Source organism: Drosophila tropicalis, unplaced genomic scaffold (genome assembly GCF_018151085.1).
Source record: "Drosophila tropicalis isolate 14030-0801.00 unplaced genomic scaffold, ASM1815108v1 contig_30, whole genome shotgun sequence".
In the NCBI taxonomy this organism is placed as follows: Eukaryota; Metazoa; Arthropoda; class Insecta; order Diptera; family Drosophilidae; genus Drosophila; species Drosophila tropicalis.
In genome coordinates, this window is record NW_027172754.1 from 38,581 (window position 1) to 110,669 (window position 72,089).

Genomic DNA, 72,089 nt, shown 5'->3' on the forward strand with positions numbered 1-72,089 from the left:
TCAATATATTGATAGAATTTAAACATACTTATTGAAATAACACTAAACGAATTATGGACCTTGACGTGCGACTCAGTTGACAGTCTCTCTGCGAATGAACCACGGCCTCTTTTACAAGCTCTCTCTCAACTTATATAATGATCCTATGCCCTGCTCTCTCTACTACTACTAGAATGTTCGGCCACTACGCGTTTGTCTCCTCTCTTCTATCACTTTTGATTGCTCTCTCTCAATACCATTTCCCACATTCGGCCCTCCTGACTGTACATTCGACCCGAATGACGGTCCCCACAATTTCATATATTCCGATACAGTTGATGTCCTATTAGGCCCTTCCGCCTGTCCAACTTTCTCTACTTCATATCTACCATGATTTTTAATTGCCGTTACTTTATAGGGTCCTAAATACTTTCCTTTGAGTTTCAGACCAACGCCATATTGGGTACGCTTAATAGCAACCAAATCATTTATTTTGAATCGTTTTCCCTCTTTTCTCTTTAGATTAGCTGACTTCTTGTTCTCCTCCTGAATTTGTTTTATATTTTCAACTGCCTCCATTCGTATTTTCTTTCTGTGTTCTGCTAGTTCTTCGATTAGAAGATCATCGAGTAGTTCTTTAAGGTTTACATCCTCTGATCTACGCATGTCAATACCGGTTAGGATCCTAAAAGGAGCTATCTTAGTACTTCTAGGTGCCGTATCGTTGATGATTTGCTGAACTTTCCCAACGTATTTATACCATGAAGCTGGATTATCTAAACTCATTTTAGCTAGCATTGGAATAACAATCTTGTGAATCCTTTCAACCTGCCCATTTCCTCGCGGTACTCCGGTGGTAATCAATAAATGCACGATGTCGTGATCCTCGCAATACTTTTTGAAAATATGCGATGTAAAAGCCGCGCCTCTATCAGATATCAATCGTACTGGGTTCCCAAAATTTGTTGCTTGAACTTCTAAACACCGTATCACTTCATCTACGCCTGTGCTCCTAGTGGGATACAACCAAACGTACTTAGAAAAACCATCTATAATAACCAACAAGTAATTATACCGTTTATTTGTAAGTTCCATTGGTCCGACGTGATCAATATGGTAAGAACAAAGTGGTTTGTCACCCTTTTCTATCGAAGTTAGATATCCCTCTCTTTTGCCAGCCTTTGCGTTAACAACAATACACTCCACACAACTATGTACCACACGAATAACCTTATCTCTCAATTCTGGAATATAGTATGATTTCTCGATTAAATCTTGCGTTTTCTTGACGGAAAAGTGACCCTGGGTATGTGCAAGTCTAATAATCTCATGTTCCATTGCCGAAGGCACTACAATCAACTCACAATTAGGGTCTTTAAAGAGAATCTCGTTCTCTATATAGAAGTCTTTATAACTTTCTTTTTCGACTAGCGTCCTTACTGCCTTGGTCCACTCATCTTCCAACTGAGCTTCTTTTAATCGATGTTTAATAGTGTCCTCAACAAGCATACAACATGCAAAACGACTCAACGCATCGACGTGCCTCATTTGAGTACCTGATCGATGTACGATAACATAATCGAAATCTTGAAGATACATAGCCCAACGAGCAACTCTCAAAGGAACATCTTTCTTTTTCATGGACATAGCAAATGCGTTACAATCAGTAACTATGGTGAATCGAGATCCTAGGACATAAACACGCCATTTGGTTAGTGCTCCAATTATAGCAAGCACTTCGAGTTCGTAAGAATGATACCTTTCTTCGCACAATTTTGTCTTACGACTCATATATTCAACGGGATGAAATGAATTATCCTCTGGATGCTTTTGTAACAAAGCTGCCCCAAATCCGTATTTTGAAGCGTCCGCATGTATTTCAGTTTGCAATTTCGGGTTAAACAATTTAAGGACAGGTTCTTTAGTCAACGCAGCTCTTAGTTCCTCGAAAGCGAGTTTGTGTATATCTTTGAATTCAAACTTAGAATCCTTACGCATTAAATCGGACAACGGTTTCGCAATTACTGCATACCTTTCAATAAACTTTCTAAAATAGGAAGTTAGACCCAAAAATCTTTGTAACCCCTTTTTGCTATTTGGGATAGGAAAATTCGAAACAGCTCTAATCTTTTCTTTGCTCGGCGTTATGGTACCATTTTCCACATCATACCCTAAAAATAGGACTTTTCGTTGTAGCATCTGACATTTACTCCAATTAATTCGTAAACCGTTTTTGGCTGACACGTCTAGTACGCGTTTTAGCTTGGCCAACCCATCATCGATACCTGTACTTGGAATGATGATGTCGTCCATGTATACTACACAATCGTTTGCTTTAATCAAATCTCGTAACACAACCATTATGAATCTTGTAAATACAGCTGGTGAATTTGAAATACCAAAAGGGACATACAGGAATTCATATTGTCCACTCTGAGTAACAAAAGAAGTGTATTTCTGAGAGCTTTCTACTACCGGTACATGGAAAAATCCGTTTGTTAAGTCTAAAGTTGAAAACATATTGGCACCTTGCAACTTTTCTAAAACGCTGTCCATATGAGCCATGGGAAAGTTATCACGAAGAATCTTTTCGTTTAATTTCCTGTAGTCACAGCATAAACGCTTTTGACCATTCTTTTTCGAGACTAAGACAACTGGCGACGCGTACTCAGAAGTACTGGTTTTAATTATTTTCTCTGCTAGCCATTCTTGAATTTGTTTATCAACAATTTCCTGATCACAAAGGGCTAAACGCCTCGGGTGCTGATACACAGGTATTTCGTCGCTCAATATAATTTTCATGCTTACTGGTGCGTTTGCATTTCTTTTTGGCTGGTAGTTCCGAATTAATTTCTCTACTTCCCCTTTTATCAAATGGTTTAAATGCGAAAGATTTATGTCTGGACTCTTATCCCTGTCTTCAATATTTGTGATGAAGATATTTCCAATATCTCCTGCCCACTGAATATCTGACTCATTTTGTTCTCTCTTCGACATACTATGGGTGTGACAAACTTCTATATCGTTGCGCATAGCAAACCTAGATCCATTTGCTGTTACATTTATATTGACAGTGTTCAATATCGTTCGACCCAGTATAGCATCAAAACTTATATCCTGATCTGGCACTACATGGAATTCTATGTTCATAACTAAACCATCCACTTTCACTGGTATGATAAAACTACCGAAAGTCAACACTTTACTGTCGCCAATTCCTGTTAAGTGTCTAGCTCCGCCTAATAACGGTTTCGATCCAATCATAAAATAAATATTTCTTCGCATAAGACATAATCCAGCGCCAGTATCTACGAGTCCTTTAAATATAACGTTAGAATATACGATGTTTTTAAGTTCTAACCCTGACGGAGTAAATTCGCTTGACGGCTGTATTACTACATCTTCATTTTCTACCACGTTTGTATTTCTCTCGTATTTAATTGGATTTTCTAGTTTGCACTGTGCCATTCGATGTCCTACTTTACCACATTTGAAACACTTTTGGTCGTTCTTCGGACAGTCTCGTCTGATATGTGATGTATCACCGCAACTATAGCATTTCCGATTCTTAGATGTATCAATTATTTTACCCTGATTAATCTTTCCTCCTGACTGAGCCTCAAACTTGTTTAACGACTTGTGTGAAACACGAACTTTCTGATACGTTTCTATTTGAAACTTCAGTTCTTGTAGATTCCTGGCTTGAAATAGAATAGCTTTATTTACTTGTGAGTCTGGAATGCCCTTTACAAAGTATTCTATCAAGCTCTCATCGTCCAAATTCACTGGTTTGGCAATTTCCATTAACGCATACAAATATTCATGCAAAGTCTCCTCTCTTTTCTGAGAACGTTGCGATAATATTCTATGAATCTCAGCTGCTGATCGTTTCGAACCAAATTCTTTGCGCAGTGCTGCTTTTAATATCTCCCAATTGTTTATACCATGTTGACTCCGAATAAATGATTTAGCTGCCGCAGCTAACAACTGTTTGGCGTATATAAAGGTCTGTAACTTGTCCCATTGTACTGTAATAGCACACTCTTCTATCTCTTGTACCCACGAATCAATGTCGGGACTACCTGTGCCGGAAAAATAGGATACACTGCCCTCAACATCTTTTAAGGTGTACCAAGATCGACTACAATTGTTTATGGGCAATTCGTCTCTAGCTGTAACTACTGATTCTACTTCTTCATCCTCGCTATCTTGGTCTTGAATATCGTAATGAGTAAGAAGTCTATTCTGTAGATCACGTTTTCTTCCCACTGTGCTTAGGTTCAATTCGGCCAACTTATTTCGCAAATCTGCGACTCGCAATGCCATAACCTCGTCAAGCTCCATATTACAATATTTTCTTTGTTCAATACCAATAATTAATGCTAAGGTTAGTTTTAGTAAATTCAATTAAGGTTAGAACTATGTATATACATATAGTCCCCAAAAAATTTACCCAAGTCCGCTCCTGTCCCACGAAGTCTTCGTTTAATTTCTGCCAGCAGGTTGTCTGTCTTCTTCTAACGTTTTGTCTCTTGCCGCGTCCAGCTTCTGCCTCTGCCAACGGGTCGCCTCTGCCAACGGGTTGCCTCTGCCTCTGCTGACGTTTTGCCTCTGCTACGTCCAGCTTTGCCTCTGCCAACGGGTTGCCTCTGCCAACGGTTCGCCTCTGCCAACGGGTTGCCTCTGCCTCTGCTGACGTTTTGTCTCACACTACGTCCAGCTTTGCCTCTGCCAACGGGTTGCCTCTGCCAACGGTTCGCCTCTGCCAACGGGTTGCCTCTGCCTCTGCTGACGTTTTGCCTCACGCTACGTCCAGCTTTGCCTCTGCCAACGGGTTGCCTCTGCCAACGGTTCGCCTCTGCCAACGGGTTGCCTCTGCCTCTGCTGACGTTTTACCTCTTGATTCGCTCTGTCCAAATATTTCTAGACTGTTCTAGAAAGATTCACTGATCGCCGTCCGTTACCAAACATGCTCGTGCGTGTAGTTTTGCGTCGTAACGTATTTGGACACCAACGATTTAATGCAACAAATTTAGCACAGCCTATCTCGCTTGCTCTTACACAATGATGCCGACACAAAAAGTTTATCCTTTGTCACTTCGAAGAACTTTATTTGTTGTCTCTTTCACTCACGCAGTGTTATATGTTTGTATGTTAATTTCTTTAAACAATATCCCGGACGAGCCCCCAAAAATGTAGTGTTTATTTAGCGATCGTTACGTATTTATTTATTTATTAATATTTTAATTGCTTGATGACAATTTAGTTCAATATATTGATAGAATTTAAACATACTTTTTATTGAACTAAATAAAGTTTGGTGTTTATTCATTTTATAATTTTAACTAATTTTTTATAATTAATAATTTTAAATCATATTATACAATATAACATTATATTATAATATTTTTGCACGGTAGCCTGCCCTCAGCAAGCTCCCAAAATTTTCTAATACATACTACTTTGATTTCCTCTACTCAATACTTATTGCCGAGAGAGAGACGTTCCTCGGAGTTCGACACAACTGGCTTGTGTCCCTCCTAGCAACGTCTCTCTCATTTTCTGTTTACATTGGCAATGTTAATTAACATTATGGTCTCCTCTGTAAGCTCCTGTAGGGAAATTGCTTTCATACTATGTTCATTTGAAACAATATGCCCTAATTATGTTTGAGATTATAGATTTTGACCATTTGTATGACATTATAATATTTTCTAGACCAATTTGGCCTAGCTCTAATCATTTTTCTAGTTTTTAATGCCTTCAGCACCTATGTATCCTTGCTGTATTTAATCATTTCTTGTGATAGATTCTAAGGTCTTAGAATGAAACAATAAAGGAGCCAATGGCCTTCGGCCATTGGTGCTAGTTTGAGCATCGACTCAACACACGAAAAGCTCCGCTATAAGTTATTGAAAATTATAGTAAAAGTGGGAATTAATTGTCCAAAAAATTGTTAAAAATCGTGTTTCAATGCTCTTCACGCGTGGGCTATGGAAAATCGCCGATTTCCTAGCTAATTAATTAAATAAAAGACTTTTAAATAAATTTGTGTTGACCTAACCTAATAATAAAATTCGTTTGCTCAAACTTATATAATTTTTCTACTGGAAATTGCATCAAAAATTTTACTCAAAATCAAAGTGAACGTTAAGTAATCAAAACTTTTAATTTGTGTTTTTAATATATGTCGGTAAATGTCTATATATGTCAAATCTTTTAATTTGAAATAAAAAATTTTTTCATGTGCGGCCATTTGCATGAGGCTGGAAGGAGAGAAAACTTTCCAACTCTCTTCCGCTTGTACGTGTATTAGTTCGACATACACACTTGTACAAAAGCCCCTCTCCGCCTCGCAAATATATTTCACACACATACATACAAACTACTATAATGAAAGAGAGTGATAAATTACTCACTAACACAATGACAAGTGCTCAACAAGTGCATACACATACGTCCTGTTCCACTGGAAGCCATAATTCGTCTATTACACACACACAGACATATGCCACACAGGTACACATGAGACCGTCCTTAAATTTGCAAAAACCCTCCCTTAAATCATCTGAAAGAGAATCAGCTGGTAAATTAATTAAAGATAATGATCAAAGCCAACAAATTATAATTTTAGACGATAGCAAAGACTCGCTTAATCATACAACTAATAAACAACATAATATACTTGCTGATGACGAAAATGTAAAATCTCCCAATAAATCTACAACAGATCTATGCGATCAAGAAGACCCTGCTAATAAATCCTTCTTTGACCCAGATTGTACTCTTATTTCTGAATTTTGCTCGAGTATGACCCCTCTCAGCAAAGCACCTACAAGTAATGTGCTCCCAAGCCCTATAACTCCTTTGATTGGGGCTTGCATGACCACAACTACTCCACGTTTAAACACAACTTGTCGTAGAAAATTAATCTACCCAGTTAAGCCAGCTAAAACTACGCGGGATGATGCCAAAACACCCGAGCCAATGGATATTTTGGCCCCTACCGATACACCAACTCGTCTCAAAAGGAAAATTGACCCTGTGTTAAGCTCTGATGACCAATGTTGCAAAAAATTTGCCAATCCAGTGGCTCTCAAACCTATGCTGCCGACTGGCAAGTTAAACAAACAGCATGCTACCTCACAACAACAAAAGCTCAATGCTGATGACATCCCATCTACGTCTAAGGGAGTCACACACATGAGCTCTAGTGTTATCTGTGATTTGCTCAATAAAGCCCCTGGACTGCCTAAACAAGAACAACAAACAACATCTCCTGAACAACAACAACTAACTAATTCGATTAATCACGAATTAGACTTCTCACAACTGCTAAACAATGCTCAAGCGCGAATTCTACAACAACAGCTATCACCAACGCAACGACAACAACAAAATCCTACTAATTTGACTGACTTTACATCTGATTTAACTAATGAGAAAAATCAGGCCAGTCAGTCAAATAATAATACCAATCAAGTAAAAACTCTCTCCATAAAAGAGTTATTGCTTAAGAGCCAAACAACTCTTGGACACCTATTAGATAAAAGAGCTAAACAACACAATGATCAAATGCAGCGTCAGAAGCAAAAAGACCTGTAGGATTATCAAACATATTTATTAAAACAACAACAACAACAACAACAGCAGCAGCAACAACAGCAGCAGCAGCAACAGTCTCTAACTAAACAACAACTAAATCAACAACAACTACAACAGCATAAATCAGACCATAGGAGTAATGCCAGAAAACCTCCTGCAATTTATGTGGGCAACGTTAATAATATTTTCGACATTTTCAATGGTCTGGCCAATGCTTTAACAGATGCTAATTTTAGCACAAAAACCCTACACAATGGTGACGTCAAAATTGATTGCTCTGATGCAAAATCATACCAGCTAATAATTAATAAACTTAATGATAATAAAGTTCAAACTTACACACATCAGGATAGTTGCAATCGTGGCTATCGTGCGGTAATTAAAGGACTACACTCATCTACCCCCTGTGATTACGTTCGCGCAGAGGTAAATAAAATGGGTTTTGTAGTTCGTTATTTAAATGTAATAAAACATAAACATACTCGTTTGCCACTAAATATGTTTGAAATAGAATTGGAGCCTTGCTCCGATGATAAAAATAATGATTTTCTCTTGATTAAAAGCATTGGCAGGCAACAGGTCTCCATCCAGAGGCAATCTGTGAGAATGCAGCCTGTTCAATGTCACAGATGCCAAAAATTTGGCCATACTAAAAACTATTGCAGAAGAGACTTCGTTTGCTTGAAATGTGCAGGTAAACACGCTACTACTGATTGCCGAAAACGTATTGATAACCCCAAATGTGCTAATTGTGGAGATGGCCACATAGCCAGTTATAGGGGGGTGTCTCGTTTACAAAGCAATGCTTAAGGATCTAGTTTCTTCAAAGAAAATCCTTGCTAATAAACATATTACCCAACAACAAATTGTACAACAACAGCAACTACAACAACAACTACCTAAAACACCAAAACCACAACGGTTTCAGTCAAATTCAGGACAGCAGCAGCAACAACAACAGCAGCAAATACTGGACCCTCAGATAAACCTACACCAATCGTCATCAGTCGATCTACAACATAAACTGGCAACTATCAGCAAGTCAAAACAACAACAGCAGCAACGTAAATTAAAGCTTTACCAACACCAGTCTAAAACAACCAACAAATGGAGGCCTAAGACAATAAAGCGTAAATTAAAACCAATTATTAAAAATAAGCAGCAGCAGCAGCCTTTTAATTCTCTGGCCATTGGCCAGCAACTTGACGATGATCTCGATATTACTGAAATTCAACAACCTATGCAGTGGAATTTAATACAACAACAGCAGCAGCAGCCTAACTCTAGTCAAACAAATCAGCAACAACAACCTACTAATATAATAACAACAACAGCAAACACTCCAACGACAAGCCAACTATGGGAGGCTATCGGAGACATTAAACAATTCAAATTGCAACTTGAGCCTATCTTACAACAAGTTAACATTATTATGGCTCAAATTAAACCGATTGCTGAATTCATGTCTAATTTTAGTAACTACAACATCGATAATTTACCCAATTAATTAGTGGTAAATCCTCTAATCAATTAAACGACATTTACTAAATTCTCTTCTATAAAACGAAAAATTAATGAGCACCTTTAAATAACAAACTTAAATAACTATATAAATATAACCACTTTTCTATAATCCACACACAAACTTTTCGATAATATATAAATTACATTAATTCACAAATTTTGATAATCACAATACTATTCTAATAGCAAAAACTTATTGCTATTCAATCGTCTTTGATATAAAATCAGCTGTTCTCACAGCTAAGGTCAACGAACTTTATTCAGTGCACAATTATCTTCCACATAAATACATATTAATCCAGAATCACGTATACTCTAATGAGTTTTCGATATTTAATGCATAAGACGAATATATAATATTTTTATTATATTTCTGATAAAATCTTTACTATTAAAATATAAAATAATTATATATTCAATCAATAATCTGAAATTAATATTCATTGGTTTTAATGCCCAATTAATACACTATTATTTACGCGCAAATACACTTTCGTTTTCACTAATACACACAAAAACATGATATGCTCATATCTCTCACATACACAACAACATACAATCGAATAGCCAAATTGACTCGGCTGCTGCATAATTTAAACCCTGTACTAAATGATGATAAAGGCAAAATACAATCTAAGGACTAGTCCAACCTCTGCAGCTAATTAAACGCACAGGCTGGACTAGTCCCTTTATCACATTTGCTGTTTGCTGCTTAAAACTATGTTTTACCTCTATATAATAACCGGAATTGCCAACTTTAATATACGATTGCTTACACTGCTCTTCACTTTTTATTAAGATAATTGCAAATACTTGATCATGTAAAAGCAAAGAAAATCTTAATACAAGTATATAATTTTATATAAAACAAATCACTTCACTTGACAAAAGAACAGCCACCAGCTGCACAACCGAAAAACAAAATAATACACAATTCTCTTTCAGTTCCTCATTCACCCATTTGACAGAAGATGATATTTTTGATTCTCGACGTCTCCTTTTTGGTGCTTAAATTCTAAGTCAGTACAGCCACTGCCTGCAGCTGTACGCACTCAATACATGAGCTACCCTGTAAAATCCAGACGTTTTATGGCATATCTGACTCGTGACCTTATTGATCGTACCTAGACTCAACTTTAGTTCGATGCACACACATATTTATTAATATATTTATTCTTCTCTTTCATTAATCTCATATGTAAAAATTTACTAGTTCAATCTGTTATATGTTATTTTTGTATTTATATTTTTTTAAACTAATTCATTTTATAATTAATAATTTTAAATCATATTATACAATATAACATTATATTATAATATTTTTGCACGGTAGCCTGCCCTCAGCAAGCTCCCAAAATTTTCTAATACATACTACTTTGATTTCTTCTACTCAATACTTATTGCCGAGAGAGAGACGTTCCTCGGAGTTCGACACAACTGGCTTGTGTCCCTCCTAGCAACGTCTCTCTCATTTTCTGTTTACATTGGCAATGTTAATTAACATTATGGTCTCCTCTGTAAGCTCCTGTAGGGTAATTGCTTTCATACTATGTTTATTTGAAACAAGATGCCCTAAATTAAGTTTGAGATTACAGATTTTGACCATTTGCATGACATTATAATATTTTCTAGACCAATTTGGCCTAGCTCTAATCATTTTTCTAGTTTTTAATGCCTTCAGCACCTATGTATCCTTGCTGTATTTAATCATTTCTTGTGATAGATTCTAAGGTCTTAGAATGAAACAATAAAGGAGCCAATGGCCTTCGGCCATTGGTGCTAGTTTGAGCATCGACTCAACACAAAAAAAAAAAAAAGAGCTCCGCTATAAGTTATTGAAAATTATAGTAAAAGTGGGAATTAATTGTCCAAAAAATTGTTAAAAATCGTGTTTCAATGCTCTTCACGCGTGGGCTATGGAAAATCGCCGATTTCCTAGCTAATTAATTAAATAAAAGACTTTTAAATAAATTTGTGTTGACCTAACCTAATAATAAAATTCGTTTGCTCAAACTTATATAATTTTTCTACTGGAAATTGCATCAAAAATTTTACTCAAAATCAAAGTGAACGTTAATTAATCAAAACTTTTAATATGTGTTTTTAATATATGTCGGTAAATGTCTATATATGTCAAATCTTTTAACTTGAAATAAAAAATTTTTTCATGTGCGGCCATTTGCATGAGGCTGGAAGGAGAGAAAACTTTCCAACTCTCTTCCGCTTGTACGTGTATTAGTTCGACTTACACACTTGTACAAAAGGCCCTCTCCGCCTCGCAAATATATTTCACACACATACATACAAACTACTATAATGAAAGAGAGTGATAAATTACTCACTAACACAATGACAAGTGCTCAACAAGTGCATACACAGACGTCCTGTTCCACTGGAAGCCATAATTCGTCTATTACACACACACAGACATATGCCACACAGGTACACATGAGACCGTCCTTAAATTTGCAAAAACCCTCCCTTAAATCATCTGAAAGAGAATCAGCTGGTAAATTAATTAAAGATAATGATCAAAGCCAACAAATTATAATTTTAGACGATAGCAAAGACTCGCTTAATCATACAACTAATAAACAACATAATATACTTGCTGATGACGAAAATGTAAAATCTCCCAATAAATCTACAACAGATCTATGCGATCAAGAAGACCCTGCTAATAAATCCTTCTTTGACCCAGATTGTACTCTTATTTCTGAATTTTGCTCGAGTATGACCCCTCTCAGCAAAGCACCTACAAGTAATGTGCTCCCAAGCCCTATAACTCCTTTGATTGGGGCTTGCATGACCACAACTACTCCACGTTTAAACACAACTTGTCGTAGAAAATTAATCTACCCAGTTAAGCCAGCTAAAACTACGCGGGATGATGCCAAAACACCCGAGCCAATGGATATTTTGGCCCCTACCGATACACCAACTCGTCTCAAAAGGAAAATTGACCCTGTGTTAAGCTCTGATGACCAATGTTGCAAAAAATTTGCCAATCCAGTGGCTCTCAAACCTATGCTGCCGACTGGCAAGTTAAACAAACAGCATGCTACCTCACAACAACAAAAGCTCAATGCTGATGACATCCCATCTACGTCTAAGGGAGTCACACACATGAGCTCTAGTGTTATCTGTGATTTGCTCAATAAAGCCCCTGGACTGCCTAAACAAGAACAACAAACAACATCTCCTGAACAACAACAACTAACTAATTCGATTAATCACGAATTAGACTTCTCACAACTGCTAAACAATGCTCAAGCGCGAATTCTACAACAACAGCTATCACCAACGCAACGACAACAACAAAATCCTACTAATTTGACTGACTTTACATCTGATTTAACTAATGAGAAAAATCAGGCCAGTCAGTCAAATAATAATACCAATCAAGTAAAAACTCTCTCCATAAAAGAGTTATTGCTTAAGAGCCAAACAACTCTTGGACACCTATTAGATAAAAGAGCTAAACAACACAATGATCAAATGCAGCGTCAGAAGCAAAAAGACCTGTAGGATTATCAAACATATTTATTAAAAACAACAACAACAACAACAACAGCAGCAGCAACAACAGCAGCAGCAGCAACAGTCTCTAACTAAACAACAACTAAATCAACAACAACTACAACAGCATAAATCAGACCATAGGAGTAATGCCAGAAAACCTCCTGCAATTTATGTGGGCAACGTTAATAATATTTTCGACATTTTCAATGGTCTGGCCAATGCTTTAACAGATGCTAATTTTAGCACAAAAACCCTACACAATGGTGACGTCAAAATTGATTGCTCTGATGCAAAATCATACCAGCTAATAATTAATAAACTTAATGATAATAAAGTTCAAACTTACACACATCAGGATAGTTGCAATCGTGGCTATCGTGCGGTAATTAAAGGACTACACTCATCTACCCCCTGTGATTACGTTCGCGCAGAGGTAAATAAAATGGGTTTTGTAGTTCGTTATTTAAATGTAATAAAACATAGACATACTCGTTTGCCACTAAATATGTTTGAAATAGAATTGGAGCCTTGCTCCGATGATAAAAATAATGATTTTCTCTTGATTAAAAGCATTGGCAGGCAACAGGTCTCCATCCAGAGGCAATCTGTGAGAATGCAGCCTGTTCAATGTCACAGATGCCAAAAATTTGGCCATACTAAAAACTATTGCAGAAGAGACTTCGTTTGCTTGAAATGTGCAGGTAAACACGCTACTACTGATTGCCGAAAACGTATTGATAACCCCAAATGTGCTAATTGTGGAGATGGCCACATAGCCAGTTATAGGGGGTGTCTCGTTTACAAAGCAATGCTTAAGGATCTAGTTTCTTCAAAGAAAATCCTTGCTAATAAACATATTACCCAACAACAAATTGTACAACAACAGCAACTACAACAACAACTACCTAAAACACCAAAACCACAACGGTTTCAGTCAAATTCAGGACAGCAGCAGCAACAACAACAGCAGCAAATACTGGACCCTCAGATAAACCTACACCAATCGTCATCAGTCGATCTACAACATAAACTGGCAACTATCAGCAAGTCAAAACAACAACAGCAGCAACGTAAATTAAAGCTTTACCAACACCAGTCTAAAACAACCAACAAATGGAGGCCTAAGACAATAAAGCGTAAATTAAAACCAATTATTAAAAATAAGCAGCAGCAGCAGCCTTTTAATTCTCTGGCCATTGGCCAGCAACTTGACGATGATCTCGATATTACTGAAATTCAACAACCTATGCAGTGGAATTTAATACAACAACAGCAGCAGCAGCCTAACTCTAGTCAAACAAATCAGCAACAACAACCTACTAATATAATAACAACAACAGCAAACACTCCAACGACAAGCCAACTATGGGAGGCTATCGGAGACATTAAACAATTCAAATTGCAACTTGAGCCTATCTTACAACAAGTTAACATTATTATGGCTCAAATTAAACCGATTGCTGAATTCATGTCTAATTTTAGTAACTACAACATCGATAATTTACCCAATTAATTAGTGGTAAATCCTCTAATCAATTAAACGACATTTACTAAATTCTCTTCTATAAAACGAAAAATTAATGAGCACCTTTAAATAACAAACTTAAATAACTATATAAATATAACCACTTTTCTATAATCCACACACAAACTTTTCGATAATATATAAATTACATTAATTCACAAATTTTGATAATCACAATACTATTCTAATAGCAAAAACTTATTGCTATTCAATCGTCTTTGATATAAAATCAGCTGTTCTCACAGCTAAGGTCAACGAACTTTATTCAGTGCACAATTATCTTTCACATAAATACATATTAATCCATTTCCGCTCTTTTTTTTTTTTTTTTTTTTAAATGCAAAATCAGTGATTGGAAATTTTTGGTTTTTTGATCAATTTTGAGCGGGCTTTTTGTGTATGGAATTCATTTCAGTTGACTAATTGAGTAGTTTTCCATACCAAATTTGCCATATCAACAGAGAATATCTATTCAGTTGGTACTCTCAGTCTCTTCTATTGAGGGGGAGGTCATTCCTATGTCGTAATCGTGAGAATTGTGATTCTCCTGCCCACATCTGGGGCCTGTCAAACAAGTCAAAAGTTTCAACAATATGCAAATGGCTTTATTGTTTTATATATGCAAATTTTAATGGTCCATTGATGGACCGAATGGCAGCTGGGTTTAATTTTAATTCTCAATTTACAATTAGATCCGGATTGGCAAATGATTTTAAACAGGTAATTGAATGGGCCAGAAAGCGCGTGCTGGTTAATTGGCTTCACTCCTCTCTCTCTCTGTCTCTCTCTCCCACCCGTAAATAATGGTTAACATTTAGTTTAGGTTCATATTCAAAATATAAAGGTCAATCTGTCAGAATGTCAGGCCTGATTGAACTCATCGAGGTTTACCTCTATCAAAATGAAAATGTAAACAATGTAATAGAAGAACACAAAAATCTGTCATTGGAGGTGTGTCCATCTCTTGATTTTGGCCATTAGCCTTGCATATTTCCATTTGTTTTTAAGAATGAAATTGAATGTAAGAGCTCTTAATAAAACATTACAAGTTAATAGTTTATATATGAAAATGATAAGCCTATTATGTTTCTTCGCTACATAAACTTTATTGCCATCAAATGTTGAACAAATTTTTGTTGATATTTGAAAATGGTTAAAAAATAGCTTTTTTGACTTTCGAAATGGTTAAAGATCTTTTGTTCTTGGGTTTCCTCTGAAACTTTGGTTAAAAAGCAAAAGGTATGATTTAACATAAAGTAGTTTTCGTAACCTTTTAAAATTCCAAATATTTTAGTATACAATGTCGAGGAGAGAAGACAAATCGTTCGTTAGTATTGTAGGAAAACCAGTGGTGGGTCAGCGGAGGGGGAATATTAAGGTTAATTTCTCCTAGAAACCAAAATTTAAGGGCTGAAACTGATCAAATTTACTTTCTCCCTACAAAATTCTCAATTTTTCTTTTCAAAACAAAATGCGCCACTGATGAAAATCGAAAAGTTCTTTATAAATTTCTCAAAAAGATAATAAAACAATATTATTTCCATATGGTTCTATAGTTATTCTAAAATATCATTGACTCAAAGAGTAAAACTAGTAATTGCTATTAACTTGTTGATTTTAACAATTACGATATTAAATACTCAGGGAACATCTTTAAGTTGATGTCAATCACCTCGTAATCTTTAAGATTGTTAAGTGCAAGGGGAACACAACAAAATACTGATTAAGTCAATCAATAGGGTTTATAAAATCTATATCTATCTTTCTGGATCTAAAGTTATTTGGATTTGAACCTTCTGAAAATGGATTTAAGTTCAATACTAAGCTAATCCTCTTTTAAATTTTACAATAAGTCCTGAAACTAATTTATTTTCCTATTCTGCCAAATCAAAAGAGGTTTGAAAAGTTTCTGGTAAAAAAATTTATTAATCTATCTCGTTAACTAGAGTCAAATTATGAAATATTGTACATATCTTCCAATTAAAAATACAAAAGATAACTAGATTAGTCCTAACTTAATCTGCTAATAAAACCATAAAGGAATGAGACGATAAACTATCTACTATTAAGTATGAACTCCCAATTTAGCACAGGAATAGAAAAATATTCCCTCCAAAGTCTTTTTAAAATCCATCACAAACCCGTGACCACGTAGTCTATATAGGGTTTTCTTTTAAGAACCATTCCCTGCTAAAGAGTCCTAAATGGCAACGAGCCAATGCCAAAACTAGTTAAGAATTACAACTAAATGAATCGAGGAATTATTAACAACAATTTGTTGTTACTCTCGAAAGTCATTGTCAATGCATAATCTAAAGTTTAGATTCCAAACTATTGCCCTAAAAGATTGGACAAAAGGACTAACAATTGCATTCGCACCTCTTCAAACTGCTGGACAACAGAAAGCATGCTGATTGGACGTCTGAAAAGAAGTCACCTACCACAGAGACCAGGACTGTTGTTTCCATCACTTTTTCTTGACAATATTTGCTTATTGTCTATTCAGGATAAATTGAAAATTAAAATATATATAAAAACGCTATTGCGTTAACCTGTTCCAAACGGGAAGGCCAAAGAAATCTTCTAATCTTCACCGAAACAGAATTTGAAACTTTGCCAAACTCTTCATAAACTTTTTGCATCAATAAGTGTGTTTTTTTAAGCATTAAGTGGGAATTATCAAAATTGCAACTTTAATTTGTCTTATTAAGAGTTTCTTTTAGTTCCCGAACAGAAACTAGGCTAAAAAAAACGATAGGCTAAGAATAAGCCCAACAGCACGGGCTGTAAGTTGAGAGAAAATTCTACAAATAAAAGCATTAAATGCTAATAATAAATAGTAAAAGTTAAAAACTAATTACTTTACTCGACAAGTAAATAAATATTTCTAAAATTTTTAGTTTATTTTTGTTTTGTTTTCAAGTCAAACGAAACGACTTTTGCAAGTTAATTTGCCAGTTCACCACTGACCTATCCCACTAAGAAGTCTGTGACTAACGCACTTGCCTATATGCAAACTTGGTAGACAAGCACACACAGAGACGAAACGACACTGAGACAGACCAACAGCCCAGATAGACAGACAAATGTACAAGCTCGTATATCACACTTTGAGTACGCAAGAGTTTTAGTTTTCTAGCTCAACTAAAGTCAAAAAGTGTGTCTTTGCATACCAACAAAGAGACGATTTTGGTTTTAATGGAGAAAGTTGGCATGTGTGTGTGTGTGTTTAGGCCACATTGTGCCTGTTGTATGTGGTGGTTGTACATAGTTGTTGCCAGCCTTAGTTGTAACAAACTCTTCCGACTGATAAGAGAGTTTTCAGTTTCAGTTTGTTGCTTTTGTCTTTTGTTTTGTTTTTTCTTCTTCTTTTTGTCATTACCAATTACTAGACTCATTGTTGTTGTTGTTGCTGCTGTAAAAATGTTGTAATTTAAATTTGTATTGGCTCATTTGCTGCTTCAACTAATTGTCCAAGAGTCGAACTGTCGAACCAATTGTCTCGAATCTCTCTTCACCTCACTTAAGTAGCTCTCATTTTTTGGTTTTTTGTTGTGGGTTATGCAATATTGTGTTCTTTTTTTTTTGAGTTGCACTTGTAAATACAAATTAATGGGGCATGTTGATGGGGGGCACTGCAGAAAGGCACTTTTAGGCTCTTCAAATATTTCATTTATTTTATTGCCAAAAATGGAGGGGAAAAAAACCTTCAGTCGAAATAAAAACACTTGTGAATGCGGCTCAAAGACATTTTTTATATATATTTATATATATTTTTTTGGGACATCATCTGTGCAACATTCCATAGTTAAATAATTAATACCCAAGCCAGTTGCACCCCCAGCCCCCTTCCTCTCTCTTTAACAGTCTGGCATATATGGCCATTAATCTTGGATTTATTCAGCATTTTTACAGCAATCTTGGCCAGTTAATGGCAACTTGTTTTAGTAGTGGCAATTTGAACTTTTCTGACAAAAAATTTGTTGGCGAATCTTTTTTTTTTATCAAAGACTGTAAAAATGAACAGGTGTCGACTCTAGGTGATTGCTAATTTTTTGAAAAAAACAAAAAAACTAAACAAAATGTTATGTAAACTTTAATATCCTGAGGCTGTTGCCCATTGAGTAATTCTTTAAAAGGCAACCAGTTTGGCTTCTCCTTAAGATGCATTTGATGAGATTTCATTTAAGTTCTCTATATTGATATTAGAGAAATCAATCGATCGATATGTGACTCTCTGGAGAAATCTGTAGGCTTGAGTGCAATTGAGTTGGTTGCTGGAACTGTGTAAGTATTTAGAACACGAGACGAGTTTTGCCTCCTCATCTCTGGCCCGCTGACGAGTCTGACTAGCTGATGATGACAGTAATTATACAGAAGACGGATTTGCCAACAAAACAACCAGAAGAGGCGAAAAGAAAGAAAAGAAAATTGAGAATTTTCAATTCAAATTGTGTGAAATTTCCCCTCACTCCGCCTGGATAATTGTCCGATTTATTTTGTAATAACCTAAGCATACCTAAAGCAGGATGCTGAAGAAAAAAAAGCCCAATACAAAAAGTCACTTGAAATTGTTAAGAAAGTTGGCATTGCGGATGCAATGCCTGAGTTGAGGTTTTTAATTGCCTGGTCTGGTCTTCGAGTTGGTCTGGTCCGTTGTTGGTTTTCTTTCCAGAAGCTGGTAAACAAAGTCAAACTGGACAGAGTGTGCGTAAGTGTGTGTGTGTGTATGTATGTTGGAGTCTTCAATGTAGAAGAAGAAAGTCTGAAGTCAAGTTTTTTCTGCAACAGACACGGCTAAAGGAGCTTGACAAGGTGCGTTACTTTTACTGGACACCAGCAGGCATCAGCAATCAGACATCAGGTTTCAGAAAGGGGCCTGTTTTCTCAACAACCAACAACAACATCAGCAACAACAATAAGCCAAAAAAAAAAAAAAAACTAAAATAACAATAACAATGAACATCAACAAGTAACCAACGCCGCTGCCGCCGCCACCTGTCGCAAAATGATAGTGAAAATGTTTTCAAATGGATTTATCTTGATTTTTTGGTCATGACATAAAAATATATGTTTATTTATATGTACATTCCATTGCACATACGCATACATACATACATATATAAATAAATATTGACAATTGTGCAAAGAGCTGGGAGATGTCTCTGCTCAGCTGTTTTGACCACTTCACTTTCATCTCTGGCTTCTGGCAGAAGACGTTAATAAATCGTTTATACACCATTAAACGAAAGACTCGAAATAACATTCCCTCTCGACCCCTAACATTTTGCATTTACATAACTAAAAGTTTAATTTTTAATTCCTGGAAAGACTTATAACTTGATAAGCTCTTGAGCCAATATCCACTCATTTGATTTCTGTTTCGACTTGCATAGGCTCAGTTTTTGTCATTCAATTGATGAAATATTTATCTTATTAGCAACTAATTTAAATTATTTTCAAAAACAAAAGAAGCTTTAATGGCCTTTTAATATATGAAAGACCACAAGCCTTTATTGTCATGGCTATAAACTCTTTTATGTTTAACATATAATATTTATAACTAATCATTAAATAACTAATATTCATTAATGACCATAATCATTTGTTGAGTTTAACAAGGGGAACTTTAGATATGCGAATCACCGATTTGAATGAATTTTAGATATTTTAGATTGGCATACCTAAAGTTCCCCTTGTAAGTGGGAAACAAACAATTATATAATATCATAAGATAAGATATTAATAGTTATTCACATAAAGTCATCTTGTTCAAAAGAAATGAAAGGGAAATGTCTTCTGATGTAAGGTAAATTAAAGTATTTTATACCAAAACTAACAAGTTTAATTTAAATGTTTCTTTTTAATTACTTTCAATGTACTAATTCATTTAAAAATAAAGAAATTGAAGGGTCAAATTAGGACCTTTTTGTGAAGGATGTAACATTTCATTTAGCATTTCATTTTAGTTGTCATTCTATACGAATCTCTTCTTGAATCATTTTCGAAACCATTTGAAATCTTCATTAGTATTATTATTATTATTATTATAAGTATAGGATATAGTTTTAAACTATCAACCTAACTATATTTTACAAGCACTGGCAACTAAGGCCTTCGGCTTAGACGAAAACTACATCCATACACTAGCCTGGGATTCGAACCCGGATCCTCGTTGTTCAGTTGCTCAAATGACTGGGTCACTTAGACAACTCGTCTACCGAGGACTGCTGAAATCTTCATAAACGAGCTTTTTATTCTAAATACAGAGTCATTTGACTCTTTTTGAATAAATTAGATCTTATTCCTTGTTTTAATCAGTTTCGACTCCTTTTAGTGTCATAATTTTTTGTCATAATCCTTTATATAAAACAGATTTCTAGCATATGAAAGAGTATTTGCTTAAAGTATTAAAATAATCTGCTTTTTTTTTTAAATTGGCCTCAATGTATCATAATTGAATAAAATTTTTGAAACATGGTGATTTCGGATAAAACAATCTTCCAAATGGTTGATGGTTGGGAAAGAAATAATATATGAGAATATATAGTCAAAAGATATTTTTCACATAATAGAAAAAGAAAAGCAGAAAATATTTATAGTCTGCTAATTAAAATAATATAATCTAAAAAAAAGTAACTTCTTTATTTCTAATTTCTTTCTTTCTTTGTCTCTTTCTTTCTATCTTTGTTGTGCCCTTAAGCATTACTTTTTAATTGGCATTAAAAAAAGTAGTGAACTTTTTTTGAAATTAAATAAAAAGTTGATTTCGTCATTACTCTTTTAATTAGTGGACTAAAATTTATTCATTACATAATTAAGAACGACTTGGCTTAATGCCCGAATGGTCACATATTTTGTAGTTTAAAATAACTTGAAAATGTTTAAATATCACAATCTATTCAACCCCAAAAATATGATAAAAACTATATTATCGATTCAGGGTAGAAGAAATCTCAAAAAACATAAGCTTTTCTTTCAAAAAGGACATTCATAGATGAACTGATTGACTTCAAGTAAATAGTTTATCATATTCAGATCTTAACTTCAAAATCGCTTTAGTCTTGGAATTAATTTTGAACAATTATGGAAATTTTGTCACATTTTTTAATAAATAAAAATAATTATTAAGAAAAAGCATTAGAGATTAAAACAAGGTCAGCTAATCTTCTGTTAGATGTTATTGTTAATATTTTTAAGGATCAGCAATTCCAATTTTAAAATTTTCCTTTGTTTTGGCCTACAAAAAATTGGCAATTCACAACATATGTCTATCCATATTTGAGCCTTTCATCCCACAACCCACCACCCACTAACCCAAAGACCCACACACCGCACACACACACACACACACACACAAGAAGGCCATACAAAACAGAGGCAAATGACATGCATTCAAGCAGAAGATTGCGCAATATGCGATTTTTATGTATTTTAGTGTTTTTAGAAGGCACCGTGCAAATAGGTGGAAAAATCTAATTTTCCAAAAAGTCATGCAAATTTTCATATGCCAAAATGTCATGCTGTGGTCATAATGGTGCGGGAGGTTGAGTGGGCGGTAGTGGAATGTGGGTGCTGTTGTTGGTAGCAATTTTGGAGGTCGTTAAACATTTATGACTAAGCCATTCAAAGATAAGGCCCAGTAAATAAAGCAAACATTTGACCTCAAAAGCAAAACAAATGAGTCTTAAGTACTCACTGACAATTGTTTATAATTATAATTTTGCATTTGTTGTTGTTGGCATTTGTTGTTGCTGTCTTGGGTTGTTTGGTAGCAAAATGCAGACATTTAATATGTAGGTAATTTTAATGCAACTGCTGACAACAACAACACAAAAAACGAGATCTCAAGTTGAAGATGAATGCGATTCGTGAAATTCCAATGAAGAAATCACAAGTCACGATTCCCCATTCTCTCCATATGAGCCGCTAGCTCCAGTGGCTCCTTGTCCCCTTCCCTCTGCCAACCATTCAAACAAAATTGCAAGGCTGCTGCCAATTGACACTAAGAAAATCTGTCTCCCTTCCTCTCGTTCCACTGTTGTGGTATGTGGGAAAGTATGTCCAAATTGCAACATCTTCTTGTCTTCTGTCACTCTTTGCGGGAAAGTTGTGGGCGTGTCTGAGCCCCATTGAGACGCATAATCTGTGATTCTGTTTCGATCACACCAAATTGTTTTTTTTTTTTTTAGAGTTTTGTAACTTTTGCGAGTCGCAAAGTCATCCTCATTATGGGTTTTTGTTTCGTATTGTAAACAATTAAAAGACATCATTTTTTTAATGATCTAAGGTTGTCGTTCGAAAGTAAATGTAAATTGTTATGCCATGGCATAAATAGGAAACAAATATTTGCAATAAAACGAGTTTAAATTTGGTCTCAATTGCTTGACTCGGGCATCTTAGATAGCTGGGCTAAAAGTTCGACAAAAGTGGAGTGATTTCTGAAGCGTTTTTTAAGGAATTTTAGCTAAATGGTCTACAATAGAAAGGATAAACTGATATGATATAGGCAAATAACCATAAGTATGTGTTTATTAATAGACTAAAGGCCTCAAAACTATTGAATTTTTATTGTGTATTCATTTAAACCTAATCAAATATTTATTTTATCTAAAGAAATTTACATAAATGGCAAAAAATTTGAAAGGGATTGAAATGTATAACAGAAGAGCGAACAATATAATTCTATAATTCTACTTTCTAGTTAAAAAATTAATTACAAACAAATTTCTTAGCTCAACCTCAAAACTTGTGGCACTAGAAGTTTTCAATGTAGTTTTAAGATGTGAAGTATTACACTTATAGAATTAAAATTTGTCTAAATATATTCCTAGCATCAAATCTAAAGTAGTTAATCATAATTCCCTTACGCTATTGAATAATCGAACTTGTCTCAAAGGAAGTGTCAAATCAACCCAAAAATAAGCGATTAGGACCCCAAATGAATAATTTATGCTCCCTCCTCTCTCTCTCCCTTTGTGTTTCTTCCCCTGTCTGCCCCTTTCCCTGGCAGAAGGATGCGAAGTTGATGTTGTAGCACATTCACACAGTCACGAAGGACTGCAGCATCGTCCACAGGCTTGGTCAAAGCCAAATGAGTGCTGGTGCCATAAAATGAGGCAAAACCCTGACTACTAACCGCTTTAGATTAAGTACTAGACTAAGAATAGACAACTTCTTGTTTGGCTTTAAGAGAAGATTCAACAAACACATCAAACATATACAAAAACATTATTTTATCTATCTTTTGACCATATGTATGTTCTTTGAGTTCATCTGACTTACTATATATGTATATGCACATATCTACTTAGGAATGTATCTGTATATCTCTTCTTGTGCAGTCTCTTAAATTCCATCCAAATTTGTATTTCCAATGCCTCAAATTATTACACAAATATCATTATTAGGATACAATTTTTTAAATAATAAATTGAGATAAAAGAAAACTTGAGTAATTGCTTCCAATTCCACTCAATAGCTGGCAATTTTATTTAGAAAAAAAATATATATATATTTATCGATCAAAAACATTTATGTTCTTAAACAAGAAAGTAATAACATGGCTAAAAACAAATTCTTTTGATTTAAGCGAGTAAAAATTCTCAAAATTTCCTAAAAATCCCTTAAGCACTTGAAAATGTCTATATTAAAGAATTTGCTAATTTTTCAATCAAAATAGTTTGTACTCGATGGCAAATAAGAAAATCTAAAGATCATTTGTTTAGCACATCTCTTAAGGGCTATTTTAACAAAAACTAGCACTTTTGCTATACTTCTAAACTAAAAAAGGTAAGAAACCGAGTCAAAAGATCATACAACGAATTGGGATTGAAGTTTAGCTACAATTCGACATTAAACAAAGGCTTCTTAAAGGTATCTTTGTTAAAAACTATTTAGCTATATTCTTTTTTTAAGAAATTGCTTAAAAATTTGAATGTTGAACATTACAAAAGAAAAGCTTCAAAATAGAGAAACCTAACAACATTAATAATATTTTTTACACTGAATTCACAATTGTCCTAAGCCAATATTAAGCAGATTAAAAGAAAGTTAACCTGATCTAAGCTAAATAATAATTATTGATCACAGCACAAGTAAAGGAAAAGTTCTGTTTTGAGAAAAGTCTTTTATCCTTGCAGGATATTCACCTTGAGTTTTAAAACAAACGAAACACGAACTCGCTTCTTTTACACAAATAATTCAATTGGCAATTGAATTGTTTTATTTAGCTTTTCGTGTGTAAAGACAACCGCACGCAACGCTTCACTTTTACCAACTGAACGCACTGACGATCGGATCAGCCAGTTTATAGCTTGTCCCCAAATAACAAAAGCAACAACTACAACTACTTACAGTGGTTGCCGTTCGATGGAGGCTCCGCTCAAACCAAGTATGACTAGTTGTTGCCCACATGTGTGTGTCTGTGTTTGTTTGTTTCTTCTTTGGGGACGCCTCACGCAGTTTTGCTCTTTGGCCACAAGTTGTGGCCAGTTGCTAGCTTGTTGTTAATTGAGTTATGGCCAGGTGAATTATTTATAAAAATAAAGAAAAACGAAAAATGAGAATTTGCAACTGTGTCAGTAAGTGAAGTTGGAAATGCATGCGAGAGACCAACATGTTGGCTTTACGACAAGTTCGTTGCTTCAGTCTTTCGTTTTGCTTCAATTTGTAAAAATTTTACAAAAAACTGACAAAAAATCATTAAGTCATTTAACAACCGTTATTGATTATTTGTTGCTTGTGTTTTTGATTTTATTTTAATTTGCCCCTCGTTTTGTTTATAATTTTTGCGGCCCACGGCCAATGAAATTTTTGAGTCCCAAGAGCAAATATTTAATTTTTTTGTTTTTTTTTTTTTCCTGCCTTCGATACATTTATGTAAGTTATCCAACAAAGCATACAAAAACGGTGTCAATAAAATCAATTAGTTTCTTTTTTTCAATTTGCTTCCGGCATAATTTGCTCATCATCGTACGTCAAAAGGTGTAAAAGCAAAACCACCAGCAAAAAAAAAAAATAATAATAATATATAAGTTAATAACTATATAGCTATGGATTGAATTACCCCCTCTCACACTCTCTCTTTTTCTCTTTTTTAGGCCTATTTGAGGTCGAGCAGAAGGCTTCACTTGATTATATTGATTAATTGATTTAGTTTTTTGAATCTTTCGTTCGTTTGCATTGAAACCATAATTAAAAAGTTGGTCAATATGGGCGGGTAAGTTATTTAATTAGAAAATTTATGATATTTATTTCAAATTATTGAGTGTAAACTATCAAGAGGGTTCCACCAAAGTCACATTTTTAGGCTTTTTCCTCTTTTTTTAGCATTCTCCTTCTAGTTTGCATGGAAATGTTGTATCTTAAAAGGCCAAAATAGACTCTAGATGCAAACAATAACGAACAGGATGAAATCCAAAATTTAAGAAGCCTTTGGAGGATTCTTTGTACAGAAATTATTTCGAAAAGTTGATTTTCACTTAAAGTTCGATTTGGGAAAAACTCAAAAATGGCTCATCCAAATGCTCAAAATATAATTAGTTGGATATACATATTAAAATGGCTATAAAAGAAAGATGCTACCTATTTTTTTATACCCTTGCATAAAGGTATTTAATTTTGGTCACAAGTGTGCAAAGCATAGAAGGAAGCATCCATGACCATATAAAGTACATGCATAATATATTCTTAATCAGCACGACGAGACGAATTCATATATCAATGTCCGTCTGTCCGTCCTGTCGCGTGGAAAGAACTCGAATTCCTCCTACACCTGAAGAGCTACCGCGTTGAAATTTTGCATGTAGGCTTGTATATACTGGATTCAGCCGGATCAGACCACTATATCATAATATCTAATCAATAATGCAATAACTGGGCGTTTGTGTGCCAAAGTCTTAGTATGATGATGATCCATCTCTTAGGACTTTTCAACTATCAATTGGTTTTTATAGCTTGAAGGATTTAATATCCTATTTTTACCTATCGCCTAAAGTATAATATAACAACTCTATAAGGTTATGTGTGGTAGATGGATATATTTGGAAGTCCCACATAAACCAATGGCGGTCCGTAATGTTGTAGGATTTATAAATCAGCGAAGGCTCTTTTCTCTTAAGATGTACTTGTTTTAAGCGGCCAGGTATTTACTTAATGCCGATTAACCTAAATTAACTGCCTGAATTGCCTATGCGGTTCATTCCGAACACCCACTAAACCTCAAGTAATAAAAGTATTCCACCTGGTTGCTTAGCGTTTCAATTCTTTTATTTATGAAATCAAAACTCTTAGTGTCAAGCTCCTTCATATCCTCAAATTAGATGTCATCCATATGAAGAAAGTGATTTCTTTACAACAACCACAAATTATGATCATATACAGAATTCTAGTTACTCCAGATGAGTTTTCATCGCACGTGTGCAGAAAGATATTCCCGTTGACTTGCTCTAAAAAGGTACTCCTCCGGACCATTAACAATGTGCTCGTTGGTTTTACAAGTTCCTCCTGACTGAATCATCTGCTGGGGTCAACTTTGATGCCTCGGTTGAAAGTAAACACGCTCCACTCCACAATCATCAGTTGAGTTGCAATGCCAAGCAGACATCGACACAATTGTCCATCAAAATGACCATCTCGAAGACCAGTAACCCCACTGCTACAATGCACCTTAACGAAACACCATAGTTGGAGAAACGCTTGGGGCGCCACCAGTTTGGCACAAGTTGAACGTCAGGAGATAATCAATGAGGACAAACAAAAGACCTCAATGAGGTCAGATTGCACAAACTATGGAAGAAGTCATAGAAAACCGATTCCATTAATGTATCATTGCATTCGGCCAGCAACACGGTTGAACTAGTTTGATTAAATCCATAGACGATGCAGTGATCAATCCACCAACGCCCAGAAGGAATCACAGGACAACGCTTGGGCTATGAACTTCCACTCCACCGGAAAAGAAGATTTCCAAACCTTGTGGCGATACTGCTGATCCAGGAATAGTCGTGATCCTACCAATATTATCCGATGATGATAGTTCTTCATACATATATAAGCAAATGTATTTATTTGCTTATATTAGTATGAAGAACTATCATTATCAGATAATATTGGTAGGATCACGACTATTCCTGGATCAGCAGTATCGCCACAAGGTTCCATCTGATGATGATGAAGGCAAATCTACAAATCGCTCCAAAGTGGTCAATGAAGAGGATGAAGCCAAACTAATGGAAGTTATGCACGAGTTGACTGCTTTAAGTCGAGTTAAGTTGTTTCACGTTTTATGCACAAGAGTCGGTTATTTTGTGTTTGCAAAGTTTTTCAAGTTTATAAATTTTGTGTTTACAGTTGTGTAGAGCAATGTTTTAATACTAATGTGTAAAAATTATTATTTTTTGTTTATTTTTTGTTCCAGAAAAACTAGTGTTGATGTTGATAAGATTCAGACTAAACTGAAATGAAAAGTCTCTCTCTCTCCGATGTAGAGAAAAATAAAGCGAACTGCCGAAGCAAGGCCTCCTTGATTGTTTTTTTTTTTTTAAATATTCAGTAGACTTAATTTAAGAGTAATCGAAATACTCAAGTGACATTTATTCCGATGATATTCCGATTTAAAGGCGGAAAATTTTAAAAATGTACAAAATTTGTATCAAGATTCATCGCTTTAAGATGTCGCTGAATGATTCGACATTAATGAAAACTTAATATTTATAAAATTGAAGCTCATTTACTTTATTTCAATATTTATAATTGACTTCAATTAAATCATACAATATTAAGTTATTGGATTTTCGATTTAACTCAACGAAGAACTGCTTTGTAAATCTTTGCCGCCTAATTGCAAAAAGGGTATATTAATTTTAGTCAGAAGAATAGAAGGAAGCATTTCCGACCATATAAAGTATATATATTCTTGATCAGCACGACGAGACGAGCCATGTCCGTCCGTCCGTCTGGATCAACGCAAACTCCTCCTAATTTCGTCCCTAACTCTGGCCTATCAGAACGTACGGGGACTAAAGTCTAAACTGTCTAGACTCTATGTAGATAGTATAGCCTTTGACTTTCATATTCTTGCCTTTACTGAGACTTGGCTGAAGCCTGATATTGCTGATGCTTCAATTTTCCCCTCAAAATATTTAATATATAGACATGATCGGACTATCCGTAATGGTGGTGGCGTTTTGATCGCTGTTGACTCGGCGTTCTCGTCTCAAATTGTCCAGTCCTCCAATCAGGAGATTGAATTTGTTTGTGTTAAAATTTCGTTTAATTCTTTTTCTGCCTATATTACTTGTTCGTATATTCCACCACAGTCCGACTTGGCAGTATACACTCACCATTTGGAAGCTATTCAACTTATATCCTCATATCTCTCTGACAAAGACTTGCTCGTTGTTCTGGGAGATTTTAATTTACCTGAGATTGCCTGGATTGAATTACCCCCTCTCACACTCTCTCTTTTTCTCTTTTTTAGGCCTATTTGAGGTCGAGCAGAAGGCTTCACTTGATTATATTGATTAATTGATTTAGTTTTTTGAATCTTTCGTTCGTTTGCATTGAAACCATAATTAAAAAGTTGGTCAATATGGGCGGGTAAGTTATTTAATTAGAAAATTTATGATATTTATTTCAAATTATTGAGTGTAAACTATCAAGAGGGTTCCACCAAAGTCACATTTTTAGGCTTTTTCCTCTTTTTTTAGCATTCTCCTTCTAGTTTGCATGGAAATGTTGTATCTTAAAAGGCCAAAATAGACTCTAGATGCAAACAATAACGAACAGGATGAAATCCAAAATTTAAGAAGCCTTTGGAGGATTCTTTGTACAGAAATTATTTCGAAAAGTTGATTTTCACTTAAAGTTCGATTTGGGAAAAACTCAAAAATGGCTCATCCAAATGCTCAAAATATAATTAGTTGGATATACATATTAAAATGGCTATAAAAGAAAGATGCTACCTATTTTTTTATACCCTTGCATAAAGGTATTTAATTTTGGTCACAAGTGTGCAAAGCATAGAAGAAGCATCCATGACCATATAAAGTACATGCATAATATATTCTTAATCAGCAGACGAGACGAATTCATATATCAATGTCCGTGTGTCCGTCCTGTCGCGTGGAAAGAACTCGAATTCCTCCTACACCTGAAGAGCTACCGCGTTGAAATTTTGCATGTAGGCTTGTATATACTGGATTCAGCCGGATCAGACCACTATATCATAATATCTAATCAATAATGCAATAACTGGGCGTTTGTGTGCCAAAGTCTTAGTATGATGATGATCCATCTCTTAGGACTTTTCAACTATCAATTGGTTTTTATAGCTTAGGATTTAATATCCTATTTTTACCTATCGCCTAAAGTATAATATAACAACTCTATAAGGTTATGTGTGGTAGATGGATATATTTGGAAGTCCCACATAAACCAATGGCGGTCCGTAATGTTGTAGGATTTATAAATCAGCGAAGGCTCTTTTCTCTTAAGATGTACTTGTTTTAAGCCAGGTATTCTTAATGCCGATTAACCTAAATTAACTGCCTGAATTGCCTATGCGGTTCATTCCGAACACCCACTAAACCTCAAGTAATAAAAGTATTCCACCTGGTTGCTTAGCGTTTCAATTCTTTTATTTATGAAATCAAAACTCTTAGTGTCAAGCTCCTTCATATCCTCAAATTAGATGTCATCCATATGAAGAAAGTGATTTCTTTACAACAACCACAAATTATGATCATATACAGAATTCTAGTTACTCCAGATGAGTTTTCATCGCACGTGTGCAGAAAGATATTCCCGTTGACTTGCTCTAAAAAGGTACTCCTCCGGACCATTAACAATGTGCTCGTTGGTTTTACAAGTTCCTCCTGACTGAATCATCTGCTGGGGTCAACTTTGATGCCTCGGTTGAAAGTAAACACGCTCCACTCCACAATCATCAGTTGAGTTGCAATGCCAAGCAGACATCGACACAATTGTCCATCAAAATGACCATCTCGAAGACCAGTAACCCCACTGCTACAATGCACCTTAACGAAACACCATAGTTGGAGAAACGCTTGGGGCGCCACCAGTTTGGCACAAGTTGAACGTCAGGAGATAATCAATGAGGACAAACAAAAGACCTCAATGAGGTCAGATTGCACAAACTATGGAAGAAGTCATAGAAAACCGATTCCATTAATGTATCATTGCATTCGGCCAGCAACACGGTTGAACTAGTTTGATTAAATCCATAGACGATGCAGTGATCAATCCACCAACGCCCAGAAGGAATCACAGGACAACGCTTGGGCTATGAACTTCCACTCCACCGGAAAAGAAGATTTCCAAACCTTGTGGCGATACTGCTGATCCAGGAATAGTCGTGATCCTACCAATATTATCTGATGATTATAGTTCTTCATACAAATATAAGCAAATAAATACATACATCTGATGATGATGAAGGCAAATCTACAAATCGCTCCAAAGTGGTCAATGAAGAGGATGAAGCCAAACTAATGGAAGTTATGCACGAGTTAACTGCTTTAAGTCGAGTTAAGTTGTTTCACGTTTTATGCATAAGAGTCGGTTATTTTGTGTTTGCAAAGTTTTTCAAGTTTATAAATTTTGTGTTTACAGTTGTGTAGAGCAATGTTTTAATACTAATGTGTAAAAATTATTATTTTTTGTTTATTTTTTGTTCCAGAAAAACTAGTGTTGATGTTGATAAGATTCAGAATAAACTGAAATAAAGAGTCTCTCTCTCTCCGATGTAGAGAAAAATAAAGCGAACTGCCGAAGCAAGGCCTCCTTGATGGTTTTTTTTCAAATATTCAGTAGACTTAATTTAAGAGTAATCGAAAATGTCCACTGTGGTCATTTTTGGGAGCTATATGATATAGTGGTCCGATCCGGCTGAATCCGAGATATAATACCCCTGCAGTATAAAGAAGCCTACATGCAAATTTCAGCTCTGTAGCTCTTACGGTCTATATTGTCTGGACGTTGACGCGTACAATGCGAAGTACGTTCAAGTGGCCCATACGACACCAGGACATAGCCTGTTTCGCGCGAGCCCAAGCAGAGCGCTGTCCACCTCCCGCCCGACCGACCGTGGGGCGCAGCCGCATATCGGACGGCACGATCGCGTGGACAAATACAAATAAAACGGACAAACAATTAAAAATATGATTAACTACAGCTAATTACGAGCTAAATGTGCTAAAATAGAAGTTTTCACAAGGGAAAGAGAGGCTTCTGATCTAATTACGGGATACAGAAGATTGTAATCAGAACATAGGACTCGAAAAGGTTCATGCAAAGAATAGTTGGAGCTACAGTGTTTTAAGGATAGAGGAATAAAATTTCTAGTAGGTCTACGGGGTACAGATAGGTTTAACTGGTTCAATAGCTCAGGAGAGTCTATTTCACCTATTAAAAGTTTATGAATAAAGATAGCACCAAGCATTAGTCTACGATTAATTAAAGAAGGAAGATTGATTAAAAGAAGCCTACTGGAGTATGATGGCAAATTGACATTGCAATCCCAATTTAGACCGCGAAGAGCAAAAAGCAGAAATTGCTTTTGAACAGATTCAATTTTACTTTGGTGCATCTCATATTGAGGTGACCATATGCAAGATCCGTTGTCTAAGATAGGACGGATTAAAGAAGTGTACAGAATTTTGGTTGTGTACGGATCGTCAAACTCTTTTGACCATCGTTTCACAAACCCAAGAACATTCATAGCTTTACTAACTGTAGCAGAAATATGAGGATTAAAAGTTAATTTATGGTCCATAAGAACACCTAAATATTGATAATATTAATAGGGTCTTAATAATAATTGATAAGTATCTAAACCTAGCTCTAAGGCAGTTTTGATCGTTAAGATCCGAATAAGTATGCTAAGTGATATGTTTTAAAACTGAGTTGACATTCCTATAAATAAGACCGAGATGTAAGTCTATAAAAAGGAAACTCCCAGAGTTCACTTGGATGGTCTTAGAAAATGAAGACTTAAAGAGGACCTTTTGTGTACGCTTAGAAAGATATTGAAGAATCCAATCTAGCAAAAGGCTGGGGATGCCAAGTGCGTTTAATTTATATAGAAGCAGAGTATGATTAACGGAGTCAAAGGCCTTGCTGAAGTCAGTATAAATGACGTCAGTTTGCACGGCAGTCTTGAACCCTTTGATTGAGTGAGATGTAAATTCTAATAGGTTAGTAGTTGTCGATCTACGTTTTTTAAACCCATGTTGGGATGACGAAATGATTGAACTACAGAAATGCTGCAATTGAGATGTTATTATTTTCTCAAATGCTTTGGGTATGGCAGACAATTTAGAAATACCCCTATAATTGGAGGCTTCGGACTTCTTCCCCTTTTTATGAAGAGGAATAATATATGATTCCTTCCAGATAGGCGGGAAGGCGGAAGATGTGACGGACAGTGGTAAACAACTTAAGTATTGGCTTACATAGGGCCTCCGCGCAAAACCTTAATACGCAGCCTGGAATTCCATCAGGGCCAGGTGCATATATTGGTTTGACGGAACTGAGCACGCTAAGAACCGAACTTTCATCAAACACAGGGTCTAAAATGCAATTAGACGATTGCAAGTGATGAGGATAAGGAGGATTTGCTTGATAAATCGAAGAGCAATAAGTTGTTTTGAAAAAATCAGCAAACATGTCGGCAATTGCCTGATCATTGTCAGCTTTATTGTTTTCGAAAGACAAGTAAGACGGGTGCACCGATGTCTTACGTTTAACATTTACAAATTTATAAAATTGCTTAGGATCGCGAGAAAACCTGAGTTTACATCGCTGAAGATAATCCTTATAGCACTGTGAATTCAGCACCATAAAATTTGATCGATGCTTTACCGGATTTTTTAAATCTTTTATAACATCTCGATTTTACGTTCTTCAAGTTACATAACTCACGTGAGAACCAAGCAGGTCTATCAGACCATCCTAGAGTCACACGCGGGACACAAACATCAAAGAACGACTCAAGAGTTTTATAGAAGACAGAAATGGCCGAGTCCATATCCGTGCAAGTATACAGATATGTCCAATCATTAGTTAACAAAAGTTTTTTAAGTTTAGTAAAGTTTGTCTTTCGAAAACATCGGGTTGGAGGCATCGAGTTATTATGTTGAGACATAACACGAAAAGGAAGGTCAATGGTTATATCCAAAGTTGGATGAAAGTTGTCTTCGGGGATAACTAAGGGATCAGTCCTGGAAATATCGCTGTTGGAAGAATCCAACACAAATACCAGATCTAGTGATCTGTTACGACTATTCCGGACAGGATTTATTTGAGTTAGGGACAACTCAAGCAGATCATCTATGAAACAATGTGACAAGGAGGGCAACAGTAATAAAGAATCAAATGAGAGGGTCCAGGCAATCTCAGGTAAATTAAAATCTCCCAGAACAACGAGCAAGTCTTTGTCAGAGAGATATGAGGATATAAGTTGAATAGCTTCCAAATGGTGAGTGTATACTGCCAAGTCGGACTGTGGTGGAATATACGAACAAGTAATATAGGCAGAAAAAGAATTAAACGAAATTTTAACACAAACAAATTCAATCTCCTGATTGGAGGACTGGACAATTTGAGACGAGAACGCCGAGTCAACAGCGATCAAAACGCCACCACCATTACGGATAGTCCGATCATGTCTATATATTAAATATTTTGAGGGGAAAATTGAAGCATCAGCAATATCAGGCTTCAGCCAAGTCTCAGTAAAGGCAAGAATATGAAAGTCAAAGGCTATACTATCTACATAGAGTCTAGACAGTTTAGACTTTAGTCCCCGTACGTTCTGATAGGCCAGAGTTAGGGACGAAATTAGGAGGAGTTTGCGTTGATCCAGACGGACGGACGGACATGGCTCGTCTCGTCGTGCTGATCAAGAATATATATACTTTATATGGTCGGAAATGCTTCCTTCTATTCTTCTGACTAAAATTAATATACCCTTTTTGCAATTAGGCGGCAAAGATTTACAAAGCAGTTCTTCGTTGAGTTAAATCGAAAATCCAATAACTTAATATTGTATGATTTAATTGAAGTCAATTATAAATATTGAAATAAAGTAAATGAGCTTCAATTTTATAAATATTAAGTTTTCATTAATGTCGAATCATTCAGCGACATCTTAAAGCGATGAATCTTGATACAAATTTTGTACATTTTTAAAATTTTCCGCCTTTAAATCGGAATATCATCGGAATAAATGTCACTTGAGTATTTCGATTACTCTTAAATTAAGTCTACTGAATATTTAAAAAAAAAAAAACAATCAAGGAGGCCTTGCTTCGGCAGTTCGCTTTATTTTTCTCTACATCGGAGAGAGAGAGACTTTTCATTTCAGTTTAGTCTGAATCTTATCAACATCAACACTAGTTTTTCTGGAACAAAAAATAAACAAAAAATAATAATTTTTACACATTAGTATTAAAACATTGCTCTACACAACTGTAAACACAAAATTTATAAACTTGAAAAACTTTGCAAACACAAAATAACCGACTCTTGTGCATAAAACGTGAAACAACTTAACTCGACTTAAAGCAGTCAACTCGTGCATAACTTCCATTAGTTTGGCTTCATCCTCTTCATTGACCACTTTGGAGCGATTTGTAGATTTGCCTTCATCATCATCAGATGGAACCTTGTGGCGATACTGCTGATCCAGGAATAGTCGTGATCCTACCAATATTATCTGATAATGATAGTTCTTCATACTAATATAAGCAAATAAATACATTTGCTTATATTTGTATGAAGAACTATCATCATCGGATAATATTGTTAGGATCACGACTATTCCTGGATCAGCAGTATCGCCACAAGGTTTGGAAATCTTCTTTTCCGGTGGAGTGGAAGTTCATAGCCCAAGCGTTGTCCTGTGATTCCTTCTGGGCGTTGGTGGATTGATCACTGCATCGTCTATGGATTTAATCAAACTAGTTCAACCGTGTTGCTGGCCGAATGCAATGATACATTAATGGAATCGGTTTTCTATGACTTCTTCCATAGTTTGTGCAATCTGACCTCATTGAGGTCTTTTGTTTGTCCTCATTGATTATCTCCTGACGTTCAACTTGTGCCAAACTGGTGGCGCCCCAAGCGTTTCTCCAACTATGGTGTTTCGTTAAGGTGCATTGTAGCAGTGGGGTTACTGGTCTTCGAGATGGTCATTTTGATGGACAATTGTGTCGATGTCTGCTTGGCATTGCAACTCAACTGATGATTGTGGAGTGGAGCGTGTTTACTTTCAACCGAGGCATCAAAGTTGACCCCAGCAGATGATTCAGTCAGGAGGAACTTGTAAAACCAACGAGCACATTGTTAATGGTCCGGAGGAGTACCTTTTTAGAGCAAGTCAACGGGAATATCTTTCTGCACATGTGCGATGAAAACTCATCTGGAGTAACTAGAATTCTGTATATGATCATAATTTGTGGTTGTTGTAAAGAAATCACTTTCTTCATATGGATGACATCTAATTTGAGGATATGAAGGAGATTGACACTAAGAGTTTTGATTTCATAAATAAAAGAATTGAAACGCTAAGCAACCAGGTGGAATACTTTTATTACTTGAGGTTTAGTGGGTGTTCGGAATGAACCGCATAGGCAATTCAGGCAGTTAATTTAGGTTAATCGGCATTAAGAATACCTGGCTTAAAACAAGTACATCTTAAGAGAAAAGAGCCTTCGCTGATTTATAAATCCTACAACATTACGGACCGCCATTGGTTTATGTGGGACTTCCAAATATATCCATCTACCACACATAACCTTATAGAGTTGTTATATTATACTTTAGGCGATAGGTAAAAATAGGATATTAAATCCTAAGCTATAAAAACCAATTGATAGTTGAAAAGTCCTAAGAGATGGATCATCATCATACTAAGACTTTGGCACACAAACGCCCAGTTATTGCATTATTGATTAGATATTATGATATAGTGGTCTGATCCGGCTGAATCCAGTATATACAAGCCTACATGCAAAATTTCAACGCGGTAGCTCTTCAGGTGTAGGAGGAATTCGAGTTCTTTCCACGCGACAGGACGGACACACGGACATTGATATATGAATTCGTCTCGTCTGCTGATTAAGAATATATTATGCATGTACTTTATATGGTCATGGATGCTTCTTCTATGCTTTGCACACTTGTGACCAAAATTAAATACCTTTATGCAAGGGTATAAAAAAATAGGTAGCATCTTTCTTTTATAGCCATTTTAATATGTATATCCAACTAATTATATTTTGAGCATTTGGATGAGCCATTTTTGAGTTTTTCCCAAATCGAACTTTAAGTGAAAATCAACTTTTCGAAATAATTTCTGTACAAAGAATCCTCCAAAGGCTTCTTAAATTTTGGATTTCATCCTGTTCGTTATTGTTTGCATCTAGAGTCTATTTTGGCCTTTTAAGATACAACATTTCCATGCAAACTAGAAGGAGAATGCTAAAAAAAGAGGAAAAAGCCTAAAAATGTGACTTTGGTGGAACCCTCTTGATAGTTTACACTCAATAATTTGAAATAAATATCATAAATTTTCTAATTAAATAACTTACCCGCCCATATTGACCAACTTTTTAATTATGGTTTCAATGCAAACGAACGAAAGATTCAAAAAACTAAATCAATTAATCAATATAATCAAGTGAAGCCTTCTGCTCGACCTCAAATAGGCCTAAAAAAGAGAAAAAGAGAGAGTGTGAGAGGGGGTAATTCAATCCATAGCTATATAGTTATTAACTTATATATTATTATTATTTTTTTTTTTTTGCTGGTGGTTTTGCTTTTACACCTTTTGACGTACGATGATGAGCAAATTATGCCGGAAGCAAATTGAAAAAAAGAAACTAATTGATTTTATTGACACCGTTTTTGTATGCTTTGTTGGATAACTTACATAAATGTATCGAAGGCAGGAAAAAAAAAAATAAACAAAAATTAAATATTTGCTCTTGGGACTCAAAAATTTCATTGGCCGTGGGCCGCAAAAATTATAAACAAAACGAGGGGCAAATTAAAATAAAATCAAAAACACAAGCAACAAATAATCAATAACGGTTGTTAAATGACTTAATGATTTTTTGTCAGTTTTTTGTAAAATTTTTACAAATTGAAGCAAAACGAAAGACTGAAGCAACGAACTTGTCGTAAAGCCAACATGTTGGTCTCTCGCATGCATTTCCAACTTCACTTACTGACACAGTTGCAAATTCTCATTTTTCGTTTTTCTTTATTTTTATAAACAATTCACCTGGCCATAACTCAATTAACAACAAGCTAGCAACTGGCCACAACTTGTGGCCAAAGAGCAAAACTGCGTGAGGCGTCCCCAAAGAAGAAACAAACAAACACAGACACACACATGTGGGCAACAACTAGTCATACTTGGTTTGAGCGGAGCCTCCATCGAACGGCAACCACTGTAAGTAGTTGTAGTTGTTGCTTTTGTTATTTGGGGACAAGCTATAAACTGGCTGATCCGATCGTCAGTGCGTTCAGTTGGTAAAAGTGAAGCGTTGCGTGCGGTTGTCTTTACACACGAAAAGCTAAATAAAACAATTCAATTGCCAATTGAATTATTTGTGTAAAAGAAGCGAGTTCGTGTTTCGTTTGTTTTAAAACTCAAGGTGAATATCCTGCAAGGATAAAAGACTTTTCTCAAAACAGAACTTTTCCTTTACTTGTGCTGTGATCAATAATTATTATTTAGCTTAGATCAGGTTAACTTTCTTTTAATCTGCTTAATATTGGCTTAGGACAATTGTGAATTCAGTGTAAAAAATATTATTAATGTTGTTAGGTTTCTCTATTTTGAAGCTTTTCTTTTGTAATGTTCAACATTCAAATTTTTAAGCAATTTCTTAAAAAAAGAATATAGCTAAATAGTTTTTAACAAAGATACCTTTAAGAAGCCTTTGTTTAATGTCGAATTGTAGCTAAACTTCAATCCCAATTCGTTGTATGATCTTTTGACTCGGTTTCTTACCTTTTTTTAGTTTAGAAGTATAGCAAAAGTGCTAGTTTTTGTTAAAATAGCCCTTAAGAGATGTGCTAAACAAATGATCTTTAGATTTTCTTATTTGCCATCGAGTACAAACTATTTTGATTGAAAAATTAGCAAATTCTTTAATATAGACATTTTCAAGTGCTTAAGGGATTTTTAGGAAATTTTGAGAATTTTTACTCGCTTAAATCAAAAGAATTTGTTTTTAGCCATGTTATTACTTTCTTGTTTAAGAACATAAATGTTTTTGATCGATAAATATATATATATTTTTTTTCTAAATAAAATTGCCAGCTATTGAGTGGAATTGGAAGCAATTACTCAAGTTTTCTTTTATCTCAATTTATTATTTAAAAAATTGTATCCTAATAATGATATTTGTGTAATAATTTGAGGCATTGGAAATACAAATTTGGATGGAATTTAAGAGACTGCACAAGAAGAGATATACAGATACATTCCTAAGTAGATATGTGCATATACATATATAGTAAGTCAGATGAACTCAAAGAACTACATACATATGGTCAAAAGATAGATAAAATAATGTTTTTGTATATGTTTGATGTGTTTGTTGAATCTTCTCTTAAAGCCAAACAAGAAGTTGTCTATTCTTAGTCTAGTACTTAATCTAAAGCGGTTAGTAGTCAGGGTTTTGCCTCATTTTATGGCACCAGCACTCATTTGGCTTTGACCAAGCCTGTGGACGATGCTGCAGTCCTTCGTGACTGTGTGAATGTGCTACAACATCAACTTCGCATCCTTCTGCCAGGGAAAGGGGCAGACAGGGGAAGAAACACAAAGGGAGAGAGAGAGGAGGGAGCATAAATTATTCATTTGGGGTCCTAATCGCTTATTTTTGGGTTGATTTGACACTTCCTTTGAGACAAGTTCGATTATTCAATAGCGTAAGGGAATTATGATTAACTACTTTAGATTTGATGCTAGGAATATATTTAGACAAATTTTAATTCTATAAGTGTAATACTTCACATCTTAAAACTACATTGAAAACTTCTAGTGCCACAAGTTTTGAGGTTGAGCTAAGAAATTTGTTTGTAATTAATTTTTTAACTAGAAAGTAGAATTATAGAATTATATTGTTCGCTCTTCTGTTATACATTTCAATCCCTTTCAAATTTTTTGCCATTTATGTAAATTTCTTTAGATAAAATAAATATTTGATTAGGTTTAAATGAATACACAATAAAAATTCAATAGTTTTGAGGCCTTTAGTCTATTAATAAACACATACTTATGGTTATTTGCCTATATCATATCAGTTTATCCTTTCTATTGTAGACCATTTAGCTAAAATTCCTTAAAAAACGCTTCAGAAATCACTCCACTTTTGTCGAACTTTTAGCCCAGCTATCTAAGATGCCCGAGTCAAGCAATTGAGACCAAATTTAAACTCGTTTTATTGCAAATATTTGTTTCCTATTTATGCCATGGCATAACAATTTACATTTACTTTCGAACGACAACCTTAGATCATTAAAAAAATGATGTCTTTTAATTGTTTACAATACGAAACAAAAACCCATAATGAGGATGACTTTGCGACTCGCAAAAGTTACAAAACTCTAAAAAAAAAAAAAACAATTTGGTGTGATCGAAACAGAATCACAGATTATGCGTCTCAATGGGGCTCAGACACGCCCACAACTTTCCCGCAAAGAGTGACAGAAGACAAGAAGATGTTGCAATTTGGACATACTTTCCCACATACCACAACAGTGGAACGAGAGGAAGGGAGACAGATTTTCTTAGTGTCAATTGGCAGCAGCCTTGCAATTTTGTTTGAATGGTTGGCAGAGGGAAGGGGACAAGGAGCCACTGGAGCTAGCGGCTCATATGGAGAGAATGGGGAATCGTGACTTGTGATTTCTTCATTGGAATTTCACGAATCGCATTCATCTTCAACTTGAGATCTCGTTTTTATACCCTTGCAGAGGGTATTATAAAATTGGTCAGATGTTTGTAACGCACAGAAGGAGACGTTTCCGACCCCATAAAGTATATATATTCTTGATCAGCATGAGAAGCTAAGTCGATATAGCCATGTCCGTCTGTCCGTCTGTCCGTCGGTGCGTACGCGTTTTACTCAGCCATCTTAAGAGCTATCGGGATGAAATTTTTTTGGGAGCTTTTTTTTACCCGGGTGAGATAAAGTATGAAAATCTTTGGGATCGGACTACTATATCATATAGCTCTGGAACAAAAATTTTTGCAAAAATTGGAGTATCCCCATGAAATTTACCAATATAATAGAATTTGATATAAAATCTCAGATCCCAAAATTTGACCCTGATCGGATAAATAGAACACAAGTTACAGTCTATATAAATCGGTTCAATCGCTGCCGGCAGCTCTGCTTGCTGCCTACTACGTCACCATCTGTTAACAGAGCACATGCATACACACACAGACGCAACGCTACATAAACTGTATGTGTATGCGTGCGTTGCTTTGCTTAGGGAATGAGGGAAGAAGAAGAACAAATTGTACATAGTATGAAGAGTAAAATTGTTTTGTTTGTATATTAATGAATTGAGTTGCAGAAAAGAAATTTTGAACATGTGAAATTATTATTGTCAAGGACTGCAAGGGTATATAAACTTCGGCATAGCCGAATTTAACTTCTTTGATATTTTGTGTTGTTGTTGTCAGCAGTTGCATTAAAATTACCTACATATTAAATGTCTGCATTTTGCTACCAAACAACCCAAGACAGCAACAACAAATGCCAACAACAACAAATGCAAAATTATAATTATAAACAATTGTCAGTGAGTACTTAAGACTCATTTGTTTTGCTTTTGAGGTCAAATGTTTGCTTTATTTACTGGGCCTTATCTTTGAATGGCTTAGTCATAAATGTTTAACGACCTCCAAAATTGCTACCAACAACAGCACCCACATTCCACTACCGCCCACTCAACCTCCCGCACCATTATGACCACAGCATGACATTTTGGCATATGAAAATTTGCATGACTTTTTGGAAAATTAGATTTTTCCACCTATTTGCACGGTGCCTTCTAAAAACACTAAAATACATAAAAATCGCATATTGCGCAATCTTCTGCTTGAATGCATGTCATTTGCCTCTGTTTTGTATGGCCTTCTTGTGTGTGTGTGTGTGTGTGTGCGGTGTGTGGGTCTTTGGGTTAGTGGGTGGTGGGTTGTGGGATGAAAGGCTCAAATATGGATAGACATATGTTGTGAATTGCCAATTTTTTGTAGGCCAAAACAAAGGAAAATTTTAAAATTGGAATTGCTGATCCTTAAAAATATTAACAATAACATCTAACAGAAGATTAGCTGACCTTGTTTTAATCTCTAATGCTTTTTCTTAATAATTATTTTTATTTATTAAAAAATGTGACAAAATTTCCATAATTGTTCAAAATTAATTCCAAGACTAAAGCGATTTTGAAGTTAAGATCTGAATATGATAAACTATTTACTTGAAGTCAATCAGTTCATCTATGAATGTCCTTTTTGAAAGAAAAGCTTATGTTTTTTGAGATTTCTTCTACCCTGAATCGATAATATAGTTTTTATCATATTTTTGGGGTTGAATAGATTGTGATATTTAAACATTTTCAAGTTATTTTAAACTACAAAATATGTGACCATTCGGGCATTAAGCCAAGTCGTTCTTAATTATGTAATGAATAAATTTTAGTCCACTAATTAAAAGAGTAATGACGAAATCAACTTTTTATTTAATTTCAAAAAAAGTTCACTACTTTTTTTTAATGCCAATTAAAAAGTAATGCTTAAGGGCACAACAAAGATAGAAAGAAAGAGACAAAGAAAGAAAGAAATTAGAAATAAAGAAGTTACTTTTTTTTAGATTATATTATTTTAATTAGCAGACTATAAATATTTTCTGCTTTTCTTTTTCTATTATGTGAAAAATATCTTTTGACTATATATTCTCATATATTATTTCTTTCCCAACCATCAACCATTTGGAAGATTGTTTTATCCGAAATCACCATGTTTCAAAAATTTTATTCAATTATGATACATTGAGGCCAATTTAAAAAAAAAAGCAGATTATTTTAATACTTTAAGCAAATACTCTTTCATATGCTAGAAATCTGTTTTATATAAAGGATTATGACAAAAAATTATGACACTAAAAGGAGTCGAAACTGATTAAAACAAGGAATAAGATCTAATTTATTCAAAAAGAGTCAAATGACTCTGTATTTAGAATAAAAAGCTCGTTTATGAAGATTTCAGCAGTCCTCGGTAGACGAGTTGTCTAAGTGACCCAGTCATTTGAGCAACTGAACAACGAGGATCCGGGTTCGAATCCCAGGCTAGTGTATGGATGTAGTTTTCGTCTAAGCCGAAGGCCTTAGTTGCCAGTGCTTGTAAAATATAGTTAGGTTGATAGTTTAAAACTATATCCTATACTTATAATAATAATAATAATAATACTAATGAAGATTTCAAATGGTTTCGAAAATGATTCAAGAAGAGATTCGTATAGAATGACAACTAAAATGAAATGCTAAATGAAATGTTACATCCTTCACAAAAAGGTCCTAATTTGACCCTTCAATTTCTTTATTTTTAAATGAATTAGTACATTGAAAGTAATTAAAAAGAAACATTTAAATTAAACTTGTTAGTTTTGGTATAAAATACTTTAATTTACCTTACATCAGAAGACATTTCCCTTTCATTTCTTTTGAACAAGATGACTTTATGTGAATAACTATTAATATCTTATCTTATGATATTATATAATTGTTTGTTTCCCACTTACAAGGGGAACTTTAGGTATGCCAATCTAAAATATCTAAAATTCATTCAAATCGGTGATTCGCATATCTAAAGTTCCCCTTGTTAAACTCAACAAATGATTATGGTCATTAATGAATATTAGTTATTTAATGATTAGTTATAAATATTATATGTTAAACATAAAAGAGTTTATAGCCATGACAATAAAGGCTTGTGGTCTTTCATATATTAAAAGGCCATTAAAGCTTCTTTTGTTTTTGAAAATAATTTAAATTAGTTGCTAATAAGATAAATATTTCATCAATTGAATGACAAAAACTGAGCCTATGCAAGTCGAAACAGAAATCAAATGAGTGGATATTGGCTCAAGAGCTTATCAAGTTATAAGTCTTTCCAGGAATTAAAAATTAAACTTTTAGTTATGTAAATGCAAAATGTTAGGGGTCGAGAGGGAATGTTATTTCGAGTCTTTCGTTTAATGGTGTATAAACGATTTATTAACGTCTTCTGCCAGAAGCCAGAGATGAAAGTGAAGTGGTCAAAACAGCTGAGCAGAGACATCTCCCAGCTCTTTGCACAATTGTCAATATTTATTTATATATGTATGTATGTATGCGTATGTGCAATGGAATGTACATATAAATAAACATATATTTTTATGTCATGACCAAAAAATCAAGATAAATCCATTTGAAAACATTTTCACTATCATTTTGCGACAGGTGGCGGCGGCAGCGGCGTTGGTTACTTGTTGATGTTCATTGTTATTGTTATTTTAGTTTTTTTTTTGTTTTTGGCTTATTGTTGTTGCTGATGTTGTTGTTGGTTGTTGAGAAAACAGGCCCCTTTCTGAAACCTGATGTCTGATTGCTGATGCCTGCTGGTGTCCAGTAAAAGTAACGCACCTTGTCAAGCTCCTTTAGCCGTGTCTGTTGCAGAAAAAACTTGACTTCAGACTTTCTTCTTCTACATTGAAGACTCCAACATACATACACACACACACACTTACGCACACTCTGTCCAGTTTGACTTTGTTTACCAGCTTCTGGAAAGAAAACCAACAACGGACCAGACCAACTCGAAGACCAGACCAGGCAATTAAAAACCTCAACTCAGGCATTGCATCCGCAATGCCAACTTTCTTAACAATTTCAAGTGACTTTTTGTATTGGGCTTTTTTTCTTCAGCATCCTGCTTTAGGTATGCTTAGGTTATTACAAAATAAATCGGACAATTATCCAGGCGGAGTGAGGGGAAATTTCACACAATTTGAATTGAAAATTCTCAATTTTCTTTTCTTTCTTTTCGCCTCTTCTGGTTGTTTTGTTGGCAAATCCGTCTTCTGTATAATTACTGTCATCATCAGCTAGTCAGACTCGTCAGCGGGCCAGAGATGAGGAGGCAAAACTCGTCTCGTGTTCTAAATACTTACACAGTTCCAGCAACCAACTCAATTGCACTCAAGCCTACAGATTTCTCCAGAGAGTCACATATCGATCGATTGATTTCTCTAATATCAATATAGAGAACTTAAATGAAATCTCATCAAATGCATCTTAAGGAGAAGCCAAACTGGTTGCCTTTTAAAGAATTACTCAATGGGCAACAGCCTCAGGATATTAAAGTTTACATAACATTTTGTTTAGTTTTTTTGTTTTTTTCAAAAAATTAGCAATCACCTAGAGTCGACACCTGTTCATTTTTACAGTCTTTGATAAAAAAAAAAGATTCGCCAACAAATTTTTTGTCAGAAAAGTTCAAATTGCCACTACTAAAACAAGTTGCCATTAACTGGCCAAGATTGCTGTAAAAATGCTGAATAAATCCAAGATTAATGGCCATATATGCCAGACTGTTAAAGAGAGAGGAAGGGGGCTGGGGGTGCAACTGGCTTGGGTATTAATTATTTAACTATGGAATGTTGCACAGATGATGTCCCAAAAAAATATATATAAATATATATAAAAAATGTCTTTGAGCCGCATTCACAAGTGTTTTTATTTCGACTGAAGGTTTTTTTCCCTCCATTTTTGGCAATAAAATAAATGAAATATTTGAAGAGCCTAAAAGTGCCTTTCTGCAGTGCCCCCCATCAACATGCCCCATTAATTTGTATTTACAAGTGCAACTCAAAAAAAAAACGAACCAATATTGCATAACCCACAACAAAAAACCAAAAAATGAGAGCTACTTAAGTGAGGTGAAGAGAGATTCGAGACAATTGGTTCGACAGTTCGACTCTTGGACAATTAGTTGAAGCAGCAAATGAGCCAATACAAATTTAAATTACAACATTTTTACAGCAGCAACAACAACAACAATGAGTCTAGTAATTGGTAATGACAAAAAGAAGAAGAAAAAACAAAACAAAAGACAAAAGCAACAAACTGAAACTGAAAACTCTCTTATCAGTCGGAAGAGTTTGTTACAACTAAGGCTGGCAACAACTATGTACAACCACCACATACAACAGGCACAATGTGGCCTAAACACACACACACACATGCCAACTTTCTCCATTAAAACCAAAATCGTCTCTTTGTTGGTATGCAAAGACACACTTTTTGACTTTAGTTGAGCTAGAAAACTAAAACTCTTGCGTACTCAAAGTGTGATATACGAGCTTGTACATTTGTCTGTCTATCTGGGCTGTTGGTCTGTCTCAGTGTCGTTTCGTCTCTGTGTGTGCTTGTCTACCCAGTTTGCATATAGGCAAGTGCGTTAGTCACAGACTTCTTAGTGGGATAGGTCAGTGGTGAACTGGCAAATTAACTTGCAAAAGTCGTTTCGTTTGACTTGAAAACAAAACAAAAATAAACTAAAAATTTTAGAAATATTTATTTACTTGTCGAGTAAAGTAATTAGTTTTTAACTTTTACTATTTATTATTAGCATTTAATGCTTTTATTTGTAGAATTTTCTCTCAACTTACAGCCCGTGCTGTTGGGCTTATTCTTAGCCTATCGTTTTTTTTAGCCTAGTTTCTGTTCGGGAACTAAAAGAAACTCTTAATAAGACAAATTAAAGTTGCAATTTTGATAATTCCCACTTAATGCTTAAAAAAACACACTTATTGATGCAAAAAGTTTACGAAGAGTTTGGCAAAGTTTCAAATTCTGTTTCGGTGAAGATTAGAAGATTTCTTTGGCCTTCCCGTTTGGAACAGGTTAACGCAATAGCGTTTTTATATATATTTTAATTTTCAATTTATCCTGAATAGACAATAAGCAAATATTGTCAAGAAAAAGTGATGGAAACAACAGTCCTGGTCTCTGTGGTGGGTGACTTCTTTTCAGACGTCCAATCAGCATGCTTTCTGTTGTCCAGCAGTTTGAAGAGGTGCGAATGCAATTGTTAGTCCTTTTGTCCAATCTTTTAGGGCAATAGTTTGGAATCTAAACTTTAGATTATGCATTGACAATGACTTTCGAGAGTAACAACAAATTGTTGTTAATAATTCCTCGATTCATTTAGTTGTAATTCTTAACTAGTTTTGGCATTGGCTCGTTGCCATTTAGGACTCTTTAGCAGGGAATGGTTCTTAAAAGAAAACCCTATATAGACTACGTGGTCACGGGTTTGTGATGGATTTTAAAAAGACTTTGGAGGGAATATTTTTCTATTCCTGTGCTAAATTGGGAGTTCATACTTAATAGTAGATAGTTTATCGTCTCATTCCTTTATGGTTTTATTAGCAGATTAAGTTAGGACTAATCTAGTTATCTTTTGTATTTTTAATTGGAAGATATGTACAATATTTCATAATTTGACTCTAGTTAACGAGATAGATTAATAAATTTTTTTACCAGAAACTTTTCAAACCTCTTTTGATTTGGCAGAATAGGAAAATAAATTAGTTTCAGGACTTATTGTAAAATTTAAAAGAGGATTAGCTTAGTATTGAACTTAAATCCATTTTCAGAAGGTTCAAATCCAAATAACTTTAGATCCAGAAAGATAGATATAGATTTTATAAACCCTATTGATTGACTTAATCAGTATTTTGTTGTGTTCCCCTTGCACTTAACAATCTTAAAGATTACGAGGTGATTGACATCAACTTAAAGATGTTCCCTGAGTATTTAATATCGTAATTGTTAAAATCAACAAGTTAATAGCAATTACTAGTTTTACTCTTTGAGTCAATGATATTTTAGAATAACTATAGAACCATATGGAAATAATATTGTTTTATTATCTTTTTGAGAAATTTATAAAGAACTTTTCGATTTTCATCAGTGGCGCATTTTGTTTTGAAAAGAAAAATTGAGAATTTTGTAGGGAGAAAGTAAATTTGATCAGTTTCAGCCCTTAAATTTTGGTTTCTAGGAGAAATTAACCTTAATATTCCCCCTCCGCTGACCCACCACTGGTTTTCCTACAATACTAACGAACGATTTGTCTTCTCTCCTCGACATTGTATACTAAAATATTTGGAATTTTAAAAGGTTACGAAAACTACTTTATGTTAAATCATACCTTTTGCTTTTTAACCAAAGTTTCAGAGGAAACCCAAGAACAAAAGATCTTTAACCATTTCGAAAGTCAAAAAAGCTATTTTTTAACCATTTTCAAATATCAACAAAAATTTGTTCAACATTTGATGGCAATAAAGTTTATGTAGCGAAGAAACAGGTTCCGGACATCTGTATCCTCTGCATCTCTGACATCAGCCTGCTGATTACTCACCTGCAAAACCTGAAACTAAAAAACAAATACACAATTAAAACCGAAAAGGAAAACCAAATTAAACTTACCTTATACACCAACGATGACTATGTAGCTGCAATATCAGACCTGGAAAAAAAAAAATATCAGTTTTACACATTCCAACCACAGGAACAAAAAGGACTTCGCATCGCCATCAAAGGACTCCACCACTCGACACCAGTTGACTGGATCACTGCCGAGCTTGCGAGGATCGGCTATCAAACAAGATTCGCCAAAGTGCTAAGGCAAAACCGCACAATGATCCCCTACAACTCATTCGAAGTGGAGCTGGAGCCCTCTACTGATGATGCTGCAAGGAACCTACTTACCCTGCAATTTTTGGGCCCTTATCAGGTTAAAATTGAAAAGTTCAACAGGCGCCTGACCCCGGCACAGTGCCACAAATGCCAGGCGTTCGGACATACAAGGAACTACTGCCATGGTCAGGTCGCCTGTATGAAATGTGCCGGCACTCACGACACCAAAGATTGCCAACACAAGAGAAACCCCAATCCAGTATGCGTCAACTGCAATGAAAAACATATTTCAAGCTTCAAAGGATGCAAAGTCTACCAGCAGGAGCTGGCTAAATTACAAAAAAAAAGGAATAACAACTTACCTTTTAAAAGAGAGGCTAACTGGCATTTCCCCCTCGACGCAATATTTTGGCGAAATAAGCCAAAACTCCACGACCGTCTCCTGCTCGAACTCTGCTATGAACACAAAACTGGAAAATACAAACAAAACGTTAATAAACATTAAACCTAATACTAATAATAACAAACAAAATGATAATACAACACGTTACAAAAGTAAAAGCTACTACAACAACAACAAGCAACGATACATAACACAAACACAAAACACTCCTCTGAAGCAACGACTGCCACAAGAAGCAGAAATTCCTGGCCAAATGCAGCCCATATATCAAGGCCTCTTGAGCATGATGCAACAGTTAAACCTGGCCATTGGCCAGCTGATGACACTAATGCGGGATCCAGACAGGAGCAATCCAGGACTGACGCTGTCGAATTTCTCATCAAATTCGCACCTAAAAATATAAAATAAACAATATTAAAAACAATACAAAAAAAAAAAAAAATGAAACAACTAATACAAAATAAAAGAATATATAAACTACCTAAATCTAAAACTATAACAACCCATCTTAAAACACAACAAAACTCAATAAAAATAACATGCAAATAACACTACAATTCAAAACATTTTAACTAAGAAACTAATTCAACAACATAATCAAAACTAAAACAATTCATTTAATAATTACCTAATGCAACAAAAATCTATAAACGTCAAAACAAACGAAGCAAAAATATACAAAATGCATTAAAATTTACTTATCTAAAATACAACAATAACAACTAAAAACTAAAACAACATACATCTTAACTGTCTAATCTAACCCAAATTTATAAACACATTGCATAAACTAAAACTACAGAAAAACACTTAAAACTCCATAGCAATAAATCAAGCTAGCTACAAAATAACACAATACAATACTAAATAAAAATCATGCAAAAACAAATATCTATCCAATAAGAACAGCAAAACTAAATTAACACATCAATACACTACCTAAAACAACAATACATACAAATCATTTGACAAAACCTTTTAACAAAAACAACACATACTTAAACATGCCAAAGCAACACATATGAATACAAGAACACTATATTAACAAATGCAATACAATACTAAAAAAAAAAAGCAAATAATTGCAACAAATAATACTAATCTAAAACTAGAACTAATACAATACATAAATCAACTATCTAATACAACACAAAAATTCCTAAAATACCTACTTTAACTATTAAAATTACAACAAAGTCACAACACATCTATAACAAAATAAAAATCACTCCATATCATAAATAAAAATTAAAACTAATCAGCGGAATCTTTCTGGTCGGCGCCTTTGGATCCGAAATCTCCAATCCTGATGCACAAAACCTATAAATAAAAAGAAATTAAAATACGAATTAGTTAAAATTGCAACAAAAATCAAAACAACAAGCTATTCAACTAAATAAACATGCAAATCTAAAACTACGCAAAACAAATCAACTAAACACAGATAAAACATACACAACACACAACCAAAACAACACGCACCACACCACAACAACACAAACTGCCACATGGCAGCCAACTATAACAATGAGACGTCCCACCTGGCCCCAATACGCATGGATGACCTGTTGGGATCGCTCTGGGGATGTCCTCAAAACACTGGGCCTCCATTCCAAATGCGCCGGCACCTGTAGAACAAGAAAAGAAGGATGAATCTGGGAATCCTACCCCGGAAAATCTCTTTTTCTCTCCTTCCAGATTCAATACTTACCTGCCATTGATGCCTGGCGGCCTCATAACCTGGCAGTCAGCCCTAAGACCATGTCATAAATGCGACAACAAATGCTGGCCACAAACGCTCCACCAGTGAACCTACCTGTGGGTCCTCCTTAACCTCGTCGCAAGATGCCTGGAAACATGCGGTACCTAAAAAAAAAAAAAAAAAAACAAACATATACAAGAAATTATTATAATTAATTCGCAAATTGGGAATTGTTTACATTTACTTACCTAATGTGACCAAACCCTGCAAATCGAACAACATGCCCATACCAATGCTAAGTCTATGTTAAGTAACAGCCAATGTAAATGGATGCCGATACTTACCTATCGCATACACTTACATTGGCTTTGAAAAATTTTCTTACCAAATACTCTAAATAATTTTATTAAAACTAATCTAATTCATGCAACAAGCTAACTACACTAACAATTTGAAAAAATGTAATTACATGCAACACTTAACATAACTCTATAAACTGATAACAGCACCAACAAATGTTAAACTACAGTCGATAACGGAAACAAAATACATACATATGTTAACGACAGTCTATAATTACTAATACATACAAAAAAAACACATTGATACAAACTTCATGATATTCACATGAAAAATAACTCGACTTCAACATAAAAAACTTAAAACTACACAAGCTACCTCTATCTCTCACATGTAACCAACTAAAACAATGCCCAAGATTATTCTAAAACTAGTTCTATCAACAAACCTACCTACATACTATGCTAAACAAGCAAACCCTGAAACTTTTAATACACAATGCACACTGGTCAAGCTACTATTGAACATGCAACAAAAAAAAAAAAAAAATAATAATAATAAGAGAAATCAAAAAACACTCCGAAATTAGCAAAAATCAGGGAAAACATTCTAAAAAAAAAAAAAAAAAATATTTCAAATTGAACTAAACAATAAAAATGGGCAAAACATAAAAAAGCAACAATAAAATATATACAAAAATAATAAAACTAACACATAAAATAAACTAAAAACAAACCATAAAACAGACTAAACACTAAATCAATCTAAACATAATACATATCACTAAAACCAAATCAAAAACTTATAATACTCACCAACACACTCACATAAATATCCTAAACATGCTATAAAATCAAATAAATTACCTAAATCATTCTAAACATAATACATATTACTAAAACTAAATCAAAAACCTATAATACTTACCAACACACCCACTAAACCTAATACTTACCATTAATATCTCTATTTCACTAATAAATATACTTACCTATTTACCACCTAAGCTGAAACTTTTATCTATGTCTTTGTTTTTAAGAAATTATATGTAATCAATTTTTTAGAGGGTATTATGTCGCCCATTTAGACTGTAAGCAGGGAAAAAATTGTGAAGATCTCAGTGGAGATATATGCAATAAAGAGGCCAGCAGCAATTCAGTTGCTTGGCTGAAGGCAATCGCTACGGCAGCCTAAACATAAAAAAAAATAAAACAGACTAAACACTAAATCAATCTAAACATAATACATATCACTAAAACTAAATCAAAAACTTATAATACTCACCAACACACTCACATAAATATCCTAAACATGCTATAAAATCAAATAAATTACCTAAATCATTCTAAACATAATACATATTACTAAAACTAAATCAAAAACATATAATACTTACCAACACACCCACTAAACCTAATACTTACCATTAATATCTCTATTTCACTAATAAATATACTTACCTATTATACCACCTAAGCCGAAATTTTTATCTATGTCTTTGTTTTTAAGAAATTATATGTAATCAATTTTTTAGAGGGTATTATGTCGCCCATTTAGACTGTAAGCAGGGAAAAAATTGTGAAGATCTCAGTGGAGATATATACAAAAAAAAAAAAAAAAAAAAAAAAAAAGAAATATTAAAATTAACACTTACTACCAATCCAAGCTCTAAACTAACAAACATAAAAAGAAATCATAATACTTACCTCAATTTATATTCCTAAATCGCAAACATACTAAACACTATATCTATACTTACCTACTATACCACCTAAGCTGAAATTTTTATCTATGTCTTTGTTTTTAAGAAATTATATGTAATCAATTTTTTAGAGGGTATTATGTCGCCCATTTAGACTGTAAGTAGGGAAAAAATTGTGAAGATCTCAGTGGAGATATATACAATAAAGTGGCCAGCAGCAATTCAGTTGCTTGCTGAAGGCAATCGCTACGGCAGCCTAAACAGTAAAAATAATCCAGAATCACGTATACTCTAATGAGTTTTCGATATTTAATGCATAAGACGAATATATAATATTTTTATTATATTTCTGATAAAATCTTCACTATTAAAATATAAAATAATTATATATTTAATCAATAATCTGAAATTAATATTCATTGGTTTTAATGCCCAATTAATACACTATTATTTACGCGCAAATACACTTTCGTTTTCACTAATACACACAAAAACATGATATGCTCATATCTCTCACATACACAACAACATACATATGTACAATCGAATAGCCAAATTGACTCGGCTGCTGCATAATTTAAACCCTGTACTAAATGATGATAAAGGCAAAATACAATCTAAGGACTAGTCCAACCTCTGCAGCTAATTAAACGCACAGGCTGGACTAGTCCCTTTATCACATTTGCTGTTTGCTGCTCAAAACTATGTTTTACCTCTATATAATAACCGGAATTGCCAACTTTAATATACGATTGCTTACACTGCTCTTCACTTTTTATTAAGATAATTGCAAATACTTGATCATGTAAAAGCAAAGAAAATCTTAAGATTAAATAAGTATATAATTTTATATAAAACAAATCACTTCACTTGACAAAAGAACAGCCACCAGCTGCACAACCGAAAAACAAAATAATACACAATTCTCTTTCAGTTCCTCATTCACCCATTTGACAGAAGATGATATTTTTGATTCTCGACGTCTCCTTTTTGGTGCTTAAATTCTAAGTCAGTACAGCCACTGCCTGCAGCTGTACGCACTCAATACATGAGCTACCCTGTAAAATCCAGACGTTTTATGGCATATCTGACTCGTGACCTTATTGATCGTACCTAGGACTCAACTTTAGTTCGATGCACACACATATTTATTAATATATTTATTCTTCTCTTTCATTAATCTCATATGTAAAAATTTACTAGTTCAATCTGTTATATGTTATTTTTGTATTTATATTCTTTTAAACTAATTCATTTTATAATTAATAATTTTAAATCATATTATACAATATAACATTATATTATAATATTTTTGCACGGTAGCCTGCCCTCAGCAAGCTCCCAAAATTTTCTAATACATACTACCTTGATTTCTTCTACTCAATACTTATTGCCGAGAGAGAGACGTTCCTCGGAGTTCGACACAACTGGCTTGTGTCCCTCCTAGCAACGTCTCTCTCATTTTCTGTTTACATTGGCAATGTTAATTAACATTATGGTCTCCTCTGTAAGCTCCTGTAGGGTAATTGCCTTCATACTATGTTTATTTGAAACAAGATGCCCTAAATTAAGTTTGAGATTACAGATTTTGACCATTTGCATGACATTATAATATTTTCTAGACCAATTTGGCCTAGCTCTAATCATTTTTCTAGTTTTTTAATGCCTTCAGCACCTATGTATCCTTGCTGTATTTAATCATTTCTTGTGATAGATTCTAAGGTCTTAGAATGAAACAATAAAGGAGCCAATGGCCTTCGGCCATTGGTGCTAGTTTGAGCATTGACTCAACACAAGAAAAAATTGAAAATTATAGTAAAAGTGGGAATTAATTGTCCAAAAAATTGTTAAAAATCGTGTTTCAATGCTCTTCACGCGTGGGCTATGGAAAATCGCCGATTTCCTAGCTAATTAATTAAATAAATGACTCTTAAATAAAATTGTGTTGACCTAACCTAATAATAAAATTCGTCTGCTCAAACTTATATAATTTTCTTCTGGAAATTGCATCAAAAAACTACTCAAAACCCAAGTGAACGTATAATTAATCAAAAAACTTTTAATATGTGTTTTAATATATGTCGGTAAATGTCTTTATATGTTAAATCTTTTAGTATGAAATAAAAAATTTTTTCATGTGCTGCCATTTGCATGAGGCTGGAAGGAGAGAAAACTTTCCAATTCTCTTCTGCTTGTACGTGTATTAGTTCGACATACACACTTGTACAAAAGCCCCTCTCCGCCTTGCAAATATATTTCACACACATACATACAAACTACTATAATGAAAGAGAGTGATAAATTACTCACTAACACAATGACAAGTGCTCAACAAGTGCATACACATACGTCCTGTTCCACTGGAAGCCATAATTCGTCTATTACACACACACAGACATATGCCACACAGGTACACATGAGACCGTCTTTAAATTTGCAAAAACCCTCCCTTAAATCATCTGAAAGAGAATCAGCTGGTAAATTAATTAAAGATAATGATCAAAGCCAACAAATTATAATTTTAGACGATAGCAAAGACTCGCTTAATCATACAACTACTAAACAACATAATATACTTGCTGATGACGAAAATGTAAAATCTCCCAATAAATCTACAACAGATCTATGCGATCAAGAAGACCCTGCTAATAAATCCTTCTTTGACCCAGATTGTACTCTTATTTCTGAATTTTGCTCGAGTATGACCCCTCTCAGCAAAGCACCTACAAGTAATGTGCTCCCAAGCCCTATAACTCCTTTGATTGGGGCTTGCATGACCACAACTACTCCACGTTTAAACACAACTTGTCGTAGAAAATTAATCTACCCAGTTAAGCCAGCTAAAACTACGCGGGATGATGCCAAAACACCCGAGCCAATGGATATTTTGGCCCCTACCGATACACCAACTCGTCTCAAAAGGAAAATTGACCCTGTGTTAAGCTCTGATGACCAATGTTGCAAAAAATTTGCCAATCCAGTGGCTCTCAAACCTATGCTGCCGACTGGCAAGTTAAACAAACAGCATGCTACCTCACAACAACAAAAGCTCAATGCTGATGACATCCCATCTACGTCTAAGGGAGTCACACACATGAGCTCTAGTGTTATCTGTGATTTGCTCAATAAAGCCCCTGGACTGCCTAAACAACAACAACAAACAACATCTCCTGAACAACAACAACTAACTAATTCGATTAATCACGAATTAGACTTCTCACAACTGCTAAACAATGCTCAAGCGCGAATTCTACAACAACAGCTATCACCAACGCAACGACAACAACAAAATCCTACTAATTTGACTGACTTTACATCTGATTTAACTAATGAGAAAAATCAGGCCAGTCAGTCAAATAATAATACCAATCAAGTAAAAACTCTCTCCATAAAAGAGTTATTGCTTAAGAGCCAAACAACTCTTGGACACCTATTAGATAAAAGAGCTAAACAACACAATGATCAAATGCAGCGTCAGAAGCAAAAAGACCTGCAGGATTATCAAACATATTTATTAAAAAACAACAACAACAACAACAACAGCAGCAGCAACAACAGCAGCAGCAGCAACAGTCTCTAACTAAACAACAACTAAATCAACAACAACTACAACAGCATAAATCAGACCATAGGAGTAATGCCAGAAAACCTCCTGCAATTTATGTGGGCAACGTTAATAATATTTTCGACATTTTCAATGGTCTGGCCAATGCTTTAACAGATGCTAATTTTAGCACAAAAACCCTACACAATGGTGACGTCAAAATTGATTGCTCTGATGCAAAATCATACCAGCTAATAATTAATAAACCTAATGATAATAAAGTTCAAACTTACACACATCAGGATAGTTGCAATCGTGGCTATCGTGCGGTAATTAAAGGACTACACTCATCTACCCCCTGCGATTACGTTCGCGCAGAGGTAAATAAAATGGGTTTTGTAGTTCGTTATTTAAATGTAATAAAACATAAACATACTCGTTTGCCACTAAATATGTTTGAAATAGAATTGGAGCCTTGCTCCGATGATAAAAATAATGATTTTCTCAACAGGTCTCCATCCAGAGGCAATCTGTGAGAATGGAGCCTGTTCAATGTCACAGATGCCAAAAATTTGGCCATACTAAAAACTATTGCAGAAGAGACTTTGTTTGCTTGAAATGTGCAGGTAAACACGCTACTACTGATTGCCGAAAACGTATTGATAACCCCAAATGTGCTAATTGTGGAGATGGCCACATAGCCAGTTATAGGGGGTGTCTCGTTTACAAAGCAATGCTTAAGGATCTAGTTTCTTCAAAGAAAATCCTTGCTAATAAACATATTACCCAACAACAAATTGTACAACAACAGCAACTACAACAACAACTACCTAAAACACCAAAACCACAACGGTTTCAGTCAAATTCAGGACAGCAGCAGCAACAACAACAGCAGCAAATACTGGACCCTCAGATAAACCTACACCAATCGTCATCAGTCGATCTACAACATAAACTGGCAACTATCAGCAAGTCAAAACAACAACAGCAGCAACGTAAATTAAAGCTTTACCAACACCAGTCTAAAACAACCAACAAATGGAGGCCTAAGACAATAAAGCGTAAATTAAAACCAATTATTAAAAATAAGCAGCAGCAGCAGCCTTTTAATTCTCTGGCCATTGGCCAGCAACTTGACGATGATCTTGATATTACTGAAATTCAACAACCTATGCAGTGGAATTTAATACAACAACAGCAGCAGCAGCCTAACTCTAGTCAAATAAATCAGCAACAACAACCCACTAATATAACAACAACAACAGCAACCACTCCAACGACAAACCAACTATGGGAGGCTATCGGAGACATTAAACAATTCAAATTGCAACTTGAGCCTATCTTACAACAAGTTAACATTATTATGGCTCAAATTAAACCGATTGCTGAATTCATGTCTAATTTTAGTAACTACAACATCGATAATTTACCTAATTAATTAGTGGTAAATCCTCTAATCAATTAAATGGCATTTACTAAATTCTCTTTTTCTTTAAAACGAAAAATTAATGAGCACCTTTAAATAACAAACTTAAATAACTATATAAATATAACCACTTTTCTATAATCCACACACAAACTTTTCGATAATATATAAATTACATTAATTCACAAATTTTGATAATCACAATACTATTCTAATAGCAAAAACTCATTGCTATTCAATCGTCTTTGATACAAAATCAGCTGTTCTCACAGCTAAGGTCAACGAACTTTATTCAGTGCACAATTATCTTCCACATAAATACATATTAATCCAGAATCACGTATGTATACTCTAATGAGTTTTCGATATTTAATGCATAAGACGAATATATAATATTTTTATTATATTTCTGATAAAATCTTCACTATTAAAATATAAAATAATTATATATTTAATAAATAATCTGAAATTAATATTCATTTGTTTTAATGCCCAATTAATACACTATTATTTACGCGCAAATACACTTTCGTTTTCACTAATACACACAAAAACATGATATGCTCATATCTCTCACTATATATTTTTTTTTAATTATATAGGCTTTTTTATTATACAGGCTAGCGTTTTTTATTCATATAAAAATAAATTAAAAAATATAAACAAAAAGGAAAAAAAAAATAGAAATAAAAAAAAAAAATAAAAATAAACAAAAAAAACCTTCATTAACGATAATCGGAGTTGGGATTCGAACCAGTCCTATTCCAAACGCCAAGCGAGCACTCTATCGGCACAGCCACCGTGACACATACGAATCTGATGCCAATACTTCTTGATATTCTTTTCACAGAGGCATTACCTATTCGCATTGTCGCTTTTTTGTCGAAAATCAAAAATTTTGGTTGAGGGAACTATTGAAATGCGATGTTGTACAACTTCATTTAGACTGTAAGCAGGAAAAAATTGTGAAGATCTCAGTGGAGATATATACAAATATAAAAAAAAAAAAAAAAAAAAAAAAGAAATATTAAAATTAACACTTACTACCAATCCAAGCTCTAAACTAACAAACATAAAAAGAAATCATAATACTTACCTCAATTTATATTCCTAAATCGCAAACATACTAAACACTATATCTATACTTACCTACTATACCACCTAAGCTGAAATTTTTATCTATGTCTTTGTTTTTAAGAAATTATATGTAATCAATTTTTTAGAGGGTATTATGTCGCCCATTTAGACTGTAAGTAGGGGAAAAATTGTGAAGATCTCAGTGGAGATATATACAATAAAGTGGCCAGCAGCAATTCAGTTGCTTGCTGAAGGCAATCGCTACGGCAGCCTAAACAGTAAAAATAATCCAGAATCACGTATACTCTAATGAGTTTTCGATATTTAATGCATAAGACGAATATATAATATTTTTATTATATTTCTGATAAAATCTTCACTATTAAAATATAAAATAATTATATATTTAATCAATAATCTGAAATTAATATTCATTGGTTTTAATGCCCAATTAATACACTATTATTTACGCGCAAATACACTTTCGTTTTCACTAATACACACAAAAACATGATATGCTCATATCTCTCACATACACAACAACATACATATGTACAATCGAATAGCCAAATTGACTCGGCTGCTGCATAATTTAAACCCTGTACTAAATGATGATAAAGGCAAAATACAATCTAAGGACTAGTCCAACCTCTGCAGCTAATTAAACGCACAGGCTGGACTAGTCCCTTTATCACATTTGCTGTTTGCTGCTCAAAACTATGTTTTACCTCTATATAATAACCGGAATTGCCAACTTTAATATACGATTGCTTACACTGCTCTTCACTTTTTATTAAGATAATTGCAAATACTTGATCATGTAAAAGCAAAGAAAATCTTAAGATTAAATAAGTATATAATTTTATATAAAACAAATCACTTCACTTGACAAAAGAACAGCCACCAGCTGCACAACCGAAAAACAAAATAATACACAATTCTCTTTCAGTTCCTCATTCACCCATTTGACAGAAGATGATATTTTTGATTCTCGACGTCTCCTTTTTGGTGCTTAAATTCTAAGTCAGTACAGCCACTGCCTGCAGCTGTACGCACTCAATACATGAGCTACCCTGTAAAATCCAGACGTTTTATGGCATATCTGACTCGTGACCTTATTGATCGTACCTAGGACTCAACTTTAGTTCGATGCACACACATATTTATTAATATATTTATTCTTCTCTTTCATTAATCTCATATGTAAAAATTTACTAGTTCAATCTGTTATATGTTATTTTTGTATTTATATTCTTTTAAACTAATTCATTTTATAATTAATAATTTTAAATCATATTATACAATATAACATTATATTATAATATTTTTGCACGGTAGCCTGCCCTCAGCAAGCTCCCAAAATTTTCTAATACATACTACCTTGATTTCTTCTACTCAATACTTATTGCCGAGAGAGAGACGTTCCTCGGAGTTCGACACAACTGGCTTGTGTCCCTCCTAGCAACGTCTCTCTCATTTTCTGTTTACATTGGCAATGTTAATTAACATTATGGTCTCCTCTGTAAGCTCCTGTAGGGTAATTGCCTTCATACTATGTTTATTTGAAACAAGATGCCCTAAATTAAGTTTGAGATTACAGATTTTGACCATTTGCATGACATTATAATATTTTCTAGACCAATTTGGCCTAGCTCTAATCATTTTTCTAGTTTTTTAATGCCTTCAGCACCTATGTATCCTTGCTGTATTTAATCATTTCTTGTGATAGATTCTAAGGTCTTAGAATGAAACAATAAAGGAGCCAATGGCCTTCGGCCATTGGTGCTAGTTTGAGCATTGACTCAACACAAAAAAAAATTGAAAATTATAGTAAAAGTGGGAATTAATTGTCCAAAAAATTGTTAAAAATCGTGTTTCAATGCTCTTCACGCGTGGGCTATGGAAAATCGCCGATTTCCTAGCTAATTAATTAAATAAATGACTCTTAAATAAAATTGTGTTGACCTAACCTAATAATAAAATTCGTCTGCTCAAACTTATATAATTTTCTTCTGGAAATTGCATCAAAAAACTACTCAAAACCCAAGTGAACGTATAATTAATCAAAAAACTTTTAATATGTGTTTTAATATATGTCGGTAAATGTCTTTATATGTTAAATCTTTTAGTATGAAATAAAAAATTTTTTCATGTGCTGCCATTTGCATGAGGCTGGAAGGAGAGAAAACTTTCCAATTCTCTTCTGCTTGTACGTGTATTAGTTCGACATACACACTTGTACAAAAGCCCCTCTCCGCCTTGCAAATATATTTCACACACATACATACAAACTACTATAATGAAAGAGAGTGATAAATTACTCACTAACACAATGACAAGTGCTCAACAAGTGCATACACATACGTCCTGTTCCACTGGAAGCCATAATTCGTCTATTACACACACACAGACATATGCCACACAGGTACACATGAGACCGTCTTTAAATTTGCAAAAACCCTCCCTTAAATCATCTGAAAGAGAATCAGCTGGTAAATTAATTAAAGATAATGATCAAAGCCAACAAATTATAATTTTAGACGATAGCAAAGACTCGCTTAATCATACAACTACTAAACAACATAATATACTTGCTGATGACGAAAATGTAAAATCTCCCAATAAATCTACAACAGATCTATGCGATCAAGAAGACCCTGCTAATAAATCCTTCTTTGACCCAGATTGTACTCTTATTTCTGAATTTTGCTCGAGTATGACCCCTCTCAGCAAAGCACCTACAAGTAATGTGCTCCCAAGCCCTATAACTCCTTTGATTGGGGCTTGCATGACCACAACTACTCCACGTTTAAACACAACTTGTCGTAGAAAATTAATCTACCCAGTTAAGCCAGCTAAAACTACGCGGGATGATGCCAAAACACCCGAGCCAATGGATATTTTGGCCCCTACCGATACACCAACTCGTCTCAAAAGGAAAATTGACCCTGTGTTAAGCTCTGATGACCAATGTTGCAAAAAATTTGCCAATCCAGTGGCTCTCAAACCTATGCTGCCGACTGGCAAGTTAAACAAACAGCATGCTACCTCACAACAACAAAAGCTCAATGCTGATGACATCCCATCTACGTCTAAGGGAGTCACACACATGAGCTCTAGTGTTATCTGTGATTTGCTCAATAAAGCCCCTGGACTGCCTAAACAACAACAACAAACAACATCTCCTGAACAACAACAACTAACTAATTCGATTAATCACGAATTAGACTTCTCACAACTGCTAAACAATGCTCAAGCGCGAATTCTACAACAACAGCTATCACCAACGCAACGACAACAACAAAATCCTACTAATTTGACTGACTTTACATCTGATTTAACTAATGAGAAAAATCAGGCCAGTCAGTCAAATAATAATACCAATCAAGTAAAAACTCTCTCCATAAAAGAGTTATTGCTTAAGAGCCAAACAACTCTTGGACACCTATTAGATAAAAGAGCTAAACAACACAATGATCAAATGCAGCGTCAGAAGCAAAAAGACCTGCAGGATTATCAAACATATTTATTAAAACAACAACAACAACAACAACAGCAGCAGCAACAACAGCAGCAGCAGCAACAGTCTCTAACTAAATCAACAACAACTACAACAGCATAAATCAGACCATAGGAGTAATGCCAGAAAACCTCCTGCAATTTATGTGGGCAACGTTAATAATATTTTCGACATTTTCAATGGTCTGGCCAATGCTTTAACAGATGCTAATTTTAGCACAAAAACCCTACACAATGGTGACGTCAAAATTGATTGCTCTGATGCAAAATCATACCAGCTAATAATTAATAAACCTAATGATAATAAAGTTCAAACTTACACACATCAGGATAGTTGCAATCGTGGCTATCGTGCGGTAATTAAAGGACTACACTCATCTACCCCCTGCGATTACGTTCGCGCAGAGGTAAATAAAATGGGTTTTGTAGTTCGTTATTTAAATGTAATAAAACATAAACATACTCGTTTGCCACTAAATATGTTTGAAATAGAATTGGAGCCTTGCTCCGATGATAAAAATAATGATTTTCTCAACAGGTCTCCATCCAGAGGCAATCTGTGAGAATGGAGCCTGTTCAATGTCACAGATGCCAAAAATTTGGCCATACTAAAAACTATTGCAGAAGAGACTTTGTTTGCTTGAAATGTGCAGGTAAACACGCTACTACTGATTGCCGAAAACGTATTGATAACCCCAAATGTGCTAATTGTGGAGATGGCCACATAGCCAGTTATAGGGGGGTGTCTCGTTTACAAAGCAATGCTTAAGGATCTAGTTTCTTCAAAGAAAATCCTTGCTAATAAACATATTACCCAACAACAAATTGTACAACAACAGCAACTACAACAACAACTACCTAAAACACCAAAACCACAACGGTTTCAGTCAAATTCAGGACAGCAGCAGCAACAACAACAGCAGCAAATACTGGACCCTCAGATAAACCTACACCAATCGTCATCAGTCGATCTACAACATAAACTGGCAACTATCAGCAAGTCAAAACAACAACAGCAGCAACGTAAATTAAAGCTTTACCAACACCAGTCTAAAACAACCAACAAATGGAGGCCTAAGACAATAAAGCGTAAATTAAAACCAATTATTAAAAATAAGCAGCAGCAGCAGCCTTTTAATTCTCTGGCCATTGGCCAGCAACTTGACGATGATCTTGATATTACTGAAATTCAACAACCTATGCAGTGGAATTTAATACAACAACAGCAGCAGCAGCCTAACTCTAGTCAAATAAATCAGCAACAACAACCCACTAATATAACAACAACAACAGCAACCACTCCAACGACAAACCAACTATGGGAGGCTATCGGAGACATTAAACAATTCAAATTGCAACTTGAGCCTATCTTACAACAAGTTAACATTATTATGGCTCAAATTAAACCGATTGCTGAATTCATGTCTAATTTTAGTAACTACAACATCGATAATTTACCTAATTAATTAGTGGTAAATCCTCTAATCAATTAAATGGCATTTACTAAATTCTCTTTTTCTTTAAAACGAAAAATTAATGAGCACCTTTAAATAACAAACTTAAATAACTATATAAATATAACCACTTTTCTATAATCCACACACAAACTTTTCGATAATATATAAATTACATTAATTCACAAATTTTGATAATCACAATACTATTCTAATAGCAAAAACTCATTGCTATTCAATCGTCTTTGATACAAAATCAGCTGTTCTCACAGCTAAGGTCAACGAACTTTATTCAGTGCACAATTATCTTCCACATAAATACATATTAATCCAGAATCACGTATGTATACTCTAATGAGTTTTCGATATTTAATGCATAAGACGAATATATAATATTTTTATTATATTTCTGATAAAATCTTCACTATTAAAATATAAAATAATTATATATTTAATAAATAATCTGAAATTAATATTCATTTCTTTTAATGCCCAATTAATACACTATTATTTACGCGCAAATACACTTTCGTTTTCACTAATACACACAAAAACATGATATGCTCATATCTCTCACTATATATTTTTTTTAATTATATAGGCTTTTTATTATACAGGCTAGCGTTTTTTATTCATATAAAAATAAATTAAAAAATATAAAAAAAAAGAAAAAAAAAATAGAAATAAATAAAAAAAATAAAAATAAACAAAAAAAACCTTCATTAACGATAATCGGAGTTGGGATTCGAACCAGTCCTATTCCAAACGCCAAGCGAGCACTCTATCGGCACAGCCACCGTGACACATACGAATCTGATGCCAATACTTCTTGATATTCTTTTCACAGAGGCATTACCTATTCGCATTGTCGCTTTTTTGTCGAAAATCAAAAATTTTGGTTGAGGGAACTATTGAAATGCGATGTTGTACAACTTCACGTCACACACACACACTACGAAGCCTGAGCATGTACCGACGAGTGTACGCATACATATGCAAAACGAGAACACAGCGACACAGACATGTGTTCATCGTTCTGCGATCTGTGGCAGACTGAATTATTTTCGATGCGTAGCGACAGTGCTGCGAGCGAACGTTTTTCGCTCTCGCTGCGACCGCTCTCTGGGGTTCTACGCTGTTCGGCTTTTGCCGAAGTTCTCTGGGGTTCCAGACTCAGGCTAGCATTTGTAATCAAAAAAACTTGAGTTTGACGCATCTATGTATTCTATGGTTAGTGGTAGTATGTATTAGAAAATTTTGGGAGCTTGCTGAGGGCAGGCTACCGTGCAAAAATATTATAATATAATGTTATATTGTATAATATGATTTAAAATTATTAATTATAAAATGAATTAGTTTAAAAGAATATAAATACAAAAAATATCAAAGAAGCTAACATCGGCTATGCCGAAGTTTGTATACCCTTGCAGTCCTTGGTAATAATAATTTTACATGTTCAAAATTTGTTTTCTGCAACTCAATTCATCAATATACAAACAAAATAATTTTACTCTCTATTTTACAATTTGTTCTTCTTCTTCCCTCATTCCCAAAGCAAAGCAACGCACGCATACACGAAAACACTTTCGCATGGCAAAAGACGTAGTAGACAGCAAGCAGCGCTGCCGGCAGAGCTGGGAGCAGAGCCGATTATTATATTGACTGTAACTTGTGTTATATTTATCCGATCACATTCAAATTTTGGGATCTGGGGTTTTAATTATCACATATGTAAATTTCATAGCATACTCGATTTTTATGAAAATGTTTCTTCTAGTTCTTCTAGAGCTATATGATATAGTGTTCCGATCCTGACGGTTTTCATACTTTATTTTTGCCGGGTAATAAAAACCACCGAAAAAAAATTTCAGCCCGATAGCTCTTAACACGGCTGAGTAAAACGCATAGACATGGCTATATCAACTCAGCTTCTCATGCTGATCAAGAATATATATACTTTATAGGGTCGGAAACTTCTCCTTCTGTGCGTTACAAACATCTGACCAATTTTATAATACCCTCTGCAAGGGTATAAAAAAACAGATAGCCAATATGAAATAAAATGTCAGAAAATGCATGACAATTTCCTCTATCCAACGAAAAGAATCATAAATATCAAAGAAGCTAACATCGGCTATGCCGAAGTTTATATACCCTTGCAGTCCTTGACAATAATAATTTTACATGTTCAAAATTTGATTTCTGCAACTCAATTCATTAATATACAAACAAAACAATTTTACTCTTTATACTACAGTTTTTTCTTCTTCTTCCCTCGTTCCCTAAGCAAAGCAACGCACGCATACACATACAGTTTATGTAGCGTTGCGTCTGTGTGTGTATGCATGTGCTCTGTTGATTTGATGATGACGTAGTAGGCAGCAAGCAGAGCTGCCGGCAGCGATTGAACCGATTTATATAGACTGTAACTTGTGTTCTATTTATCCGATCAGGGTCAAATTTTGGGATCTGAGATTTTATATCAAATTCTATTATATTGGCAAATTTCATGGGGATACTCCAATTTTTGCAAAAATTTTTGTTCCAGAGTTATATGATATAGTAGTCCGATCCCAAAGATTTTCATACTTTATCTCACCCGGGTAAAAAAAAAGCTCCCAAAAAAATTTCATCCCGATAGCTCTTAAGATGGCTGAGTAAAACGCGTACGCACCGACGGACAGACGGACATGGCTATATCGACTTAGCTTCTCATGCTGATCAAGAATATATATACTTTATGGGGTCGGAAACGTCTCCTTCTGTGCGTTACAAACATCTGACCAATTTTTATAATACCCTCTGCAAGGGTATAAAAAGCTCGTTTATGAAGATTTCAGCAGTCCTCGGTAGACGAGTTGTCTAAGTGACCCAGTCATTTGAGCAACTGAACAACGAGGATCCGGGTTCGAATCCCAGGCTAGTGTATGGATGTAGTTTTCGTCTAAGCCGAAGGCCTTAGTTGCCAGTGCTTGTAAAATATAGTTAGGTTGATAGTTTAAAACTATATCCTATACTTATAATAATAATAATAATAATACTAATGAAGATTTCAAATGGTTTCGAAAATGATTCAAGAAGAGATTCGTATAGAATGACAACTAAAATGAAATGCTAAATGAAATGTTACATCCTTCACAAAAAGGTCCTAATTTGACCCTTCAATTTCTTTATTTTTAAATGAATTAGTACATTGAAAGTAATTAAAAAGAAACATTTAAATTAAACTTGTTAGTTTTGGTATAAAATACTTTAATTTACCTTACATCAGAAGACATTTCCCTTTCATTTCTTTTGAACAAGATGACTTTATGTGAATAACTATTAATATCTTATCTTATGATATTATATAATTGTTTGTTTCCCACTTACAAGGGGAACTTTAGGTATGCCAATCTAAAATATCTAAAATTCATTCAAATCGGTGATTCGCATATCTAAAGTTCCCCTTGTTAAACTCAACAAATGATTATGGTCATTAATGAATATTAGTTATTTAATGATTAGTTATAAATATTATATGTTAAACATAAAAGAGTTTATAGCCATGACAATAAAGGCTTGTGGTCTTTCATATATTAAAAGGCCATTAAAGCTTCTTTTGTTTTTGAAAATAATTTAAATTAGTTGCTAATAAGATAAATATTTCATCAATTGAATGACAAAAACTGAGCCTATGCAAGTCGAAACAGAAATCAAATGAGTGGATATTGGCTCAAGAGCTTATCAAGTTATAAGTCTTTCCAGGAATTAAAAATTAAACTTTTAGTTATGTAAATGCAAAATGTTAGGGGTCGAGAGGGAATGTTATTTCGAGTCTTTCGTTTAATGGTGTATAAACGATTTATTAACGTCTTCTGCCAGAAGCCAGAGATGAAAGTGAAGTGGTCAAAACAGCTGAGCAGAGACATCTCCCAGCTCTTTGCACAATTGTCAATATTTATTTATATATGTATGTATGTATGCGTATGTGCAATGGAATGTACATATAAATAAACATATATTTTTATGTCATGACCAAAAAATCAAGATAAATCCATTTGAAAACATTTTCACTATCATTTTGCGACAGGTGGCGGCGGCAGCGGCGTTGGTTACTTGTTGATGTTCATTGTTATTGTTATTTTAGTTTTTTTTTTGTTTTTGGCTTATTGTTGTTGCTGATGTTGTTGTTGGTTGTTGAGAAAACAGGCCCCTTTCTGAAACCTGATGTCTGATTGCTGATGCCTGCTGGTGTCCAGTAAAAGTAACGCACCTTGTCAAGCTCCTTTAGCCGTGTCTGTTGCAGAAAAAACTTGACTTCAGACTTTCTTCTTCTACATTGAAGACTCCAACATACATCACACACACACACACTTACGCACACTCTGTCCAGTTTGACTTTGTTTACCAGCTTCTGGAAAGAAAACCAACAACGGACCAGACCAACTCGAAGACCAGACCAGGCAATTAAAAACCTCAACTCAGGCATTGCATCCGCAATGCCAACTTTCTTAACAATTTCAAGTGACTTTTTGTATTGGGCTTTTTTTCTTCAGCATCCTGCTTTAGGTATGCTTAGGTTATTACAAAATAAATCGGACAATTATCCAGGCGGAGTGAGGGGAAATTTCACACAATTTGAATTGAAAATTCTCAATTTTCTTTTCTTTCTTTTCGCCTCTTCTGGTTGTTTTGTTGGCAAATCCGTCTTCTGTATAATTACTGTCATCATCAGCTAGTCAGACTCGTCAGCGGGCCAGAGATGAGGAGGCAAAACTCGTCTCGTGTTCTAAATACTTACACAGTTCCAGCAACCAACTCAATTGCACTCAAGCCTACAGATTTCTCCAGAGAGTCACATATCGATCGATTGATTTCTCTAATATCAATATAGAGAACTTAAATGAAATCTCATCAAATGCATCTTAAGGAGAAGCCAAACTGGTTGCCTTTTAAAGAATTACTCAATGGGCAACAGCCTCAGGATATTAAAGTTTACATAACATTTTGTTTAGTTTTTTTGTTTTTTTCAAAAAATTAGCAATCACCTAGAGTCGACACCTGTTCATTTTTACAGTCTTTGATAAAAAAAAAAGATTCGCCAACAAATTTTTTGTCAGAAAAGTTCAAATTGCCACTACTAAAACAAGTTGCCATTAACTGGCCAAGATTGCTGTAAAAATGCTGAATAAATCCAAGATTAATGGCCATATATGCCAGACTGTTAAAGAGAGAGGAAGGGGGCTGGGGGTGCAACTGGCTTGGGTATTAATTATTTAACTATGGAATGTTGCACAGATGATGTCCCAAAAAAATATATATAAATATATATAAAAAATGTCTTTGAGCCGCATTCACAAGTGTTTTTATTTCGACTGAAGGTTTTTTTTCCCTCCATTTTTGGCAATAAAATAAATGAAATATTTGAAGAGCCTAAAAGTGCCTTTCTGCAGTGCCCCCCATCAACATGCCCCATTAATTTGTATTTACAAGTGCAACTCAAAAAAAAAAAACGAACCAATATTGCATAACCCACAACAAAAAACCAAAAAATGAGAGCTACTTAAGTGAGGTGAAGAGAGATTCGAGACAATTGGTTCGACAGTTCGACTCTTGGACAATTAGTTGAAGCAGCAAATGAGCCAATACAAATTTAAATTACAACATTTTTACAGCAGCAACAACAACAACAATGAGTCTAGTAATTGGTAATGACAAAAAGAAGAAGAAAAAAACAAAACAAAAGACAAAAGCAACAAACTGAAACTGAAAACTCTCTTATCAGTCGGAAGAGTTTGTTACAACTAAGGCTGGCAACAACTATGTACAACCACCACATACAACAGGCACAATGTGGCCTAAACACACACACACACATGCCAACTTTCTCCATTAAAACCAAAATCGTCTCTTTGTTGGTATGCAAAGACACACTTTTTGACTTTAGTTGAGCTAGAAAACTAAAACTCTTGCGTACTCAAAGTGTGATATACGAGCTTGTACATTTGTCTGTCTATCTGGGCTGTTGGTCTGTCTCAGTGTCGTTTCGTCTCTGTGTGTGCTTGTCTACCCAGTTTGCATATAGGCAAGTGCGTTAGTCACAGACTTCTTAGTGGGATAGGTCAGTGGTGAACTGGCAAATTAACTTGCAAAAGTCGTTTCGTTTGACTTGAAAACAAAACAAAAATAAACTAAAAATTTTAGAAATATTTATTTACTTGTCGAGTAAAGTAATTAGTTTTTAACTTTTACTATTTATTATTAGCATTTAATGCTTTTATTTGTAGAATTTTCTCTCAACTTACAGCCCGTGCTGTTGGGCTTATTCTTAGCCTATCGTTTTTTTTAGCCTAGTTTCTGTTCGGGAACTAAAAGAAACTCTTAATAAGACAAATTAAAGTTGCAATTTTGATAATTCCCACTTAATGCTTAAAAAAACACACTTATTGATGCAAAAAGTTTACGAAGAGTTTGGCAAAGTTTCAAATTCTGTTTCGGTGAAGATTAGAAGATTTCTTTGGCCTTCCCGTTTGGAACAGGTTAACGCAATAGCGTTTTTATATATATTTTAATTTTCAATTTATCCTGAATAGACAATAAGCAAATATTGTCAAGAAAAAGTGATGGAAACAACAGTCCTGGTCTCTGTGGTGGGTGACTTCTTTTCAGACGTCCAATCAGCATGCTTTCTGTTGTCCAGCAGTTTGAAGAGGTGCGAATGCAATTGTTAGTCCTTTTGTCCAATCTTTTAGGGCAATAGTTTGGAATCTAAACTTTAGATTATGCATTGACAATGACTTTCGAGAGTAACAACAAATTGTTGTTAATAATTCCTCGATTCATTTAGTTGTAATTCTTAACTAGTTTTGGCATTGGCTCGTTGCCATTTAGGACTCTTTAGCAGGGAATGGTTCTTAAAAGAAAACCCTATATAGACTACGTGGTCACGGGTTTGTGATGGATTTTAAAAAGACTTTGGAGGGAATATTTTTCTATTCCTGTGCTAAATTGGGAGTTCATACTTAATAGTAGATAGTTTATCGTCTCATTCCTTTATGGTTTTATTAGCAGATTAAGTTAGGACTAATCTAGTTATCTTTTGTATTTTTAATTGGAAGATATGTACAATATTTCATAATTTGACTCTAGTTAACGAGATAGATTAATAATAGAGTTTTCAGTTTCAGTTTGTTGCTTTTGTCTTTTGTTTTGTTTTTTCTTCTTCTTTTTGTCATTACCAATTACTAGACTCATTGTTGTTGTTGTTGCTGCTGTAAAAATGTTGTAATTTAAATTTGTATTGGCTCATTTGCTGCTTCAACTAATTGTCCAAGAGTCGAACTGTCGAACCAATTGTCTCGAATCTCTCTTCACCTCACTTAAGTAGCTCTCATTTTTTGGTTTTTTGTTGTGGGTTATGCAATATTGGTTCGTTTTTTTTTTTGAGTTGCACTTGTAAATACAAATTAATGGGGCATGTTGATGGGGGGCACTGCAGAAAGGCACTTTTAGGCTCTTCAAATATTTCATTTATTTTATTGCCAAAAATGGAGGGAAAAAAACCTTCAGTCGAAATAAAAACACTTGTGAATGCGGCTCAAAGACATTTTTTATATATATTTATATATATTTTTTGGGACATCATCTGTGCAACATTCCATAGTTAAATAATTAATACCCAAGCCAGTTGCACCCCCAGCCCCCTTCCTCTCTCTTTAACAGTCTGGCATATATGGCCATTAATCTTGGATTTATTCAGCATTTTTACAGCAATCTTGGCCAGTTAATGGCAACTTGTTTTAGTAGTGGCAATTTGAACTTTTCTGACAAAAAATTTGTTGGCGAATCTTTTTTTTTATCAAAGACTGTAAAAATGAACAGGTGTCGACTCTAGGTGATTGCTAATTCTTTGAAAAAAACAAAAAAACTAAACAAAATGTTATGTAAACTTTAATATCCTGAGGCTGTTGCCCATTGAGTAATTCTTTAAAAGGCAACCAGTTTGGCTTCTCCTTAAGATGCATTTGATGAGATTTCATTTAAGTTCTCTATATTGATATTAGAGAAATCAATCGATCGATATGTGACTCTCTGGAGAAATCTGTAGGCTTGAGTGCAATTGAGTTGGTTGCTGGAACTGTGTAAGTATTTAGAACACGAGACGAGTTTTGCCTCCTCATCTCTGGCCCGCTGACGAGTCTGACTAGCTGATGATGACAGTAATTATACAGAAGACGGATTTGCCAACAAAACAACCAGAAGAGGCGAAAAGAAAGAAAAGAAAATTGAGAATTTTCAATTCAAATTGTGTGAAATTTCCCCTCACTCCGCCTGGATAATTGTCCGATTTATTTTGTAATAACCTAAGCATACCTAAAGCAGGATGCTGAAGAAAAAAAGCCCAATACAAAAAGTCACTTGAAATTGTTAAGAAAGTTGGCATTGCGGATGCAATGCCTGAGTTGAGGTTTTTAATTGCCTGGTCTGGTCTTCGAGTTGGTCTGGTCCGTTGTTGGTTTTCTTTCCAGAAGCTGGTAAACAAAGTCAAACTGGACAGAGTGTGCGTAAGTGTGTGTGTGTGTATGTATGTTGGAGTCTTCAATGTAGAAGAAGAAAGTCTGAAGTCAAGTTTTTTCTGCAACAGACACGGCTAAAGGAGCTTGACAAGGTGCGTTACTTTTACTGGACACCAGCAGGCATCAGCAATCAGACATCAGGTTTCAGAAAGGGGCCTGTTTTCTCAACAACCAACAACAACATCAGCAACAACAATAAGCCAAAAACAAAAAAAAAACTAAAATAACAATAACAATGAACATCAACAAGTAACCAACGCCGCTGCCGCCGCCACCTGTCGCAAAATGATAGTGAAAATGTTTTCAAATGGATTTATCTTGATTTTTTGGTCATGACATAAAAATATATGTTTATTTATATGTACATTCCATTGCACATACGCATACATACATACATATATAAATAAATATTGACAATTGTGCAAAGAGCTGGGAGATGTCTCTGCTC

General features: G+C 34.6%; 7 long non-coding RNA genes across 8 annotated transcripts; 3 read left to right on the forward strand and 4 right to left on the reverse strand.

Annotated features, from left to right (window-relative positions):
* Positions 1–26,403: 26,403 nt before the first annotated feature.
* Positions 26,404–27,656, reverse strand: LOC137572351 (uncharacterized). Its single transcript, XR_011031627.1, has 2 exons — positions 27,345–27,656; positions 26,404–27,168 (listed from the first exon to the last, which is right to left on the reverse strand). It is a non-coding gene; the product is annotated as an uncharacterized lncRNA (long non-coding RNA).
* A 2,118-nt stretch (positions 27,657–29,774) lies between these two features.
* LOC137572352 (uncharacterized) lies at positions 29,775–30,932 on the reverse strand. The gene is made up of 2 exons (XR_011031628.1): positions 30,600–30,932; positions 29,775–30,539 (listed from the first exon to the last, which is right to left on the reverse strand). It is a non-coding gene; the product is annotated as an uncharacterized lncRNA (long non-coding RNA).
* A 3,568-nt stretch (positions 30,933–34,500) lies between these two features.
* LOC137572353 (uncharacterized) lies at positions 34,501–35,749 on the forward strand. The gene is made up of 2 exons (XR_011031629.1): positions 34,501–34,812; positions 34,989–35,749. It is a non-coding gene; the product is annotated as an uncharacterized lncRNA (long non-coding RNA).
* An 11,631-nt stretch (positions 35,750–47,380) lies between these two features.
* LOC137572348 (uncharacterized) lies at positions 47,381–48,812 on the reverse strand. Its single transcript, XR_011031624.1, has 4 exons — positions 48,319–48,812; positions 48,029–48,226; positions 47,747–47,786; positions 47,381–47,693 (listed from the first exon to the last, which is right to left on the reverse strand). It is a non-coding gene; the product is annotated as an uncharacterized lncRNA (long non-coding RNA).
* A 688-nt stretch (positions 48,813–49,500) lies between these two features.
* Positions 49,501–50,345, reverse strand: LOC137572347 (uncharacterized). 2 transcript variants are annotated; one of them, XR_011031623.1, is made up of 4 exons: positions 50,310–50,345; positions 50,071–50,225; positions 49,842–49,987; positions 49,501–49,679 (listed from the first exon to the last, which is right to left on the reverse strand). It is a non-coding gene; the product is annotated as an uncharacterized lncRNA (long non-coding RNA). The 2 variants fall into 2 exon arrangements; XR_011031622.1 differs by having other exon boundaries at positions 49,506–49,679; positions 49,901–49,987.
* A 3,398-nt stretch (positions 50,346–53,743) lies between these two features.
* Positions 53,744–54,930, forward strand: LOC137572349 (uncharacterized). Its single transcript, XR_011031625.1, has 2 exons — positions 53,744–54,473; positions 54,589–54,930. It is a non-coding gene; the product is annotated as an uncharacterized lncRNA (long non-coding RNA).
* Positions 54,931–59,917: 4,987 nt separating this feature from the next.
* Positions 59,918–60,992, forward strand: LOC137572350 (uncharacterized). The gene is made up of 2 exons (XR_011031626.1): positions 59,918–60,535; positions 60,651–60,992. It is a non-coding gene; the product is annotated as an uncharacterized lncRNA (long non-coding RNA).
* The last annotated feature ends 11,097 nt before the right edge of the window (positions 60,993–72,089 follow it).